Source organism: Euprymna scolopes, chromosome 46, assembly GCF_053919585.1.
Source record: "Euprymna scolopes isolate OS-2025 chromosome 46, ASM5391958v1, whole genome shotgun sequence".
In the NCBI taxonomy this organism is placed as follows: Eukaryota; Metazoa; Mollusca; class Cephalopoda; order Sepiida; family Sepiolidae; genus Euprymna; species Euprymna scolopes.
In genome coordinates this window covers 50057198-50129286 of record NC_136527.1, presented here as the reverse complement: position 1 = coordinate 50129286, position 72089 = coordinate 50057198, and the positions used below count along the sequence as shown (strand labels likewise).

General features: G+C 32.9%; 1 protein-coding gene across 1 annotated transcript; it reads left to right on the top strand.

The window, feature by feature from the left end:
- Positions 1 to 39939: 39939 nt before the first annotated feature.
- LOC145270500 (uncharacterized) lies at positions 39940 to 49183 on the top strand. Its single transcript, XM_080126160.1, has 2 exons — positions 39940 to 40041; positions 46116 to 49183. The coding sequence occupies exon 2, from the start codon at positions 46295 to 46297 to the stop codon at positions 47495 to 47497; it is 1203 nt and encodes a 400-aa protein (XP_079982286.1). The 5' UTR covers positions 39940 to 40041; positions 46116 to 46294; the 3' UTR covers positions 47498 to 49183.
- The last annotated feature ends 22906 nt before the right edge of the window (positions 49184 to 72089 follow it).

Genomic DNA, 72089 nt, shown 5'->3' with positions numbered 1-72089 from the left:
TTTATTTATTTTGTTTCAAAGAATAATTTGTTTTTTCTTTTGTCAAATGTCTTAATACGGAAACACCCAATGACTGGTCATTGACCCTTTTCACTTACCTATCTTAATGAATGGTGGAAACACGAATGAGTAGGATTACAAGTTGATTTTTCTTTTATACATAATTATTATTTTATCAACTTGTATGAAAAGAGATTTGTAAAAAATGCCTAAAACCGTTAGAATTATGCAAATACTATCAGTAGTTCAAAAGTTATGATAATTTTGAGTGAGAAAATTTATGCTTTTCCGTGGACATTTTTCTTTATTAAAAATGGACTAAATTATGGACGTAAACATTTCAAGAAATTCGATAATTTCGCCACCATTTATTTAGTTTTCAAGTTATTTGGTACTCTTATGTAAAATTGTGTGCTCTTTCTGTTTATGCAGTCACATTTGATGTATCTCTTTACCATAAGCCATGAATTATAGATTCAGATGTACAAATTTTAATTTTTTTAACTCACGCATGGTATCATACAGTTGTTCTATTCATAAAGAAAACTATTATAGTGGTATTTAAATATAGCGTTATTGAGAGCAGCCATTTTCCTGCCTCATCATCAAAGGAGAGCTTAATCTGGGTATAGCCATTGAAGAGCTTTCATGGCCGGTATTTACTAATCTCCTCAACGAAAAAAATGAGTAGATATGAATTAATGTCTGAAATAAATCGAAGAAAATTTTTCGTATAGATTTTGGATTTCTGTAAAAGATGGAAATTCCCATAGTCGACCAGAACTTATGGATTTTGGGACCAGTCCAATTTTCAATTTTGTAAATCCTCTCTATCTGGCCCAAAATATACCCCTATTTTCTGAGATGCAACCATGAATCGTACTTTACATGAATCCTCGATGTAGCTTTCACAGTAGCAGGATAGCAGGAATCCTGATAAGCAACAACTATATATTCACCAGTTGATAATTTTTGTCATTTTTATTCAGTTGTTTTGCTGAAAATTCAACTATGTAAACAAAGAAATAAAACGGTAATGTTTTACCTCGTTTCCACCTTAACATTTAAAACGGTTACTTTTATATGTTTTGGGGTATGCTGAAAACGAATATAGCATTTAAATTTTCTGCAAATAAGTAGTTTTCCGGATGTTAAGCAATGTCATTTCTTATGCTATTGCTGGTGGCCATCTTGGTACACGCAAATGCACAAACCTACCCCAGAGAAACTATGCACAAACGCATGTACCAAGATAGCCACCAGCAATAACATAAGAAATGGCATTGCTTAATATCCGGAAAGCTAATTATTTGCGGAAAATTCAAGTGCAATATTCGTTTTCTGCATACCCGAAAACCTGAAAAGATAGTCATTTTAAAGAAAAATGCCAAGTTGGAAACCAGGTAAAAATTTACAAAAAATTTATCACAACGAAATTCTTTATCGAACCGCCCGATTATTATTATTATTATTATTATTATTATTAATTATTATTATTATTATTATTATTATTATTATTTAGATATCTTCAGTTAAAAAAAACAGGTGTTTTTTACAGATTCGAAAAAATGTTCTTGGTGGTGAGTTAAAAATAAATTCAAGTTTCACAATATATTTAAGAATGTGTTTCTAAATAATAACATTATTATTTCAGCATGGTAGCACAAGTGCACAAGTACCTTTTTTGTTATATATTTATTTTTTGTTTTGCTTTTACCACAAAAAAACGCACATACTCAGTACTTATTGTTGTTTTTAACGCTTTTAGTACATGTGTACTAAAAGCGTTAAAAACAACAAAATAGTATTGTTTGGAAATCAAATTTGAAAAACCTGATAATCATTTTTTAAATTGATGAACACAGAATAAAAAATTGAAACCTTTTTTGATACGCAAATTGTCCACGAAAATACAGCATATGCTTGTAATGCCAAAATTATATTCATTTAATTTGAATGTCATTATTAAGAAATTTATATTTATAAAAATTAACATAACCAATACAATTTAACTAAATTAACTGTATTTTTTTAATTTTATATTTTCAGAATTTGCAACAATGAAAATAAAGAAGAAGAACCTTACGTCATTGGTGATTTAAATCAGTTTCTTCATATAAATTTAAAGTCGAAATTTATTAGTGTATCTTATCAGACTATCCATTGCATATATATTTTGTGGAATTAGATGCGAGCAAACATGGGCGACAAACCTCATTCTTGTGAAGTATGTGGTTATCCATTTGCATGGAGGTCAAATTTGTTAAGTCATATGAAAACACACACGGGAGAAAAACCACATATTTGTGAAGTATGTGGTTCTTCTTTTGCACGGAAGTCATATTTGGTGAGTCATATGAAAACACATACGGGAGAGAAACCATATTCTTGTGAAGTATGTGGTTCTTCTTTTGCGCAGAAATCAACTTTGTTGATTCATATGAAAACACATACGGGAGAGAAACCACATTCTTGTGATGTATGTGGTTCTTCTTTTGCATTGAAGTCAAATTTAATGACTCATATTAAAAGACATACGGAAGAGAAACCACATTCTTGTGAAGTATGTGGTTCTTCTTTTGCACAGAAGTCAACTTTGTTGCGTCATATGAAAACACATACGGGAGAAAAACCACATTCTTGTGACGCATGTGGTTCCTCTTTTGCACAGAAGTCTACTTTGTTAACTCATATGAGAACACATACGGGAGAGAAACCACATTCTTGTGTAATATGTGGTTCTTCTTTTGCAGGGAAGTCAAGTTTAATGACTCATATGAAAACACATACAGGAGAGAAACCACATTCTTGTGAAGTGTGTGGTTCTTCTTTTGCATTGAAGTCAACTCTGTTGACTCATATGAAAACACATACGGGAGAAAAACCTCATTCTTGTGATGTATGTGGTTCTTCTTTTGCACAGAAGTCATCTTTGTTAACTCATATGAGAACACATACGGGAGAGAAACCATATTCTTGCAAAGTATGTGGCTCCTCTTTTGCACAGAAACCACATTTGTTGTGTCATATGAAAACACATACGGGAGACAAGCCATATTCTTGTGAAATATGTGGTTCTTCCTTTGCACAGAAGTCAAATTTGTATAATCATATGAAAATACATACGGGAGAAAAACCACATTCTTGTAAAGTATGCGGTTCTTCTTTTTCATGGAAGTCAAATTTAATGAATCATATTAAAATACATACAGGAGACAAACCACATTCTTGTGAAGTTTGTGGTTCTTCTTTTGCACGCGAGTCAACTCTGTTGACTCATATGAAAACACATACAGGAGAAAAACCACATTCTTGTGAAGTATGTGGTTCCTCTTTTGCACACAAGTCAAATTTGTTTCATCATATGAAAACACACACAAGAGACAAGGCACATTCATGTGAAATATGTGTTTCTGCCTTTGCACAGAAGTCAAATTTGTTAAGTCATATGAAAATACATACGGAAACCACATAGTGTAATAGAGCCGAGAGGGATGAAATAACATAATACCAAGGACTTATGCACGAAATGAAAAGAAACTTGAATCTTTAGGCGGTATCAATTATACCAGTCATTATAGAAGCAAGCCGGCTAATGAAAAAGAATTTCAAAATCTATGTGGCAAGTATAACTGGTGAACGAGGTGCAGAAGTAATACAAACAATAGCACTTAAAGGGATGGTTAGAATCTTAAAAAGATCTCTCAGTTGGAGTAACTAAACTAATGGGAGAATGTTTGGCATCTGTTAGAATACTTCATCCCCAGGAAAAACAAAGTGATAAGAAAATCAAAACAAAAGAAACAAACAAAATTCTTGAGAAGTACGTGGTTTCTTTGGACAGAAGTCTTATTTATTGCATCATATTCTAACACATATGGGAAATAATATCTGATGATCTTCCAAAATCCATACCTCAAAATTGTATACCAGCATCATGAAGCAAGAGCCAGTAGGACACACTATTTTGCACAAGACCGTCTTACAAATATGACAGAATCAGAAAACAAGTCCGCTACAAAAATACTCGAGAACTTTTTATTACAGAAAATAGAACAAATAAGCCAGACAATAGCATGACAAATATTTTCTGGATTTCTTCACTCAGAACTTTATAAATAAGGAAGGTTTTATAGTCTGGGTTAAAAGAGAATATTATCAGGAAAGTTATTCTTGTTATATGTGTGTGTTGGTATTCTTGTTATATGATGTATGTGTTGGTATGGTGTTTTTACAGGTTTTTTAATTAAAAAAAATAATACACAATAAAACGTCTATTTTATATTGAGTATTTATGTCTAATTATCTATTAAAGGTTTTGCCTGTTGTTGTCATATATGTTTTTTGTGCATGATTTTTTCAATACAAGGAACGTTCAATAAGTAATGACCCTGACCACTCCGTTTGTTTGATCTAGTAGAAATGTTACATATGCAATGATTTATACCTCTATGGGTTATGTGGAAAATTGCAACTTTGAACTAATTGTTGTTCCTGACTTACATGTGTTTTAAATTAGTTAAGTGTTAAATGAAGCCTGTCAAGTATGATGCAGTGATGAGTTGTCTTATTTGAAATCATGCACACCACAGGAAACTTTTAATGAAATTAAAAGAAACAATGTCACGTCATATTATTCTTGTAAAATGTCATTGCGAATTCCAATATGTCATGAAATCTGTAGCAACAGCACCTAGACTTGTTTGCCCTCAATCTGTCCTTGATGAGGCAACTCTCAGCCATAGTGGGGCTACCTTTTGGAAGATCCACGCTTGACTATTCGTCAAATCACCTAAACCAGTATGATTAATGCCGGGTCTGTGGACATTATCTGATTGATTTCTGGGTTGCTCACAACTTTCCAGAAGCAAAAAACATCGATTACCACACTATACCGAAGCAATATTCACTCTAGGTGTGTTAAACCAGTATCCACATTTATAGGAGCTTATTATGCTTCAGTTTTCAGGAAATACATGTAAACGATAAAAATCAAGAGGTGGATTAGATCAGCAAATATCCCCCTGCAAAACAAAAATTGGTCGAGATCAGAAGCGCAAACGTCTATGATATCCTCTGCCATGCACTTTGCATCACCTTGCACCATCCGATGTTCACATTTTGAAGCGTGTTGCAGCATCAGGATATCGATAAACATTCAACAGTTATATACTGATTAGTCATATACAGCATCGACGTAGATAGTAAGTTGTGTAGCAGTTATATTTTGTTATAGTTTTTTGGGATTGTTTAATATTTCTGTAAGCGAATATTCCTACTTAGAATTATTGATCGATTATTATTGGATTAAAATACTTTGTATGTGGTGTACTTCTATTTAGTTACTTACAACTTTTCTCATGTCTAAATCATTTAAACGTTCCCACCCAAGTCAAACATTAATAAATATTACGGTCATCAGTTAACAAGTGTTAATTAAAAAATTAAGAGAATTAGATATGTGTAAATCAATGTGTTCATAGTGTGAATAATATGCACATGTAAGTAATATATGTATGTGAGTACATGTCACTGTGTATGTGTGTTGATTTACCTTGTTCTTTTTAGTTCGTGTATAGCTGTGTGTTGCAATTTGTTTCTGTTCCCCAGACTCGCTAATGTGTAAGAATATGTGCATGAGATGAAGGCATGTGAGTTATGTGAGTGCATGGCACTGTGCATGTGTGTTGATTTACCTTGTTCTTTTTGGTTCGTGTATAGCTTTGTGGTGCAATTATTTCTGTTCCTCAGACTCTCGTTAATGTGTAAGAATATATCCATGAGATGAAGGCATGTATGTGAGTTATTGAAGATTCATTTTCGCCTAATAAAAGTCGAGTAAAGAAAAAATAGAAAGGTCTTGTTTTAAAGTGAAGAAGATATGTTATTTACAAAATTATTCCCTTTGCAGGCATTAAATACAAAATAAAGAACGCCAAAGTAACAAAATATACAAAAAATGCTTGTTTTTATATCGAAAATGCCGTATCAATGAACGAATACAATATTAAAAATTCAAATAAGATTACTTCCTAATAATAATAATTCACATTAAATAATTTAAGGAACGTACTCACTAATTGATGGCAGACATCACATGTGCCTTTTTTGTCAATTTAAAGTCTTTGAAAATTACTCTCCTTCAAAACAAATACAGTTTTCAGAAGTTCGCCTCGTTGCGTCTGAGTTATATTTGTATTTGTATGTTATGCATCAGAGTGCACACCTTTATCTCTTTCTAGACATAACCCTTATGTAGTTGTATATTTGCTGATAGGAGTATGAATTGCATCCTTGTACTTGATTATATCGATGTTCGTCCATGCTTATGAGCACAGTTGTATACTGAGTACGTGTGAATTCATATTCGCCCGGCTGTATAAGTAGTTTCCTTCTCTAATATGCGTGTTTGCGTTATGATATATATATGTATGTAATTGAGTGCACATATGCATTACTATAGCGATGCGTATATATATATATATATATATAGGTATGTATTTATGTAAGCATGGTATGTATCAGTGTTTGTACGTAAGTGTATGCTATCTGTATGCATGTGTGTATGTCTGTATGTGTATATGTACGTATGTATGAATATCTGTTGGTATATATATATATGCTTATATTTACACTTATGTTCAGGTTTGATAGGTTGATACACAATCAATATACAAATAGTCAAAATTAACCATGCATGGGCGACCACATACCAAGCCCCACATTTAAATCAATTATCCCCTTTATAAAAAATATCTTATAAAAAATATATAATTAACCACAGTATATAAAGCACCCACTCAAACATCAATTCCAACTCAACGAACAACTAAACAAACTAAACCATAGATCGCCTCCAAACAGAAATAAATAAAATTTAAACTAGATCAAACTACGACAATAAACGTATTTAACTGACTTATTTTAACTTACCAAGTCACCTTTAAAATATACACTCAAAATTAAAATAAGCCAACCTTAAACTCACTTATTTAAGTAACCCTCCAAACATTCCATATTTTCACACCATGACACGTCTCTATCTCCACCTCATCAGCTCACCAATCCCCACAACCAAAAACAGCACACCCACCGCCTATCACGCACACCCCACATTGAAAATCACAAGAACATCCATTTCCCACTTGAACTTAAAATCCCCCTCTCTCTTTACCCTCTCTACTTCACTCCACTTCCTCTTTCCCTCATCTAAAAAGCTTCCTTCATTTTATAAACAAGATAACGAACTATCTTTTTAATACTCATACCTCAAGCAAGCCGTCCCAGCATACTCTTCCGAATATCATCACCAGGATTATTTTGCCATATTTGGTATTTTGATAACTACACTATTGATTCCGAGGTCTATTGCACACTTAATTCAATGCTCAAATTCTATTACTCATGGGGATAATTACAATGGAATGGTATATCCACCCAATTTCTAATATATTTTGTCAACACCAAGAAATCATTTTGACCACAGAAAATAACACACAATCAACGCAACAACGAATAAGGCTGCCTGGTATATTTTGCGAAATATCAAGAAGAAGCAGTATGCTTTCGCTATATGGGAATATCACTTTCTCCCATAGGCCTAATTTCTGCCCACCCGGATTTATAACCCCGAATGACATTGGACTCCTTCCAATAATGGACTACCCAGGTTGTATCAACTTCTCTTTTCCTATAATTTTCTCCATATAATTATCCACAACCACTCAAAAAACTATTTTCAATAATTGTGCTGAAAAGCAAAATAGTGTCCATTCGTAGCTGAACATTTTGCTAACTGCATTTCATTTCCTCTGATGATATGAGCCATTGTTGAAAATCCATGGATTAAGGAAATTAAAATAACTCCTTCTATATATTCCTTTGTCAAACAATAAATTCTTAAATCGAATATATGTCTCTTTATGTTGTTTTTTCAGAATTTAAAATTGAACCACGAAACTCATATATTGCTCTATTCTTAAATATTGAGCTTTTCCTTTTTGGCTAGGATCTCTTTGAAAGTATTACCTCAAGTAATATCTATCAGGATTTTTCATCTGAATTCTATCAGTGTCTTATATATATATATATATATATATATATATATATATATATATATATTTGCAAACGTTGTTATATCTGTGCAGATATACATATGCATATGCATGCTATGTATATATGTACGTATATATACATTTCTTGGTGTATTTTTATGTATGTGACTGTATACGTTTGTATTTGTATATATATATGTATATATGGGTATGTATATATGTGTTTATATTTTTCATATGTATGTATGTATGTATGTATATGTTGCCTAGTGATTGTGTGCCTATATTATAATATGTTAACTTTTAACCCAAGTAAATCTATATATCTGACCCTAAAATCGAATACTTCAACCTAAAATAGTAACTTAGGAATTTAACTCTCAATGCACTACCCTTATGTATTTTATTTCACGTCTCTCTCTCTCTCTCTCTTCTTCTGCTTCTCCCTTTTTTCTTCTCTACGTCTATCTATTTCCGTCTCTGAGACCGGAAATATATTTCCTATTTCATTTTTTTATTTTTATTATTTTTTTGATTTCTATATTTTCCACTCCATATCTTGATAAACGGCCCAATGACATCAAACTCTGCCCATCTATTTAACGATTGTCTCTTTCTTTCTTTTTTCTTTCTCCTTCAATCACTTACCACTCTCCTCTTTCTTTTTGTCCTCCTCTTTCACTCCCCCTCTTTCTCTTCTTCTGCCTCCGGATTTGTAATTTAACCTTATCCCTTTTCACCTTTGTTATCTGTTTTTTATGAATTTACAGTTGACCGCTTATGTTTTTTTTAATTGATATCTGTATTTTCTACTTTTTATCTCCGTTATAATAAATATTCAATCTTCCAAGTAAATTGATTAATTCGAGCCTGGTAGTGGAAACGTGTGTAATTAAGCAAACAAAAAAAACGGTAATAAAAACATATTTTGCTCTACATTAGTATTAAGCTCTTTTTCAGGTTTATTTACCATTTTCTCATTATATATATATATACATTCTTTCCTCTTTTTTCGTTTTTCCCTACCCTGATTTTTCCCTACCCGCATTTATATCATATTGTTTAGATGTACGACCGTCGAGGACAACCTGGATTTTTCTCTTATCTAAGAAGGATTTAATTATGTTAAGTATTCTACCAGTGATACCGTATGATCTTATTTTCCTGAGGAGACCCTCATGCCATACCCTGTCAAAAGCCTTAGATGTATCTAGAGCTACCGCTCTGCCCTACCCTGCTTTGCCCAGTGAATGGTATATACGTTCAGAGATTACAGTTAGGATGTCTGCTGTGGAACGGGCTTGTCTAAATTCATATTGTTTGTCAGTCAGAAGTTTAGCATCTGTAAGGTGATGGACTAGAGCATGGTTAATTAAGGTCACACATATTTTGGCAAAAAGTGGAAGGAGGCTAATGGGGCGATAATTTGATGGGTCCGTCCTTTCGCCAGAATTCTTGAATACTGGTACAACAGCCCGGAAAGCATTAAGGCATTTGTTGTAGAGTTTGGAGAGAACTGGCTGACCACTTTTTTAATAGCACAACTGGGATAAGATCGGGTCCACATGCTTTTGAAGTGTTTTGAGCAGGGGTGGTTTTCAGCTCGTCTAGCATGGCGTCTTTCCGCATAAGAAAGTCAGGTAGTGGTGGTTGGAAGGGTCCAGTGTTGAGTTTGAGGCAACCCGACTCGCAAGCATTTTAGCCTTGTCGGTTGCTGAGGAGACAACCTAAGTAGAATACACAAGTTAGAATTAATAAATTTACTAATTATTAGATAGAACTTTTCGGTAGAAGATTCATAAATTAATGTAGATTGTTAGTACGAATAGTTGAGTTTAATAACTTTGTTTGCTAAAATTTAAAATGGCGTAATGGAAAAATAAAAAAAGTATATACAGCTTCTCTTCCAATTTTCGGATTTTAATCATGTCAAATCACACTTCATTTCCTTTTGACGGATTGATTGTTGCTATTTCTTCTGATGAATTAAGGGCATAATAGATTCACTGATTGATATAATAATTAAGTGATTCATTTTGCACTACGAAACAAATACTGTGAAGAATTGTATAAGTCAACTGAATTAAAGGAATAAATTATAAGTTGGCCAACATCATGAATTTCGGAATATAATTTTTGGTTTTTATTCTCTATATTGCTCTATAATTACATTGAGCTTCTTAAATAAGGATTGGTATAGATTATAAGAAAATATATTTCTACAGAACTATATATATATTCTCTTCTTTCTTCTCCCTATTTTTCTATTTCTTTTTTCTTTTCCTATCTCTTTCTCACCCTTTCCGTCAACCTCCTCTCTCCTCTTTTCTTCCGCTCTTATTCACCATATTACTCCCCCACTCTCCCCTTCTTTCACTATTATACCTTCCACACCTCTATCAGGATTACATCATTGCATCATTCTCGCTTCCACATCACTCCCGCCCTCCCCTCACATCTATTCATTATCCTGCTCTATTCACCTCATTTCTTTTTGATTTAAACAAACTTTTGATTTTAAAAAAGGATTATTATTTATTAGAAACTTTTATTTTCCAAAGTGTTTTTTTATTTAAAATGGGCACATAAAAAACGTGCTTGTAAATAAAAATATTTTAATTACAAACAATATATATATATATATATATATATATATATATATATATATATATATGTTAGAACAAAAATGGGCCAAATAAATTTTATACATTTTATTGCACTAAAAGCTATAATGAACAAAGAACAATTGAACAAGGAAACTTAAACGAGACTAATAACACAGAACAAGACATTTACTTTAATAAATGCTTCAGATGGAACAGCATTCCCTTTTGAGTTCTTTAAAAGATCAATCCTTTTAGACATGCTCTCAACCAAAGTGGAACATTGTGAAAAGGAGACGCTATTCCATTCGCTTTGCACAGCTCCTCACAGTTTGTCATTGTTCGAGAAAGTTCTTGCGGCTAATGCACGAGATATTATGGACCAAATATTCTCGATTGGCTTTGACCTAGCCGAAACATCACATCAATTGAATTATCAGAAATATTTTTGTGACTTTAGCAGTGTGTTTATCATAATGGAAAATAATGTTCTGAGATATTCCCAGTTGTTGGATACTTGGTAACAGTCATGTTTCTAATATTTGAATATATTCCTTTGCATTGATTGACTTCTCACATCTAATAAAGCCCCCTAACTCCTACTGCAGTAAAAGTACCCCACACCATTATCCCTCCTTTCCCGTGTTTAACTGTCATTTTATGCCACTTGTCGAAAATGTTTCTCCAGTCCCTCGATTGCACCATTCGGGAGCATCAGGAGCATCACAAGACAAAATCTTGATTCATCTAACCAGATAACATTCCTGAACCAGTATGTATCTTTCTTGTCATATTACGAGAAAAATCTCTTTCTATCATTGACGCTCTTTTTAGATAAAAATGGCTTCTTTGCACACCTTAAATCCCATTTTTTTTCATTTGTCTAGATATTGTATATCTAGAAAGAGAATCTCCAGCCCCTGTTTTGAATTCTTTGCTATGGTCAGCATAAGTATTCTTTCGATCCTTCAAAACAGTTAATTTAAACATGTGGTCGTCCTTAAAAGTGGATGCTCTAGGGCGACCAGATCCAAATTTCCCTTTTAACAAGCATTCGACTTCGAACCTTTGACCAATCTGCTTCACTGCAGAAAGACATGTTTTCACATTTTCTTTTCTTAAAATATCAAAAATCTGCTTGTAAGTCATTTTGGACTGCCTTAATTCTGAAATTCGGATTTTTATATCTTCGCCAAGATGCGGTCTTACAATTTTTAGGATTAATTTTTCAACTTATTATTATATACTATAATAATAATGATCTGCAAAATAGAAATTTTCAGTTAAAATTAACAAAAATCCATGGGAAAATATTGAAAATCGATTTCTCCCTCCTTTCACTCTTAGCCCATTTTTTTGCTCATGAGTATATATATATATATATATATATATATATATATATATATATATATATATATATATTTAAATAAGGGAGTACTCACCAACAATGTGTATTTTTTAACATTATTTTATTATTCTGTGTCTTGGTTTTTCATTGAGAATTATGTTTGGATCATTGTAATAATGTTTTTAAGTCATTGAAATCGTTTACGCGCGTTTCAGACGGTCTGTGATGCGTCCTTGTCAGAAATTATTTTCAAATGTGTAAAAATGGCGATTTTCGTAGTTAGTTTGAAGTTTTCCAAAGGGTGGAGGCTTGTAAGTGTTTATTATACATTGGTATGCTGAATTTTGATTGCTTTTTTATTTGTTTTTTTCCAGGGAGATTTTGGCCTCGCTATAGTCAGTCGCTATCTCTTTCTGCTAATGTGTTTTTCTTTTCCTTTATGGTGGGGTAGGGTGTGTGTGTGTGTGTGTGTGTGCGTATGTGTGCGTGTGTGTGTTTGCTTTTATTGGTTTGGGAATGTGTATATTGTTTTATAGTATTTTGGGGTTATTTGCTTCCTTAGGAAGGCGGCTGTGGTCCGAGGTCATTACTAATGTGTATGTGTGGGGAGGGGGGACTGGCTCTGCTGAAGTAAGGGTAGGGGTGCTTTTATTCTATTTTGATATTTATTTTTGGATTCTTGGATTTTAGTATTGTGATTTTTCGTTTTAGTCTTATATTATATTTGTTTAGAAAGAGGGGTGTATTTAAAATAGGGGATTTTTTAAGGTTTCTATTTATTTGTCTCCCCATGTGGGTATGGCCAGACCCAGGATCGGTTCCTAGTGTGAGGAAGATTTTGTTCCCCAGAGAGGGGGGCATTTGAGGGAGTGTAGGTATGGGAGGGGGGGTGATAGAAGGGAAGATAGTCGTTTCAGTCATGAGGGAGTTCTCCTCCCCTGACTGAGGAAGGAGCGAGGTGTTGGAACAGATATTATACTATGGTTCTAGGTGTCTCCTAGTGTTGTTGGTTTCGAGGTTAAGTAGGGTTGGTATTGTTCAGTGTGTTGTATTAGAGATAGGGGTGTTATGTCTGTGTGTGGTTGTATGCGTGCACGTGTGTGTGTTTTAATGTGTCGATTCTGATTTATGTGTGGGTATATGTGTATGGGTGTGTATGCGAGTGTACCTTGCATTTCATGTTTTTGTGTGATGGTATTAGGTTCTGTTCAGTTCAGAAGTGAATTTGGTGATGAAGTTTTTTTCATGTGTAAGTAAATAAAAATAATTGTCTGTTTGGAAGATTGGCATTATTTTGAAGCTGTTTCCACTGCATGTGTGTACGTGTTTTGAAACATAGAGGTGTCTGTTATCTGCAATTTTGATGTTGCTCTTATGTAAGGCCACTCTATTGCTGAAATTTTTGGTGGCGCCGATGTAGGATTTGTTGCATGTTGTGCATCTTAGTGCATATACTACATTTCTGGAGGTGCAACTTAGATCCTTTTTTATTTTGAATGTTTGTGCTGGGTTTTTGAATGTGTATGTGTTACCTTCTATTATTATGTCACATACTCCACATCGCGGTTTGTTGCATTTTGTAACTCCTTTTGTAGTATGTGGGACGAGTTTTGAGAAAGTTAGGATGTGTTTTAAGTTTTTTGGTTGGCGTTTGCTTTTTATTATTTTTGTTGTTTTAAGTATGTTGTTTAGTTTGTCGTTCTGATTGAGGAGGATAACGTTTTTGTTATCTGTGTGAATAGTTCTGGGTTGTTTGTGTTGTGTGTAGAGACGTATGCTAGAATTTGTTCTTTGTTGTGTTCTTTTGGGGTTCTTAGTTGGTCTATTGGAATTTTTTCAGCCAGTTCAATACCTTTCTGTATTAGTGGTAGTGGGTATCCTCTTTTCCGCAGTGTTATTTGTAGTTCATTCAGTCTAGTTGAACGGAGCATACCAATGTATAATAAACACTTACAAGCCTCCACCTCTTGGAAAAACTTCAAACTAACTACGAAAATCGCCATTTTTACACATTTGAAAATAATTTCTGACGAGGACGCATCACAGACCGTCTGAAACGCGCGTAAACGATTTCAATGACTTAAAAACATTATTACAATGATCCAAGCATAATTCTCAATGAAAAACCAAGACACGGAATAATAAAATAATGTTAGAAATACACATTGTTGTTGACTACTCCCTTATTTAAATATACATCTTTCTTTCGTTGGAATTTATTAACCCATTTTATATATATATATATATATATATATATATATATATATATATATATATATATATATATATATATATATATATATATATATATATATATATATGTGTGTGTGTGTGTGTGTGTGTGTGTGTGTGTGTGTGTGTGTCGTTGCAATTGATAGTAGATAGACACAATATGTAAAAGTCGAAACATTTTCAAACAAAGATTAAGAAAGAAAAAAATCCTGTAAAATGAGATATTTTATACTCTTTAACACAAAACATGGCGTATTGCTAATTGGATGTAAGAGGCTACGAATCGGGATCATATGTAACATGGGATTGTAGAGAGCTTATCAGTGAGATGCGTGTTCACATTACATTTAAACTTCTGCATGTCGGTACACCCAGGCAATCAGGAAACATGGGAAGGGGGTTAAAAAGTCGAGGGAAAATCTATTCCAGTATAAGGATTATCAGCACGTAAAGGCTTTCAACATCATTCGGAAGTTTATGCGTCGAGAGTTCACAAGTGCTGTTTCATCAGAGCACAGTCAATTAAAGAATTTAGAAAACTGGCGAAGAGATGCAACATTCCAGCGATGTGACAGAGCTGGAGCATGGCCGATAGTGTGGAACCTATTAGATTTGAGACTTTTTTGATCATGTCTAATAGGTAAAGACTAGTGGTAGATTTATCAGCTTAGATGTGACAACAATACTCTGCATGGGCGAAGTGTGGCTTTGTAAAGGTATAGGATATGTGGGAATGTTAGGCCGAAAAGTTTGAAAAATGGGTTGTCAGGTAATATGTTTTTTGTTATGGCAATCGTTTGAAGAAGTTTTCTATAATTATTAAAGGAGAAAAACTTAGTCTTAGTAGCATCACATGGGTTTATCCATTTGCGGTCCCATTCCTCTACAAACTGAACGTAGTTTTCGAATGCCTCTGCTATTACTTTGAATATGTGTACATTCGTTTTTCCCTCATGTTTTTTATAGTGAAATTACAAAACTGATGAAAATATTCTTGAAATTTCATGACTAATTCAGATAAAAAGAATATTTTTCAACCTTCAAAATAATTTTAAAATTTCTAAGGAACTCAATGAGTTACTAAAGAAACTAGTATTACTTTCAATTGAAAAAATATTCTTCACTAATACACAAAAGGTCAAGTTAAAAATGATCTTTTCTTACAACTTAAAACAATAAGAATGAAGTAAAATAAAATATTTATTTCTATATAAGATTCTATTAAGTTTATATATTTTTGTATGTATACATATGTATATATTTTCGTGTTTGTTTTCATTTTACAAAATATCGAAACAATAGGCAAAAACTTTTTTCTGTAGCAGTGTAACAGAGTACGTGTGACAAAATCAGCAGCAGCTGTAAGATAACTAGCTGGTGAATATATATTGCCTTTAATTTTAATAGCTGCCGGTTTTGAAGATCTGCTAAGATTTCAGACCAGGTTATGTGCGTAATTGGAACAGATTATCTCTTTTCGATGAATCAGATTAGGAAACAACATTTTGTGAAGCTGGATTTTTTTTTATAAATTGAAGTTGTGTCTACTATTGCTGGTGTTTTAGACGTGTGTAACAAATCGGATCTTTGTTTTTTCGACAAAACTATTTTATTATTTTATATTGCAGCCGAATTATTACTTTATTTTACATAGGCATGCTTGTGTTTTGAACATATCATAACCTCGACGCCTTCACGTCAACTCTACTGAAACAGTAAAATTCAGTTACGCACGCGTGACTGTATAAAGATTACTTCAGCTGCGCGCACAGTTTTTCTACGCCCACGTAGATTTGTCTTTTCATGCGGACGTCTTAGGAAGCATATTACATTATAAAGATATTGTTTTTTCATCCAATCAGATAAGGAAGATAAAATTTTAAAAATGTTTTTTTTCTGACGGTCTCCGTGGAGTCGGTTGAAATGAATAAAACGTGCATTTTGCGCCAAACCAATGAGGCAACCCCATTTTACACTTTTTATTTTTTTTTATTATTTTGAGTTTGCGGGACTGACACCTATAGTTCCGCAATAAACGTGGAGGCGTTGTTAAGCGTTCAAACAATTATTGTGTCATTTGAAATTTTTTCTTTTTTATCTTTTATTGTTTTAACAAGTTTTTGAATAGAATTAATAAATTTGTTAAAATTTCCTTTTCTTTATCTTTCAATTGTTTTTACAAGTTTTTGAATATAATTAATAAATTTTGCAAAATGGTAGTTTTCCTGCTTTATTTAATGTCGTATGGTCTTTACTTCGGGGCATTGCGTCATGCTTTTTGGGAGTGGATGTCTTTGCGTCTTATCGTCTTAGTTGCTGTCAGTTTGAAGGGAGTGCCGAGAGTGCCACTCAGGCTATGACAACATAATTGTGTGAAATTCGTAAAACGAAATAAAAAAGAAAAGCAGGAAATTAGTCAAACAATGATTTCTTTTTACAAAGAAAAATCTTTACAAAGTTTTTCATTTATTTTTACAAAGAAAAATCTTTACAAAGTTTTTCATTTCTTTTTACAAAGAAAAATCTTTACAAAGTTTTTCATTTCTTTTTACAAAGAAAAATCTTTACAAAGTTTTTCATTTCTTTTTACAAAGAAAAATCTTTACAAAGTTTTTCATTTATTTTTACAAAGAAAAATCTTTACAAAGTTTTTCATTTCTTTTTACAAAGAAAAATCTTTACAAAGTTTTTCATTTATTTTTACAAAGAAAAATCTTTACAAAGTTTTTCATTTATTTTTACAAAGAAAAATCTTTACAAAGTTTTTCATGGATACACAAAATGTTGTCACTTCACTGCAACGTCTTAGCCTGGAAATCCAATAAAAGAACCAATCAAAAAATAGCAATCACGCATTTTATTCATGACCCAAGCTAACCTTCAAATTACCCGCTTTTCTAGCGACCAGCCTGTATAAATTGAATAGGATTATAAAAATAATAATTAGAAAATCGAAACAAGTAATTGTATTAAGAGAAAAACATTTCTAACTAAAAAATTAACAAGGATTAAAGTTATATTTTAATGGAATTTGTCTTTTCATTTCAATTAAATGTCTTTATTCTTTTATATCTCCATGGACACATGTTTTATCATCTCTAAGTCCTACGTGTGGCAAAGCGTACATAGATTAAATACAGATTTCAGTTATTGATACACAGTGCTCAAACAGTTGAGCCAATGACACTGCTTGTGACAGTGAGAGAAAATTAATTAAAGCCTCACCTTTTCCTTTTTCACATGACGGGTTTATGAGACACGTGAGTTGGAAATAGAGTATTAGTAATAATTATAATAAGCGATTAGTGAATGGATGAGCGTGCTATATTTGAGGATTGAGTGAATGTCAAAGTATTTATATGTTTCGTTTCATTAATCCATTATCCCAAGCATTATCTACTTATTTCGGGTCACAAATTTTATATTACTTTTTGCGTGAAGTCTCGCAATAGAACTAAAAAAGCTGTTTGCCGCTGGATTAATTTGACATTTTTGTGTACTTAATTTTTGAAAGCTTTATTATGAATATGAATTGACCTTGAGTTTAACGTATGCCGTAGAATGCATATAAACAAATCATACTTTTGTGGTAGTATTTCAGTGTAGTGTGTCTTCTGTTATTTTTGAAAGCTTAAATGTTTTAACTGTATATTAGTTCTAAACGATGGATCACATTCCAGCATAAAATTATTACCAATGAGTTTTTAGGGCGATTAAATTTATTTGGTGTATGGATGAGCGTGCTATATTTGAGGATTGAAGAAGAAACTTATACTACCTAGGTATACTTTGTAGTAATGATAAATTCCTATCGTCATTTCAAAAACAAGTTAGTTCTTGCAAGAACGTGTCAACTCAAATATTCTTAACCTTCAGCAATTGTTTTAAACTAGAAAAATTACACTAATTGTTATATATTGGGACCGTACCTCCATAAAACTTTTGTTAATTCGTATACATTTTAGCAAGGGTTAGAGTCGTAAATCTCAGGATAACTTGTCGACAAATGAAATAAGCTGTGCTGCAGGTGGCGTGATTTAAAATTTCGTTCCCTGGATAAACACATAAGAAATGCAATTGTCACATAATGTGGCAAAAAATATCTTACATGTTTCAGGATAGAAAAGTGTTTCCAGTCAGTCTGAATAAGGAAGCAAGACAGACAAGATAGCTGACCGTCTGTATCTCTCAGTTTCAATTTAAGAATAATTTGGAAAAACTGATCAAGAAGTAATTACTTAATTAGATATTGATCTTTCCTTCTGTGACGTAATTGCCCTTATTGGGGAGCTTTAGATTCCCCCAGGGGCCTGAGGGGCCGAATAGCTATGCTAGATAGCTTTTGACCGATCCCTGATAGCGGCAGGTGTCCCGGAGATTTAGGGTTGATAAATATAGATATATATTTTAATTCATTATCAAAATAGATATATTTGCATTTTGGTTGGAAAACCTGAGATATTTTGTTATTTGGAAAAACTCAACAGGAAATGTGAGGATGTTAGAAGAACATATTGTACTGCTGAGTGATGGGTGGTGACCTCAAGGTTATGGGATTTTGATATTGATTGCAGTTGAACCGCACACCCGCAGTTGGGGTTTAGCTTGATTTGATTGGCTGAGGAGACTTTTAACCCCAACCACATCGGGTCGATGTGCTCGAAAATTAGTCAGATTGCTTTTTGATTCTGAGGAGAACAGATCGTATAGAGACCGCCGTTCATTGGAGGCGTGACTCCTCTTTATCTTTATCCACGCGTCTGACGCTGTCTGTGAAGAGATTTCAGACTTTGAAAATACTTAATAAGAAATGAATGATATTTGTAAAAATATTTGTACATAAGTTTGTGAAATTTTCTGTAGAATAGAATTTCCCGTGTCTATTTTTCTTCCTGCATGCGGCTTCAATATTCGCTTTCAGCATACAGGATTCAATGTAACACCACTCAGAGAACAACCAAACGATACGAGCCGACAGTTTCAGATAAACAGGGGTCCTAGCCGGAGTCAACGAGGTGGGGTTACACTTCTATGAGCAATTTCTCTTTAAATAAAACCTTTTAAATCAGCATATCTTTATTGTGCTTTACTACACGTGTTGTTTTGTTTGTTAACTTAATCTAGTTACATGAGGGTCAGTCGTAAAAAATCACTGAATTATGACAGCAATTGAAGCACAAAAATCAAATCGACTATAAAACAAAATCTCGATCGCAAGTGAAAAAACATCCATTTATGAAAAACGATTTAGAAAATTTTGGTGAACATTAAAATGTTACATTCAGTTAAATTAACCAAGCCGATATGACTAGTACTTTGGGTAAAACAATCAGATTTCTGTAAATTTCTCAAGCCTGTTGAGCCGAAATACCCAAGATGTGTGCCAAACAACAACCCTCTCTCTGCACTTGGTGGGATGAGGCAAAAGGCGAAAAGGAATAACTCACATACATGCCTTCATCTCAGGCACATATTCTTACACATAAGCGAGAGTCTGGGGAACAGAAACAAATTGCAACACACAGCTATACACGAACTAAAAAGAACAAGGTAAATCAACACACATGCACAATGCCATGCACTAAGATACATGTATTTTTTACATATGCATATTATTCACACTATGAATATATTGACTCACACGTCTCTAAGTTTTGTGATTACTTTGCTTTCTGTATAAAACGTCTTTTAATAAAGAATGCTCACTGTTTGAAAATAACTATTATATTCTTATAAAATTGTGGATATAAGCATGTTATAAAATTTCGTTTTCCTCAAATTTTAATTTAAAACATTCTGTTTGTGTATAAATTAGCACTTGCTAACTGGTGACCGTAATATTTATTAATGTTTAATTTAGTTCCTTTATAATAAATATGTACGTCACAATGTATTCTTCCTCAACTAACTGTTCCAATATTTTGTTAATTTTATTTCACGTTTTCGCTCCTTTTACAAGAGAAAGAGCTTAAAAAATGATTTAACACCAAATTTTATATCGCTGGTGACTTGGCTGGACACGTTTAAATGGCTTAGACATGAGAAACTGAAACAACTGTAACACACAGCTATACATGAACTAAAAACAATATAAATAAACACACATACAGTGTCATGCACTCACATACATACATTACTTACATGTGAATATTATTCACACTATGAACATATGTACTCACACATATCTAAGCTTTGTGATTATTTTGCTTTCTGCATCAAACACGACTTTTAATAAGAAACCTCACTGTTTGAAAATAAATATTGTATCCTTATAAAATTGTAGATATGAACATGTTTTCCTCAAATTTTAAATAAAAAGTTTTGATTATGTTTTAATTTGCAGTTGCTAACTAGTGACCGTAATATTCATTAATTCTTAATTTATTTCCTTTATAATAAAAATGTACATCACAATTTATTTTTCGTTAACTAATCTAGCAATAGTCATTGAACAAACACAATTTTGTTAACTTTAGTTGAAATAACGAAAATCTCTATTTTAAAATTTTCTTAATTTTATTTCGTGCTTTCCCTCATTTAACAAGAGTTTAAAAATGATTTAACACCAAATGTTTTATCGCTGTTGACTTGGGTGGGCACGTTTAAATGATTTAGACATGAGAGAAGTTGTAAATAACTAAGTAGAAGTACTACCCATACAACGTATTTTAATCCAATAATAATAGATCAATAATTCTAAGTAGAAATATTAATTCATATAAATATAAAACAACTAAACATCAATTGAAATGGATGGCTCTCGTCTTCAGGAGGCCTCAAGTTTTGACAAGCTTCTGGGCTTGACCATTACTCCTGATCTTAAATGGAACACGTACATCATATCTGTTGCCAAGGCCACAAATTAATTTTACACAACTTATTATCTAGGTCGAGGCTGTATATGGCTAATCAGTTTATAATTGTTGACTTTTTATCGATATCCTGATGCTGCGACAGTAAATAATAATGCCGCAGTCTAATTTCTAATATAAGTAGAACAAAATAATTGCAACAGTTATTAGTTTGTTTTTCTAGATAAGAACATCACAGAGTTACACATTTCTTGCATCGTTTAATGCATCTCTGGAAATAGTTTTTGTAGAAGATGCAAAAATTTAGAAATCAAGCTGCATAATCTGGAAAACGCTTTCCTTTCAACAAACAATATCCTGGCTTCAAAATGTGAAAATCGGATGGTACAAGGTGATGCAGAGTAATTGCATGACAGATTTCATAGCTTTTGATTGCGAAAATTGTGTTGTGCATCGGTGTGATATTTTGCAGAGGGATATTTGCTGGTCTTGTCCAACCTATTGATTTTTATAGTTTACATATATTCTCTGAAAATTGAAGCATAATAATCTCCTATAAATGTGGATACCGGTTTAACACATCTAGAGTGAATATTGCTTCAATACAGTATGGTAATCGACGCGTTTTTGCTTCTGTAAAATTGTGAGCAACCTAGAAATTCATTAGATAATTTCCACAGACCCTGTACTAATAATGATCGATTTGGTGAATAATCACGCATTGATCTTCACAAAAGGTTGCCTCAACATGGCTGAGAGTTGTCTCATCAATGACAGATGGAGGGAAACCAAGTCCAGGTGCTGCTGCTACAGATTTCATGACATATTGGAATTCACAATAACAACGTGTTACAAGAATAATATTATATGGCATTGTTTCTTGTAATTTCATCAAAAGTTTCCTGTAGTGTGCATGATTTCAAATAAGACAACTGATCACTGCATGACATTTGACAGGCTCCATTTTACACTTAACTAATTTAAAACGCTTGTAAATAAGGAACAACAATTAGTTCAGAGTTGTAATTTACCACATGACAAATAGATATATATGCATATGCAAAATTTCTACTAGGTGTGACAGACGAAAGTGGGCCAAGGTCATTACTCACTGAACGTTCCTTGCATTTAAAAAATCATGCACAATAAACATTTCTAGGCAAAAGAAACAGATGAATTAAAAAAAATGACGAATGTACAGAATAGAGAACGAGTTAAAAAGAAAATGTGCTGCGTATGTAGGCACGTGCAAGTAAACTTGAAATGCGTTGAGTTCTTTCCTGATAATAGTGGCACTATACTCTTTTAAGCCAGTCTATAACACCTTCCTTATTCATAAAGTCCTGGATGAACAAATGATCGTGAGCAGTCATTATAATTCTTTCCTAATAATAGTGGCACTATCCTTTTTAAAGCCAGTCTATAAAAACCTTCCTTATTTATTTATAAAGTCCTGAGTGAATAAGTCCAGAAAATATTTGTCATGCTATTGTTTGGCTCATTTGTCCAATTTTCTGTAATGAAAGTTATGGAGTATTTTTAAAGAATCGTTTTGGTGATTTCTGTAGCAGATGTGTCATATTTGTAAAATGGTCTTGTGCAAAATAGTTGACTGACTATGTGATAGAGGTTGTACTACTGGGTCTTGCTTCATGATGCTGGTATACAATTTTGAGGTATGGAATTTGAAAGATCATCAGATATTGTTTCCCATATGTGTTAGCATATGATGCAATAAATCTGACTTCTGTCCAAAGGAACCAGGTACTTCACAAGAATGTGGTTTGTCTCTTTTGTTTTAAGTTTCTTAACACTTTGTTTTTCCTGGGGATGAGGCATTCTACCGGATGCCAAATATTATCCATTAGTTTAGTTACTCCAATCAAGAGATCTTTTAAAGATTCTAACCGTCCCTTGAAGTGCTATTATTTATATTTATTTTGCACTTGGTTCACCAGGTATACTCGCCAGATAGTTTTTGAAATTCCATCCCATTAGCCCGATTGCTCCTACAATGACTGGTATGATTGATATCTTCTTAAAATTCCATTTTCTTTTCATGTCGTACATAAGTCCTTGGTATTTTGTTATTTTCCCCTCTATGCTCTGTTATGGCGAACATAACTAGGGATGCTTACTTCCTCTAGGGTCGCCACTGTCTCCCTCTTGTCCAATATCACTGTCAGTCTTCCATATGTTTTTTCATATGACGTACCAAACTTGACTTGTGTGCAAAAGAGGAATCACATACGTCACAAGTATTTGGTTTCTCTCCCGTATGTGTTCTCATATGAGTCAATAAATTTGACTTACATGCAAAAGGAGAACCACATACTTCACAAATATATGGTTTCTCTCTTGTATGTGTTTTTCCGTGTCTCAACAAACCTGACTTCCGTGCAAAAGAAGAACCACATACTTCACAAGAATGTGGTTTGTCTCCCGTGTGTGTTTTCATATGATTCAACAAACTTGACTTCCATGCAAAAGAAAAACCGCATACTTCACAAAAATGTGGTTTTTCTCCCGTATGTGTTTTCATATGACTCAACAAACTTGACTTCCATGCAAAAGAAAAACCACATACTTCACAAGAGTGTGGTTTCTCTCCTGTATGTGTTTTCATATGACTCAACAAAGTTGACTTCCGTGCAAAAGAAGAACCACATACTTCACAAGAATGTGACTTGTCTTCCGTATGTCTTTTCATATGGCTCAACAAAGTTGACTTCTCTGCAAAAGAAGAACCACATACTTCACAAGAATGCGGTTTGTCTCCTGTATGTCTGTTAATATGAGTCATTAAATTTGACTTCCATGCAAAAGAAGAACCACATACTTCACAAGAATGTGGTTTTTCTCCCGTATGTATTTTCATATGACTAAATAAATGTGACTTACGGGCAAATGAATAATCACATCTTTCACAAGAATGAGGTTTGTCTCCCATGTTTGCTCGAACCAAATTCCAGAAAAATTATATGTAATGGAACGTATGATAAGATATGCGAATAAATTTCGACTTTTGAAAATTTATATGAAGAAATTGTATTGTTATAAACTTATTTAAGTCACCAATGATGTAAGAACCTTCTTCTTCAGTAATATATTTCTTTTCGGTGTTGAAAATTCTGAAAATAAATAATAAATTTGGAAGAAATACCGTTTAGTTAAATTGAATTTATTATGTTTATTTTTATAAATATAAATTTATTATTAATAAAATACAAAATAAAATAAGTATAGTTTTAATCAATACTGGTTTGTTAAGAAAATGGTTTCTTTTTTCAAATATTTAATTAAAAATTTTACATTCATTCATTGTAGAGATGAGGATTGATTATTCATATTATTTGAATTCTTCAGAATACTGTTCTCATCTTAGGTGTTAGTTTCACAACGTTTCTATGTAACCTCATATCTTATTCGGATGTATTTTCTCAAACTTGGGAATCTTTCTAACGAACAAATATATACAAAATTCTGATGTTTGTTTATTTAACTAGCATATCAACATTCTTTGCGTCTACTAATTATGTTTAAAATTTTTGATACTTCTGGAGTCGATTTTCGCTGGGTATATTCAGGTAATGTTTTGGAATACTTTGTTTTTTGATCGCATTTATATGTTATGGTAAAAGCTTGCACTTTTTAAGAAATTTAGAATGGTTTTAGGGTGTTCTTTGTCGAAGAGTTCTTTTAACTTTGGGGCATTGTAGTAGTGTTGACGGATTTGAGTGTTATTTCCACAACTTTTCTATGTTACCTGCGATCTTATTCAGGTGTATTTTGTCGGAATCTTTCTCTTCAACGCACTAATCTATACAAAATTCTGATGTTTATTTGTCTGTTTGACAAGCATATCGACTATCTTTAGGTAATTTAATGCTGTCTATAAGGTTTTAAATTTTTTTAGACTCTCAGAGTCGATTTTCGCTGGATATATTTTTTGGGGGTATATTCGGGTAATGTTTTGGAATAGTTTATTTGATGGTATTTACATTTTATGGTAAATGTTTGTTCTTTTTAAGACATTTAGAATGGTTTTAGGGTTTTCTTTTTCAAAGAGTTCTCATAAGTTTGTGGCCTTGTAGTAATGTTTTTTTTTAAATCATAGCTGTCAAGTAAAAGGTGTTTCACTGTATAAGGTTTGTGACATGGTATTATTTTCTGGGATTTAGTAGGTTTTAAGTATAGGTATAATTTGGAAGAGTTTGTTGTTTTGGCAATTGTTTCTTTCACCACTTAAAACACATGAGCATGATACAATCATGTACTAAACAAAGGTTCCATTTAAAAGTCCTACATAATTTGAAATTCGATTTTCAATCTCACAGAGAATTGAAACTTCATTCAGGATTAACTTACAACTGATTTTTACTAATATTTATCACTATTTATTACTACATATTACAGCTTTTCAATGTTTTTTTCTAATTTTACTGTTAGTGAACATTTGAATAATTTTCCACATTTACATGGAATCTCTTTGACATGATGTTTTTTCCATAAGCGGCTTTTTTTCTGACAAATCCTTCATGTACGGTGTACAAACTGTTATCCACATAACATGACAGCAGCATTCAGGAACGATTTTTGATATGTATTGTTATTAGTACATATTGCTTTTGCTCAGTGTTGTAGGAAACATATTGTAACTTTCTTTGCATAATATACATTGTGAGAATTGATGTTTTGATACTGGTTACATATTTAAAGATATTATATATTATTATTGTTGTGTTATGAGAGTCTTTTAATCCTATGTGGCATCACATGACTTGGAAAGCAAAAGCAGCAATAGTTTAATTCCTTTGTGTCATAGGTTGAAGGTGCACGACATGACAGCTGGTAGCAAATGCACGGAACGATGGGGTCGGGTTGTCAGAATTAGTATCGTCAGTGGTGAAAGGTTTTAACTTTTTTTTACATGCATAGCTGTCAAAGGTAAGCAAATCTGCAAAATCTGTCAATCAAAATATCACAAAATAATGCACACTCGTTATCTTTCATATGACACAATAAAGGATCAGAAAATAAAAGGTGTGATATTTTTATACAAAATGAAGTGTACAATAAAGAAACAGAAAATAAAAGGTGTGATATTTTTATACAAAATGAAGTGTACAATAAAGAAACAGAAAATAAAAGGTGTGACATTTTTATACAAAATGAAGTGTACAATTTTTGCTATGGCTGACGAAAAATCCACTGCACAACAGCTTCATTTCGTGCCGTCTCTTTTTGTTTGTTTTTTTGACTAGTTATCCTAACAAATAATAATGAACTGTGCACAAATGATAAAGAAAGGTCATGTTAAGTTGTTAGAAAACAATAAGGTAAGATTCGACTCTTTTTACGCTCGTGTTTCTGCTAAAAACACACACAGATGTGTGTGTGTGCGTGTGTGAAAATATTGAATGAACACCACTTATCGTAATATTCCTGAAATATTAAAAGTATTTTTAATTACTAACATCAACCATTCAAGCGTTATCTTTAATTTAAAAAAGACAATAATTTGCGATTTTAGTCATCATATCGGTGTCACTGGACACATGTATCCATAAAAATAAAACTGAGTTTTTCAAGAAAAGGAAATAATAAAATCCATTCAATAATTGATATTTTAAACTTTATTATCAATTTTCATATTAAGTTAAATGAAATGACAAAAAAAAAAAAAATAAATGAACCACGATAAAATATTAAGTTTAAAATACAAATAATAATTTATTAAACGACGTTTTATTTATTGGATATTTTTCCGGAAGTTAATGTATTCTCTTGTAAGTTCGATTTATTTATATTTTTAACGCTTTTAATTAACACACACATATTGAGATACGGTAAAAAAAAAAATGAAACAAAAAATACGATAAAAAACAAAACAAAAAAAACATTGTTGAGAACACAAAGAGAAAATAGGGAGTCGTATGTGTAAGGAAATGAACTACACAGATAGAAGTAAGGGGGTCGGACATGTGGGTAAAGAAAATAAACAAAGTTTGTAGTTAAGATGTAATAAAAAAAAATAACGTTAAAAGTATTAAAAAGTGTCTTTAAGAAGGAGATGCATAATGTTTCTTACCGGAGATGGATTAAAACGGCGAAGGAAACCAGAAGATAAAAGACAAAGACATGTGTGGATAAACAGGCTGCTGATTACAATTAGGAACAAAACACCGGTCAACTTGCCGGTGTCGAGTCAGAGGAAACTCTGCAAAAAAAACTGTCTGGCCAAGGGAAATAACTGTTAAAGGAATTAAAAATATTCGTGTATTATATATATATATATATATATATATATATATATATATATATATATATATATATATATATATATATATATATATATATATATACTAGCAAAAGTACCCGACGTTGACTGGGTTCAAAAACAGAGAATGGACTCTGATTATTTAAGTATGATAGGTTATGAAAAGAAAGGGTTGTAAAGAGATAACTTCGAATTTGGGGATATCCAAACAAAAGCAAAATATGATGAAAGTAAAAATAAAATAGATAAACCCCATAATTTATTATACCATACCTGTTCACGGTGAAACTGAAACACTTATCACAATATTCTGTGGATCTATATTAAAAAACCTTGTTAAACTTTGTGACATATTTCCATTCTATGGACGTCAGGCGGCCAGGCGCAAACGAACTCCCCATAATGTTATTATACCATATTTCTTCAAACTGAATTATAATTATCAAAGTATACTTACGCAGATATATATGAAAAGTCTTTATTAAAGTTTGTGCCTATTTCCATTCTATGGAGGCCAGGCGCGAAAGCAGACCCCATAATTTTATCATACTGTAGCACCCACCCCCCCAATGAACTATACTCTCTGGCGGATCAATGCTTCCCCGTAAGTTCTTCGGCCATAGACTGGCCAATCGACAGGCAGGGCACATTGATCCTACTGTCCCCAAAAAGAGCGCAGGCAGGGGACATCCAACAGTCAGCACAGAGCCGCGAGCGAAGACACACCTTCCTCTCCTCCTCACCCAGCACCGACAGTCCGACGTGGACCTGACTCAATAACTTCGAGCTCCACCACTATTATCCCGTGGAATAAAGACTTGCAAATGTTTAATGTTAAAAGGAGTTTTTCATTTTTATCGAGGGTTCTAAAAGATAAATAATTAGCTGGGGTACAACTACCCCACTAAAAATGGTGACCCGATGGAACGCTCCTCGTTAAAAAAACAAGCAAAAACTTCTTAAACAAAAAAGAATATTTTTTAAAGAGAACGTACAAACTTCCTTCCAAACATTTGCAAAAACAAAAAGAAATTACGGAGAGCACTCAAAACAAACAAAAACTACAGACTGAAAGAAGAAATAATGTTTCATTTATATATATATATATATATATATATATATATATATATATATATATATATATATATATATATATATATATATATATATATATATATATATATATATATATATAATTCTTCAAAGGGATTCGCACAAAAAGAAACAGAATATTTTTTTTTACCAACCAAAGAAAAAAACGGACAATTCTTTGCATGTTAAAAAAATCCCACGTGGCCCCTCCCACACCTCCGAAACGCACATACATGTCAAAAGTATCGGCGTCAAAGTGTCTGCGGCTTACAAAGGAGGAAAACTAAAAAAGCGGCCTGATATTCTCCATAGAGAATATTTTACAAAAAAAAAAAAAAAATGAATTTTGGTTAAAACAGTCATTTCCAGCTAACAAACTTTCTATTGCCCCGATAAAAAAAAGACATTTCAAAAAGAAAACACTTTAAGAACCGTTAATTAACGTTCCCGTAGGATATTCTTTCTTTTAGAATAACTCTATTTAACCTCATAATTTTCGCAAAGAAAAAAGCCTATTTAAAAAAAAAAAAACCCGAAATTATCTTCAAAAAATCAAGTATTTATCACCGAAAACCATTCAACAACACCGGACATTTTGTTCCCTCACGGAAAAATAAAAAAAAAACATCCCCGCTGGACACATTCATACAGTTCAAACACCACGTGTCATATATAGACTTAAAAACGTTTTAAACGGATATTCTTCCCCGGCCAGCAAAAGAAAAAACTAACGTGAGTACTTGCTTCATATAAAAAAACACACACACACATAGTTTTTCTCTTTTACCAGAAATATAAAAAAATAAAGAAAAAGCATAGTCTATCAATTTATTTTATTGTTTTAAAAAAAATATATTTTTCTCCTATTATGTACAGTTCGATACCTTTTCTAAATACCCCCCGCCACACGTACTTCGGCTTAAATGTTCCTTTTCCTATTAGAATAGATTTTTTTCGGTCCTCCCAGAAGGGACCCATAAAGTATATTTCTTCATTTTTTTTAATTTTTAATTTTTTATTTTTAGTACTTCCAATATTTCTCATGTTTCTTTGGCATTATCCTTCAAGTCGGATAACTGAATTTTTTTTGGTCTGTTCCTTTCTTTTGTTAGTTAAACATATAGACCGTAGAATGAGAGAACTGGGAGAAGACTTCCCAGCTGACAGTGCCCTTATAAAGCAGCTCTTCATTTCGAGGCTGCCGTCTCAAGTAAAGGCAATTTTGGCACCTATGGTTGAGAAGCAATCTGTAGATACCATAACAGCATCAGTGGATAGGGTGATGGAATTCTCTAAAGGACCTACCACCGCTGCGATCCCTCAGCCACAGGCTGAAGTTTTTACACACGCTGCTGTGACTGGGAATGCAAGCCGAGACGCCACATCTTTGGCTATACTTGACGCTATTGAGCGTCTCACCAAAGAGGTGAAAAAATTAAACGCAACTAGATCACCATCGTGTAGACGCCGTTACCGAGGTCGCTCGCCATCTCCCCATCGCCGCTGCCAGTCTAACATGCCATGGCTATGCTTTTACCATAGCCGTTTTGGAGCAGAGGCACAGAGGTGCACAATGCTCTGTTCGTTTTCGAACCAGGAAAACTAAGGTCTGGCGACTTGAGCACGGCAAGCTCTCCACCGGGTATGCACAAAAACCGTGCCTATTTTATTATAGACTCGCTATCCCAGGCACATTGCTTGGTTGATACGGGAGCCGCTTGCAGCATATGGCCGCTAAAACTCCTCGGTAAAAAACAACCAGTATCTCCAATCACACTGCAAGCGGTAAATCACTCGGCAATCCCCACATATGGTCAAATTTCTCATTCTCTAGACTTGGAATTACGGAGAGACTTTACGTGGGTCTTCACGGTGGCAGACTTACCGTACCTCATACTAGGCGCGGACTTTCTGCACCACTTTAACCTATTAGTGGACATGTGAAGACGCTGGCTGATAGACGCTAATACGGAACTTTCTGTCTCTGGGGTAAAAACAAACATCCCGCTATCAGCCCGGTATTCTTCATTGCTGCCTCTGATGACCCATACCAGACTTTACTGCAAGCGTACCCGGAATTGACCAATTTAAATTTTGTGGTCAGCAAACCCACTCACTCAACAAAGCACCGTATTGAGACCACAGGTGCACCTGTGTTCTCACGACCACGCCGCCTCCCTGCTGATAAACTTAAGGCAGCAAAGGCAGAATTTAGCCATATGCTGCAGCTGGGAATAATTCGCCCCTCGTCCAGTCCATGGGCTTCCCCTTTGCATATGGTCCCTAAGCGTGATGGGGATTGGCGTCCGACTTGGGACTACCGACAACTGAATGCCATGACAGTACCCGATCGTTACGCAATCCCACAAATTCAAGACTTTGCTTCCTCGCTGCATGGCTGCAAGACCTTCTCTAAGCTAGATCTGGTTAAGGCTTGCCATCAGATCCCGGTGAATCTGGCCGACATACCCAAGACTGTGGTTACAACCCCATTTGGAGCGTTTTAATTTTTAACTATGCCCTTCGGTTTGTGAAACACGGCTAGTACCTTTCAGCGCTTCATGGACGAAGTAGTGCGTGACTTAGACTTTGTCTATAATTATATAGATGACATTCTCGTGGCAAGCGCCTCACCTGAGGAACATGTCACCCACCTCCGCCTACTATTCGAATGGTTTCAGAAATACCAGGTGAGGAGTAACCCTGGTAAATGCGTTTTCGTTGCTAGTTTTCCTGGGCCACATTATCAGCCCAGACGGTATATCTCCGTTACTAGAAAAGGTGAAGGCTCTACAAGACCTTCAACCACCTACTTCACTTCGCCAACTAAGGCACTTTCTTGGTTGGTTGAACTATTACAGACGTATCATCTCATACTGTGCGGATCTTCTAGCTCCTCTTTTCGACCTGTTACGCAACAGAAAGAAGAAAAACGAGGAAATCTCACTTAATGAGATCCAACTAGAAGCGTTCAACGAAGTGAAAACAAAGCTAGCGATGACATCCTTACTTGCACACCCCGTACCTGATGCCCAGTATTCTCTGGTCGTTGATGCGTCAGGCACAGCTGTAGGTGCAACAGCAGCACCAACAACAATTACAACCTCTCGCATACTTTTTGAAACAGCTAAAACCGGCAGAACAACGTTACAGCACGTTTGACCGTGAACTCCTAGCAATGTACCTTGCAGTGAAACACTTCCAACATTCACTCGAGGGCCGTCAATTCGTGATCTACACCGATCACCGTCCGCTTACACATGCACTGCATGCTAAGCTGGACAAATATTCTCCCCGTGAAACTCGCCACTTGGATTTTGTTTCACAATTTACTAGCGATATCCGACATATTTCCGGTGAACAGAATGCTGCGGCAGATGCTTTGTCTCGCCTTCCCATTAATTCTCTGTCTTCACCATCGGATATCGACTTATAGCAAATGCCCCTAGACCAGCCAAGTCTGGACACTTTGGATCCGTCGTCACCTGAATTTGCAACTTGCGAATTCGCATACCTGCCTGTGCCCACTTCAGGCACACAGATCATTTGTGACACTGCAACGGATTCACCTCGACCACTAGTTCCAATGACTCATTGTAGAGTTATTTTTGACATCCTACACAATCTGACACACCCCGGATGCAAAGCCACAGTGAAGCTGATTACAGCTAGATTTTTCTGGCCAAATATGAGGCGTGATATCACTGCCTGGAGACGTTCCTGTATATCCTGCCAAAAGTCAAAGGTGCACAAGCATATCCGTGCACCCCTAGGAACATTCAACACCCCAGGCGCTCAGTTCAGCCATGTTCACAGAGATCTGGTTGGACCATGGCCGGTCAGTCAGGGATTTAATTATCTCCTGACCTGCATAGACTGTTTCACACGGTGGCCTGAGGCCATTCCCCTCACAGACATTTTGGCTGAGTCTGTAGCGCGAGCCCTTATATCAGGCTGGATATCGCGTCACGGAGTTCCCACCACTGTAACCCCAGATCGTGGTGCACAGTTTGAATCCCACATATTCCAGGAACTTTCCAGAATTTTAGGGATCTAACGTATTCGCACGACAAGCTATCACCCAGCTTCAAACGAGATGATAGAGCGCTTCCATCGCCAATTTAAAGCTGCACTACGTGCTTATCCTGACCAACAGAGATGGAACTAATAGTACCTGTTGTTCTCTTAGGCTGTCGTGCTGCCATTAAAGAGGACCTGGGATACTCTCCAGCCGAACTAGTTTATGGTGCACCTCTGTCGTTGCCAGGTCAAATGCTGAGCCCGATAGAGTCTGCACAAATGGATTCAGCTCTGTACGTTGACAGACTGCGAGCTTATTTCAATAAGCTCCCACCTATGCATACTAGGGAACAGACCATAAAATCTTTGGTCCTAAAGGACATTTCGTCTTGGACTCACGTTTTCCTTAGGAAGGACTCTGTGAAAGCCCCTCTTACTCCACCTTATACCGGTCCTTATCGCGTGCTTTCACGTACTAACAAACTTTTCACCATAGACATCAGTGGTAAAAGAGAAACTGTCTCTATTGACAGAATAAAAAAAGCCTTTCTGGACACGAAAACGCAAGAGCCACACATTCCCCCTACATACATGCATCATCAACATACACCTGAAGCAAGTACTCCCAATGCAGACAACTACGTTACTACCATGCGTAGTGGTCATAGAGTGCATTGGCCAAAGAAGTTGTGCAAGACTTTATATATATATATAAAAAAAAATTTTTTCCTCACACAAACTTTTTTTTGCACAAAGACATTTTCTTCTTTTATAAAAAAATAAAATAAAATCCTTTTTCTTCATCCTCAGCATGAAAACCCAGAACATTTTCTCATAAAAAACAACTTTTGTGAACATTTTTTTCTCTCTTAACAACTGCTACATTTCTTCTTTATCGGCTTTCCGCCTAAGCAGGGGTGATGTAGCAACCCCCTAATGAACTATACTCTCTGGCAGATCAATGCTTCCCCGTAAGTTCTTCGGCCATAGACTGGCCAATCGACAGGCAGGGCACATTGATCCTACTGTCCCCAAAAAGAGTGCAGGGGACATCCAACAGTCAGCACAGAGCCGCGAGCGAAGACACACCTTCCTCTCCTCCTCACCCAGCACCGACAGTCCGACTTGAACCTGACTCAATAACTTCGAGCTCCACCACTATTATCCCGTTGAATAAATACTTGCAAATGTTTAATGTTAAAAGGAGTTTGTCGTTTTTATCGAGGGTTCTAAAAGACAAATAATTAGCTGGGGTACAACTATCCCACTAAAATACCATCCCTATACTTATGTACATCTATATCAAAAACACTTGTAAACGTTTTTTTTTTTACATTTTTCAATTTTTTCAATTTTTTTTCCATACTTTGTGGACCAGGCGCGTACGAGGACCCCACAATTTTAATGAACCACCGTTCTGCCAGATAAAACATACCCATTCCTGTGTCTCGATACATCATCTATCATTATATGTAATCAGTTTTTGTTTTGAAATAGTCAACTATATAGGAGCCTATTCGTGATCACACACACACACACACACACACACTCACACAGGCATTCAGCTTTATATTATATAAATATATATAGCTTTATATTTATAGTAAGGCGATTAAGCTACACTGAATATTCCGCGTTTTATGAAATTGAAACGCGGAATATTCAGTGTAGCTTAATCGCCATATATATTTTATAACTTACTAAAAAGCTCTACCTACGTATTAAGGACTTTTGAAGTAAATACTTAAAGTTTACGCATAAATTTATACTTTCGTATATTAATTTATATATATATTTCAAAGTTAGGTAGAATATGAAAACATAGAAAAATTAATTTAATTTTTTTAAAACAACAGTAAACAAATAAAAATATCAAAAAATATTATGGGATGTATATTCTCTTTTAAAAACAATATCTCATTCAAGAATGGCCATAAAATTTGTTTTCAATCGATATTTATTCAATAAGGGACCTATTTTCCTATCTAGCAAAAGCGGGCGAGTTTTCCTAAATTCAATATATATATATATATATATATATATATATATATATATATTGAATTTAGGAAAACTCGCCCGCTTTTGCTAGATAGGAAAATAGGTCCCTTATTGAATAAATATCGATTGAAAACAAATTTTATGGCCATTCTTGAATGAGATATTGTTTTTAAAAGAGAATATACATCCCATAATATTTTTTGATATTTTTATTTGTTTACTGTTGTTTTAAAAAAATTAAATTAATTTTTCTATGTTTTCATATTCTACCTAACTTTGAAAGGTTTTGGTGTTTCAACTTATTTTAAAGAGTTTATTTAGTTAAAAAATGTGGAGTGTTACTTTTGAACAAAAAATGTCCGACATAAGAGGATCACGTCTTAGTGGTCTCGATAATTGCTCAAAAATGATGTGATACGTAGGGTGAACAACATAGGCGAAGATGGGTTAGGAGGGAACGGAACACGTGTGTTTTATTCAGTATAATTACATAGAGAGTAAAACTATGATTAGTTTCGTACTAAGTTTGTTTTGGATGTAGTTGGTGTTAGTTTCGGATCATAACATCCCCCCTGTTTTGTTATGTGTTTGTGTGTGCTTTTTTTTAGTCCTTGAACCTTGTTGGTGTTTTTATGACTCATCCAGATCGAGTATGGGTTGAACTTTCTTGGACTGGGTCTTCCTGTGTGTCTTTTGTATTGTTGCAGTGTTGTTTTTGTCCATTGTGTACATGGATTTGTCCCATGTTCTGCATTATTGTTGTGCTGGGTCGTCAAAGCGGAATCTCTTCATTGTCGTTCATATTGGTACAGCAGGAGGAAAGTGGGCTCTGTTACGGTGGAGTCTGGTCCCGTTTGGAATCTGTAAAATGTAGCTCTTTGGGTTGTCCTTATCCTTCCAAACAATTGTCCCGGGCTACACAAAGCTGGTCGTCTCGGTTTGCTATGGTCATATGTTGACCTGGGTATAGTGGTGGGAGGTCTCTGGTTTGCCTCTTACGGTCGTGGTTTCTCTTCATTTCGTCTGACTTTTCTTCTAGTTGCTGCCGGTGCTCTTCCTTTCTTGGCTCTGCTCAGCTGGGGAGTGTCCTGGGTATAGCTCTTCCGAATAGTAGTTCAGCGGGTGATGGTAGGTTGCTATCTATTGGGGTTGTTCTGATCTGCAGTAGTGCTAGTTGTATGTCACCCTTGCCTTTAAGGCATTTTTTCTTACTGATTTGACATGTCGCACATGTCTCTCAATAAATCCGTTGCTTCTAGCGAAGCGTGGTGAGCTGGTGATATGTTTAATACCCCACGATGTAATGAAGTTCTGGAAGGCTTGCCCGGTGAATTGTGGGCCATTGTCCGTCATGATTTGGTCAGGTCGCCCGAATAGGGATGCGTAGCTCTTGATTCTGTCAGCTACTGCTTTGCTGATAATGGGTGTGGGCATTTCGTCAACCACTGGGTATTTTGAGTACCTGTCGACGGTGAGGAGATATTGCCGTCCATTTATTTCGAACAGGTCCGATGTAATGTATTGCCACGGTTGTGATGGAATATTGTGTGGCTTGATTAGTTCCCGTCTGTTGGCATCCTGGTGTTTCTGGCAGAGTGAGCACGACTGGCACATTTTTTCGACGTCCTTGTTGATGTTAGGCCAGTATATGCTCTCTCTCTCTCTTGTCTGGCGACGGTTTTTTTCTATGCCTTGATGGCCTCGTGGAGTTGGCGCAGGATGTCACTCCTCGTAGATCAGAACCTGCCTTCCTTTGAAGAGTATTCCACCCTCAAGGGATAGTTCTTCACGGAATGACCAGTATATTCTGATGTCAGTTGGGACATGCCGGATAGTTTCTGGCCTTCCCTGGAATACGATCTCTTTCAGGGGGTTTAGAGTTATGTCCCTTGTCTCGCTACTGAAATTGTAGTCTTGTATCTTTAAAAGCATGCGTTATAGACACGGTGGTGCTGAGTATAGCGGCTTTGAACATATAGTGACTAATGGTTTGCATTTTTCGCTCGATGTTGCTGTATCTGGATTGGTATTCGGTCACTACGGTGAACATACTTGCATAAAGGTACATATGATAACGCTGGATACCGTGCACAATTGCGAACATTTTGCGCTCGATGTTGCTGTATCTGGATTGGTATTCAGTCAGCGTTTTAGAACCGAATGTGATTGGCTTGTCGTCCTGTGTCAGTGCTTCCCCCAGACCCTTCTGCGATGCATCCACTTTCAGTGTTACTGGTTTTGTTTGGTCGTAGTAGGATATAATTTGTTTTAGGTCACTATAGCATTTTTGGTGGTCTGGATCCCATATTCAGGATGCTTATGATCTCATGAGACTGCACAGATAGTGTGCTTTCTCAGCGAAGTTATGAAAAGATAGTTCAACATTCCTAAGAAGCGCTGTAATTCGTCCTTGCTTTGCAGCTGTGGCATCTGTTGGATGTCATGTATTTGGTAGGGTTTGGCTTGATGCCGGTGGGTGTGTATATGTTTCCGAAAAATGTGATGCTGCTTTGTCTGATGGCACATTTCTTACTGTTAAACACAAGCCAAGTTTTAGCTGCTCTTTCCATTAGGTTTTGCAGATTTCTGTCATGTTCGTCGTCATCCTCTCCATATACTGCCACATCGTTAGCTGTGCTAGCTACACCTTCCAAACCTTCAAGGATCTGGTCCATCTTTGTTTGGAATATGTCTTGCGAGACACTTGGGCCAAGTAGTAATCGTTTCCAACAGACCCTTCTAAATGGTGTTCTACAGGTTGTCAGTAGCTGGGATTGTTCATCCAGGTGAATCGACCAATATCCTGCTTTGACATCTAGCTTACTGAATACTTTTGCTTTTGCAAATTTCGAGTTTAGTTCTTCAACCATGGGTATTTTGTACGGGCCCCTTTTCAAACTGGAGTTAAGTTTCTGACGGTCGATGCATATCCCGAGAGATCCATCCTTTTTTGTGCTAAAAGCCAGGCTGGAGCATCAGTCTGTGTGCTCCTCTACTTTTCATAGCACATCCTCTTCTATCAACCTCTCAATTTCTTGTTTGATTTGTCTTTGAGATGGATGCTGCATTTACGCGGAGGGTCAATGAATGGATCTGCATCATTTTTTTAACAGGAGTTTAGCCATTCTGCTGAAGTTTCCGATTCTGCCAAACTGTTCTGGATACGCTTCCTTTAGTTGCACAACATCGCGGATAGGTGTATGCAGAAGTTCTGGCGATGCATTTTGTACAGGGTCAACATTTATCGTGATCTGTTCGCTTGTAGGCAGGCCTACAATGGCTGGTCCTGGAACATCTACTACATAGAATACAGCCTTTATTCATTTGAAGTTCTTGTATCAGCATGGAATGTTGACGGTTCCTGCGCAGGTGATTGTGTCACCGCTATAAGATGTGAGTCTTATGTGTGATGATGGTCGTAGTATGTTTAGGGCGGCTTTGTGTGTTCCATACATTTGTCAGAACGTTCTCATTGGGAGTGTGTTCCTTAATGCCTCAGAGTCAATCTTCAACCAGAGTGTATGTGGTCAGTTGGGTATGTGAGGAGGCTTGACGGTTAGGGTTGTGTATGCCTCATTCGTTGGTTCCTTGTCGATGCCTTCCATACATTTGTCACTGATTGTGATCGCATAAAAGTGTTTGTGATAGTTGTCACTATCACTATCAATGTCTATGTTGTCCACATTTTGGTTTCTTCTTCCACGTTCCGGTCTTCTTTTCTGATTATAATGCCGGTGGTGGTGGGGTTGCCTTTTGTGACCTCTACTAGGAGGTTTACCCTCTCCGTGCTGTTTCGTGGACATACAGCATTTGGCCCAGTGACCCTTGTACCCACATGAGGAGCATTCATCGTGATATGCAGGGCACTATCGTGGTTTGTGGCATGTGTCACAGTTCTTGCATTTCCTGCCCCTGTGTATGCTATGGATATTCTTTTTTTCCGACTCGTGGATTTGTTGAAGTTGGTCGTTTCTGGCTGTGAAGGCTTCGAATTTTCTGCCTTCGGTGAGGACATCGGCGATCCTGTGTCCTTTGGGTTTGCTGTATAGTTCATTCCCGAAGGCTTCATTATTAATTAATTATTAGCTCGATGATTCTCTCATGCAGATCTTCTTCGACAGAAAACTATCCAGTAGATATTTGAAATATTGTTGATATCAATAGTATAAATTTTTGTACTCACAAAAGAAAAGCGTTTGGTTGCAAGGGACAGTTATGGCTCACTGACATTCGTTGTCGAAGTTTTTTTTTTTTTTTTTTTTTCGTGTTGGTTTAATTTTGTTTTCTTTTCCGTACGGAGTTTTGTCCAGGCTTTTTTACTGTGTATGGGGTCTATCTTTGTTTATGGTTGTTTTACCGTCTGCCACCATGATGTGATCGGTAGGGTTAAGAACATAGACGAAGACGGGTTAGGAGGGAACGGAACAAATATGTTTTATTCAGGATAAGTACATAGAGAGTAAAGCTATTATTAGTTTCGTACTAAGTCTGTTTGCATGTAGTTGGTGTTAGTTTCGTATCATAACTAAATTAATTATTAAGAATAATTTGAATATTTCAGAAACATTACAATAAGCAGTATTCATTCAATATTTTCACAAAAAATAATATAATTGTAAAAATATTTAATGTCGTTTTAATGATAAAAATCATCACAAAAATTTCAAATATAATATTATAATATTTTTCTTGTATAAATGATGGTGTAATCCTCAAAACAAAAACAAACAACTACAAAAAAGAAGAATTTAAATCCAGGACCATTAAGAAAAATAATTGAAAAATGGTATTATTTTTAATAAGACGTAATTTATTATTTTTTTAAATTATTAATTTAGAGAAATACGGATGCGTTGATTGATTGTACTGACAGGGGGTTGTTTAATTAATTTTTTCGCTTGGTGTATTTTTTAATGAATATTTTAAGACTTTACTTTACTAATTATCTCTGAAATAGTCCCAAAAAACTAATATTAATCTTTCAAGTTAAGTATAAGTTTCTTACGACGCCGTAAAAGCATTTCACGTGGACCCCCCCCCCCCGTATAGATATTAAATATGATTCTTTTTCAATATCTTTTCTTTTTTTCCCCCCGTATAGATATTAAGTACGGTTTTTTCCCCAATATCCTCATTTTTAATGTGTTTAGTAAACTGCACAAGCATCAAATTAAATTAAGGCTTAAATGCTTCAAACACAGTAATAAAAAAAAAACAGGACTCTAAAAAATAATAAAAATTACTAAATACAAATACGAAAAGGCGGCTTTAAAAACTATCAGTTTCCGCCATTAAATTGCACGTGCAACGAATTAGAGAATTAATAAAGATGAAACTTGTAATCTGTTCTCTCTCATGTAAATATTAAAATATTAAATAAAATAATACTAATTTTATCCGTGATATTCACCAAACAGATCGGTTCTATTTCGAAATGATTTCTTTTTTTATTTTTCCTCTTCAATTTTGTTTTCTGCGAACTTGCTCTTCCGTTCGTCATCTTGAATATTAACTCGAGCTTGTAAAGTCAATCACATTTGAAAAATCGTTTCCCTTATAAAACCAGATAAAGTTAATCGAAAGCAGATTATAAAACAAAAACGTAAGTATTACTACATGAATTTAGTATCGATTTTTGCGCATTCGCAGAATACGATAAAAATGTAAGGGAGATAACTACATTTACTAAATGAATAATCCTAATGAAAATGTAGATTTATTGTTGAAAATTTTTCGCTGTCGAATGTTTTTTGTTTTCAATATTGACTTAAATAACTTCTTTATCGTTTACTAAAGTAAAAAAATAATTTTATAAATATTAAATGTTTTTTGTTTACTAAAAAAACAATCTTAAATGTTTTTCATTGTTTAATGGTTTTTTGTTTTGTCACTTTTTTCTACTTTCTCAGTGGATTATTATTATTATTATTATTATTATTATTATTATTATTAATAATTTATTATTATATTTTCATTACTTAAACATAAAAAAACAACGATAAAAAAAAAAATCCAAAAATATTTACAATGAAAATTTTTATAGTTTTTCGGATGTGCTGCAAAATGAATGTATCCTTCAAACGTGACGCAGCGAATTAGATCACCTTTTTATATAAATTTAATGTGAAATGAGCGGTACCAGTGCGCGCTTATTGATCCATGCTGAAATAATGTTATTTTTAGAAAGCCATTCTTAACGTTGGGAGAGGAGGGTGTTTTGTAACTATTCTGTACTTTACCCTTATAGTTTAATAAAAACAGATATCAAAAAACTTTAATTAAACTTGAAAATGCTATTGAAAAAATAGCGCAGATCAATAACTTTGACACAAACAAGTCCTTTTCCGAATATTATACAATGTAAAGAATTAGCTCCACTGATGACACGTATCTGTATACAGATTTTTCTCTTTTTTCTGTTCTTTAATGTCCTCCGGGCTTTATTGAAAGATAAAATTAGAAACAAATAAGTTTTATCTCCACTCACTAAGTTGCCATAAATTTAGCATAATTTTATGTTAAATTTATTATGAAAAGTGATACCCCACTTTTTAAGAGAGTTCATTTTTAATATCATGAAAACTATTTCTCTACACCACTGTTAAAGCATATATTCGTTTTCTGCATCCTCAAAAACTTATAAAAGTTTTTTTTTGGTGGGAGGATGTGTAAAATTCTAGACATTGACAAAATAACTTCTTTATAGTTAACAATGAAAAAAAAGTATGAATTTTAAATGATTTTCACTAAAGTAAAAAACAAAATGCTCGACACATGCATGGAAATTGTATGCTTCTGTGTACTTGTCACTAATCTACTAGATTATCAAAAAAAATCAAAATATTAACAATGTTTAAGTTGTGCTCTGTTTCTAATACAAAAATTCTAGTAAATCGATCCCCCATTTTGGAAATATCAGCTTTTCAGTAAATTTTGCGAATTTGGCCATTTTTTAAAAGCCTTTTTGATATTTAGTTGTTGTTTTCTCATTTCTTTAATTAAATGTTTGTATTCTCATCTAGTGGTTTCAATATGGGGGATCGATGTATTAGAAACAGTGTACAAAGATAAGTATACCAAAGAGTTTTCCTGTTAATTTATTTGGAATTGCAGTTATCAATTTTTCTGTTCGTTTGTTTAAAGAATGCTGATAATTAAAGAAACGTATGTTGTATTTTTAAGTTTTCTAAAAAAGTACATTCAACAAATCTTACAAATAACTTTGACTAAATTAAAAAATAATCATGATTTTTAAACAAATTACAATATTATAGTTCTGAATTTCTTTAGATGAGGAATGATTTTTTTTGTATTATTTAGATTATTAAGACTACTGTTCTCATCTTGAGTGTTATTTATTGTGCAAACATTGTAAAAATAACACTTAAGATGAGAACAATAGTCCAAATGATCAAAATGATATGAGCAAATCACAATATGTTTTTCTTTACGTATATTTTTTACATGACAAAAACTTTTTAGTTTTTCTTGCAATAATGAGGATTCCATAATTACTTAGTTGATTGTGATATGACCCTTTAGCTTTAATTCTGTTTTGAAAAGTGAAGATGACATAAAATTAAATTATTTTGTATTTTGGGGACATTAACTGTGATAGATGAAAAGGAAGTTATAAATGGGGCTTTCATAAATAGATGCTCTGAATTTGTATATGGAAAATCGTAACTTACTTGGTTAGCATGTGTGTGTGTGCTTCAAAGGATTGGTCATGTAACAAAAAAAAAGAAAGGAAAGAAAGAAAACCTAAAATGGTTCACGGTCACTTGTGCAATGCAGACTGTTTCTATTTTTGAAAAAAAAAACGTACTAAAAAGCATCATTTCTCAGAGTTGCATGAGAAGATGTGCACAATTATGACTAAGCAAGGTGCTAGGGGGAACAGTAAAACCTTAATTGTCATTTTCATACATTGCTACCAAGTGAAACATATGTTGCGCAGTACATTTTTCATCAGCCAGAAAAACACTTGTACACTTTGTTTTTGTATGAAAATAAAAAAAAACTTATTTTCTGTTTCTTTACTGCCTGGATTAAACCATGCATGTGACGGCAATTGACAGCACTTTAAGCTTCTGTTTTTTTTCTTTTTCCTCTGGGCTATATATGAAACCTGCTTTTAGCAGGTCGCTCAACTTTGAAAGTTGTGTATGGCAAATAATTGAAAATATCAATTCTGACGACCTGACCCCATTGATCATAAATAATGTTTTTTTTTATTTTGTTAAATCTCTTAACAGTGGGAACACCTGATTCATGTTAGAAACCATGTGACAATTAAAAATTAACATCGGTAGATGACACTCAATAACTACTATGCGTGCATACTGCTCAAGCTAATAATAAAATTTATAAGTTTTTTTTACTCATTCTTAACGCTTTCATACTCTGTCCAAATGGTTAGCCGCAATCATGTTCCAAAGTATCTTGCATGTAACGAACTATGAAAAGGAATATTCTTTTAAAAACAAAATATAGACCTTACCCAAACTAAACTATTCCCTCACTTGTTCCTCTTCCCCACTTACAAACTCAAAACCTACGTTAGAACTTTCTGAACAAATCCTAATTTTGGTTTTGAATCTGACAGCCGCCATTTGTTTTATGTATATATACCAGGACTGTTCATTGTTTCCAAATTTTCATTAAAACGTTCTACTTTGGCATTAGTTTGGGGGTGATAAAATGATGTGCTCACATGATGTATGTTGAGGTCCTACAATGCCTTCTTCGTCAATTTGTTAACATTTTTGGACCAATTGTCTGTTAAGAACTGGGGTGGTGCCCCGAATCTGGGGAAAATTTCATCCAACAACAGATGAACCACTGTTTTAGCCTTCTTGTAAGTGACCACAAAATGCTCCGACCAACCACCATACATGGTTACGTAAAACTGTAATGTAGGGACCGGAAATATCTAATAGCAGTTTTGTAAAAGGAAAAAAGCAGATCATACTCCTGAATTCAAGGTTGTTGCTTGCTTATATTTCTAGTTTGGCATGGAATAAATTTGCCTACATATACGTAAATAATCATGGGCAGAAATATTTTTTGCTTATATAATGTAAATTATGTATATATATATATATATATATATATATATATATATATAATCGAAATAAGACATTGTTCAGAAATCAGATGAAAGATCTCTGATAGATATTACTTGAAGTAATACTTTCAGGGAGATCCTAGCCAAAAAGGAGAAGCTCAATATTTAAGCATAGAGCAATAGGCTCATATGAGCCTTTATTGAAAATCCATGGATTAAGGAAATCAACATACCCCCTTCTATATATTCCTTTTGTCAAACAATAAATTCTTAATTCGAATATATGTGTCTATATGTTGTTTTTTCAGAATTGAAATATAACCACTAAAGTTATATATATATATATATATATATATATATATATATATATATATATATATATATATATTGTAACCATATGCTGTAGGGGGCTGTGATCGGTATAGATAATGAATTTTGCACAATGCAAATGTTGATTAAACTTATTAAGGGCATAGTGTATTGCATATGTTTCTTTTTCTATAGTCGAACTTGTCTGCGTATCATTGTTTACAGGATAGGAAGTAAATTGTTTTTTCAACCTGTTTAGCCTTCTTCTGAGCATGGACCATTTGTGTAATACATGCCCTAATCACATGATCAGAGACATTCGTGTACAGTCAGTAGTACTTTTCAGGATCGGGATATGACATTATAACCTGCAAACTTGTTTTTTAGGCAAACATCAAAGGCAGACTTTCATGTGTTGACTCATTGGAACCTCACCATATTTCCTTGTCAGGCGAACTAACAGCTTGGCAATCTCAGAAGATTTTTTATAAATCACAGATTATATGACGTCATATTGATGAGAGCTCTCACTTGTCTCACACTAGTTGGAGAAGAAATTAATTTTATCGATTTGACTTGTCCAGGTCTAGTTGGATATCCCGTTCTCTTACTTTAAACCCCTGATACTGTACTTCTATAAAACTCACATTTTATAGTTTTCAACCTGAGGTTGTGCTTCTCTAAACTGGCTAGTACCTTATCTATGTGATCTAAGTGACTTTCAAATGCATAATCTTCCGGTCCTATAAAACTATGGACATTAATACCTGAAAGTCCCTGGACTTCATGAGTCCAAATGGCATCAGGTTAAAGTGAAATATAACCCGGTGGCAACTAACACTATCAGAAAACTCCGTGGTCTATTCCATCTCTCAATTATACCTGCGCACATCATTGCCCAGTCTACCAACTTTCTTTGCTTTAGCAGTGTTCGATACAGGTATCTCCATACATCAACAAATGAGATTAAAATCAGCTTAAAATGTCTATCTTTTAGGTTACAAAGCATCTCTAATCGTAATTGTACTTGTTCCAGATTATACAACGTAACATTTAGTCCATATGCCTCGACTTTCTCTTAGTGATTATCGGGAGCTCATTAATCTCCACCTTTCTGGTTTAGCCAATCAGGAAATCAGCCGCAGGTTCAAATATGATGAGAAAATGGTACAAGTGCTGTGCAAAAACACCAAAACACTGACAATAGTCGTGATTCCCCTGAATCTGGTCATCCTAGAGTTACTTTTTACAGGGATAACAATGTTATGACGATCCGCAGCCTGAGAAACAGACTTGAAACTGCTCCCCAAATCCAAAAACAGTGTAATCTTGTTTGAAATGCTCTCTTTCTAAAGTTAAGAGAAGAGTGAAGGAATATAAATTGTATGACTGTTGTAAGGCTCAAGCCAATGATTACTGTAAGGAAAGCGCCGCCTGAACTTTATTAAATGCAATGAAGATCATGATTCTTAATATTCGTCGACAGTGATTTTTAACAACAAAAGCTCAATAGGCTAGGCAGTGCTTGGACGTAATACGTCTGTCAAAGAAAGAATGAAAAATCTAATCCATTATATATAAATGTATATATATATATATATATATATATATATATATATATATATATATATATATATATATAGGAAATTTAGTTAGTCCGGTTTTTTCACCACTGGTAAATATATATATATATATATATATATATATATATATATATATATATATATAATGTATTAATAATGCAATTATAAATAGCGATAACATCTAGAATAAATATTTCCTAAAATTCGTATTAGGATTGTTAGCTAGGGCCTGTCATGCGCTGGTAAGAGTACTTGGTAAAATTCAGTTGAACGTTTAAGTTTCAATCCTCAGTTAGATTAGAAATAGAATAGTCTAATGTAAAAGGTTCCATACAGAATTCTGTAAAGATGTCTGAGTTTAACAGAAAGGTTCCCAAGTTCTACAAAATACACCTGAACAGAATGGAAGTAACATATAAACGTTGTGAAAATAACACCCAAGATGGGAACAGTATTCTGAAAAAATCTGAATAATATGAATAAACAATCCTCATCTCTAAAATGAAAACCGTGATTATTTTAGTTAAATATTGGAAAATAGAAAAAGATTAATTTTGTTAACCATTATTGCATTACTAATATTGTTTACTCATTTTATTTTGAATTTCATCCATAATCATTTTTTGTATGTTTTTAATAAAAATCAAGTAAAATAAATTAAATTTTACCACACAAAATGTATTATTTAAAATTCATTTCATATTTTATTTCCAGAATTTCCAACAATGAAAAGAAATCCATTAATGGATGAATAGAACCTTTCTTTATGAATTAAATGAATTAAATAATTAGAAATTTTTTCATATAAACTTTCCAAAGCTGATATTAATTGACTTGCCTGTCATTATACACTCCATTGAATATAATTTTTGTGGAATCAGTGGAAAGAAACGATGTCAGACAAACCACATTTTTGTGAAATATGTGGTTCTTCTTTCGAATATAAGTCAAATTTGTTGAGTCATATGACAACACATACAGGAGACAAACCACATTCTTGTGAAGTGTGTGGTTCTCCTTTTGCACAGAAGTCATACTTGTGGAGTCATATGAAAACACATACAGGAGACAAACCATATTCTTGTGAAGTATGTGGTTTTTCTTTTGCTCAAAAGTCAACTTTGTTGAGTCATATAAGAACACATACGGGAGAGAAACCATATTCATGCAAAGTATGTGGTTCTGCTTTTTCACAGAAGTCAGCTTTGTTGCGTCATTTACAAACACATACAGGAGAAAAACCACATATTTGTGAACTGTGTGGTTCTTCTTTTGCCAGGAAGTCAGATTTGTTGCGTCATATGAAAAAACATACAGGAGACAAACCACATTCTTGTGAAGTGTGTGGTTCTTCTTTTGCAGAGAAGTCAACTTTGCTGAATCATATGAAAACACATACGGGAGAAAAACCATATTCTTGTGAAGTATGTGGTTCTTCATTTGCTTGGAAGTCACATTTGTTGAGTCATATGAAAAAACATACAGGAGACAAACCACATTCTTGTGAAGTGTGTGGTTCTTCTTTTGCAGAGAAGTCAACTTTGCTGAATCATATAAAAACACATACGGGAGAAAAACCACATTCTTGTGAAGTATGCGGTTCTTCTTTTGCACGGAAGTCACATTTGTTGAGTCATATGAAAACACATACAGGAGAAAAAGAACATTCTTGTGAAGTATGTGATTCGTCTTTTGCAGAGAAGTCAACCTTGTTGAATCATATGAAAACACATACGGGGGAAAAACCACATTCTTGTGAAGTATGTGGTGCTTCTTTTGCATGGAAGTCGAATTTGTTGAGTCATATGAATACCCATACGGGAGACAAACCACATTTTTGTAAAGTATGTTGCTCTTCTTTTGCACAAAAGTCAAGTTTGTGGAGTCATATTAAAACACATACGGGTGACAAACCATATTCTTGTGAAATGTGTGATTCTTCTTTTGCACAGAAATCAACTTTGTTGAGTCATATCAAAACACATACAGGAGAAAAACCATATTCTTGTGAAGTATGTCGTTCTTCTTTTACACAAAAGTCAACTTTGTATCGTCATATGAAAACACATACGAGAGATAAACCACATTCTAGTTAAGTATGTGGTTCTTTTGCATTGTTGTGAACTTTGTTGAGTCATATGAAAATATGTACCTGAGACAAACCAAATTCTTGTGAAGTATGTTTTTCTTTTGCATGGAAGCCAAATTTATTGTGTCATATGAAAACACATTCAAGAGACAAACCTCATTTGTATTCAGTGTATGTTGTTCATGTTTTCGACATCATATGCAAACACTTAAGCAAATAATAATCTGAAGATTATCGAAAATCTATACCTAAAAATTGTATACCAGCATCTCAAAACGAGCACACAGAACAACTAATATCGTGAAAGCAATCATTTTGCACAAGACTGTCTTACACACGTGACAGAATCAGAAGGTAAGACTTCTAGAGAAATGACCCAAAAGAGTAATACAGGCCACATAATACAAGATCGTGTCAGAAAATAATTCGAAATTTAACATATTTTTAATCATTATTTTCAGATTGTATTGTCCATTCTTTTAACTGACATAATGCATATATCCAGTTATTTCTAAGATCAATGAATACTCGGTTGCATTTCTAGAATTGTAATCTGTAATCGCTTTTAACGTTTGAATGCTGAGTTCAAATCTTACCTTTTCCTTTCAATCAAATATTATTTTCAACTTTGTTGAGTCATATGAAAATACGTACAGGAGACAAACCAAATTCTTGTGAAGTATGTTTTTCTTTTGCATGGAAGCCAAATTTATTGCGTCATATGAAATATTAATTTGTATTCAGTGTATGTTGTTTATGTTTTCGACATCATATGTAAACACTTAGAGGAATAATAATCTGAAGATTATCGAAAATCTATACCTAAAAATTGTATACCAGCATCTCAAAACAGGAGCTAGCAGAACAACCATTATCATGAAACCAACCAATCATTTTGCACAAGACTGTCTTACACACGTGACAGAATCAGAAAGCAACTCTGTTACAGAAATAACCATATTGATAATAATAATAATGATAATAATAATGATAATAATAAATAACCAAAAATTAGGAAAATAATAAATAAAATATTGATTTTTTTGTATGAGCAAGTGCACATATTTTTGCTGCATTTAGTTTATTTATTTTCGTAAAAAACATCATCATCGTCGTTGTCGTCGTCATCATCATCATCATCATCATCATCATCATTCTAACTGTTCTTATTACTATGATTTTTGTTTCACTACAATAAAAAGAAAAGTAAGATAGTCAACCTGACGGATAGTATCGTCGGATCCTGCGCAAAGCAACTTAAAGATAGAATGCAGTTAACTCCCCATGAGTTTGATCTTTTAAATGATTTATTTACAGTGTAAAAATATCACAAATTGAAGATAAAAGATCAATAAATAAAATAAGCTAATTTAAATAAATAAAAAATACATTTATTTGAAAATTTACCTGTAAAGTCCAAAGTTTAAAAAATTTTTTTAAAAAACCACGTTGGTTTTTTTTAAGTGAAACCTTATAATCTTCTTATACTGCACAGAAACTTCCGTCTAATTACGACAATTATTTCTATTATGACCCCCTTTTGCTCAGTCTCATAACAAATTGTTTTTTCGCCATAAAAATTGATCAAATTAAGTGACATTTTTTGGAGAACTTTATTTCATAACGGATATGTACAATATAACCTTTCTTTGATATTTTCATTTTTTTAATGTATTGATTAAGCTGCACAAATACCGATATTATTCTGTAAAAATATTTGTTCAAATAAAATCATATATAGTTTTTTCCCCAACATCTTCGTTTTTTGTTGTCTTTGGTAAACTGCACAAGCATCTCCATTAAATTTAGGCTTTAATCTTTCAAACACAAAAAAAAATTATCAGAAATCTATATAAAATACGATAGGCCAGCTTTCAAAACCTCCGCAATTAAATTGCACGTGCAACGAATTAGAAAATTAATAAAGATAAAGCGTGTACAATATACTACCTCCGGTCAGAAATAGTTGGTGCACAAAAATGTTTAGTTTGGTCGGAAATATTTGGGGCATACAAGTTTCAAGTTTTATAAGGCAGTACTTTTGAAACGAAATACAGGTTAACCAAATAATTATGCTTAATTAAATTGATAATTGATTTTACGTACATTCTTACAATGTATGATTAAATAAATATACAAAAAAATAATGCAAAAAGCTAAAACACCTATTTATTCAATTGTGTTAATTTACTTTTCAATTCTTCTGTTATCAAAATGGAAGTGGAAACTTTTCCTTTTCCTTCTAGCTGTGCTTTTGACATATGCTGACGCCTGTAATTGTTGCCACCATCAGCCAAAATTATTTGTTCCATTGTCTCCTGCAATGTCAGAAAAATGTTGTTCAACTTTGATTTTTCTAATTCTTGAAGGCTGGTCTCAACTGCTTCAATTAATTCACTAATATTCTTTGGAGCTTTTTGGTGTTAAATGGATTGGATAGTATTGAAGTAACCTAGGTCAAGCACATTCAGATCCGGACTGTTTGCAGGCTGGTTAACCAGTTCAATGTTCAGCCCTAATCTCTCTGATTCTTGTTTGAACACCATGTCAGTTGGATGTACGTGTGGCTTAGCATTGTCTTGTTGAATTATGATTTGTTGTGCAATGGATCCACTTGGCCATTTGTTCCGTGTGGAAACAAGGACCTTTTCAACAAGGAATTCATGAATCTGAATTTTCGTGATTGTATCCATGACTTTAGTAACCATTGTTTCAGCAGGCCTGTTTCTGCTGTTACATTTAGCCGCCTCTTGTTTGACAAATGGCCAAATTCCAATCTTCTCGTCAAAGTAACATTTGCGATGTGGCTCCCAACGGAGTCGGACCATGGCAGCAAGAAACATTACCTTTGGATGAAACGCTTGCTTTTAGTGGTTTTTAAAGGGTCATGTTCGTCTTTGCCTAAATAAAATGTCCTTGCATTTTGCGTCATGTAAAACAATTTCTCATCAATATGTATGACATCAAACATTTCTCCAAAAGTTCCTCGATTTAAATCCAACTGCGAATGGCAAAAATCAATGCGACATTTCATGTTTTCTATCGTGAGAAGCGATTTTACAGCATTTGAATGTGCCCGAATTTTGCCATCTTTCATCCTTGCAATCAACATTGTCTTAGGTATTCCACATGCTTGAGCAGTAGACCTCAAAGTGGTTCTTTTTCTCAAGGGAATGGTATTTATTTTTGCCAACTGTGAACTATAGTCCTTTTTTCCAGCCACAGAGAAAATTACGGCTCAAAAAAATCCATTGGCACCGATATATCGGACAAACTTTCTAGTGTTCATGACCAAATTCTGCTTACAGTATTTCTTCCTATACCGAATTTTGTGGCAACATCTTTGATTGCACCTCGTTCTAGGCTGCGCCCTTAGACCTTTGTAGCAACGCTTGCAGAACTGCTGTTCCTCTTGAATTTGTCAATTCTCTCGTATCACGTCTTTTTTTACCTTCCACATTGGCATCAACTACATTTTCCATATTTATATAGCCACTGCGGGTATTTTTAAAAATAGATTATACAACAATCAACAAAGTAATGTGCATAAATTAAACTCTATGTCTTACCGTGGGTGCTCAGCGAGTGAGTTCAGGCGAAGAAAGGGAAGAACAAACATGGCGGTCAGCATTTTGATTTCGTACCGTTCTCGCATAATCTCGTGTGTGTGTGTGAAGATGGAAACGATTTTCATTTTTCAGTGCTGGGAGATTACTCCTGATCAGACAGGAGAGAAGGCAACGAGAGTAGAGACAGAGGACTGTAGCGATAATCTTACTTGAACATTCCGTTTGTGTATTTGAGGTGACCCCCCCCATTATACTTCAAGCTATTTCGGCGATGGCCAACACAGGCTTAAGCAACATGATTAAGCCTTTTAATGGCGACGGTGATGTGGTGGCGTGGCTTAAAAAGTGGACCTTGTAGCAAGGATTCAGAGGCTGGATGATGTGGCCGCAGTAATTCTGTTTCTAGAGGGGACGCACTGGCCCTCTATTTGGAGCTCAGCAAGCGGTAACAGGGTGATGCAGACGCCATCAAGGGTCGACTGATCGAAGCTTTTGCAGAGGGGCCTTTCGAGGCCTCTAATAAGTTGAAAGAGAAGAGATGGACTGGTGAATCTGTTGAAGGAGATTGGATGAGTTGTTGGGCATCAGGGGACACGCCACGAGTCACGTAGTCAAGATGACTTCCGTTACCGGGTTCCCGGAAGAGACATCGAAAAGGTTGCAGCAGGTCCCGGGAGTGGAGACGCTGGATGTGAGTGAGATGCTTAAAACTGCAAAAATCTTGGTGAGCATCCAGCCCATGGAGCCTGGAGGAACAACAGCAATGGTACAGCAGGATGTGGGCAGGAACCCGGGGATGGTATGCTTCGAATGTGGGGGACCACACATGAGAAGAGACTGCAGGAAGTTCTTGCAACAGACAGTGTGTTACAAATAAATCGGAGAGGCCATTTAGCGGTAAAATGCACAAGTTCGGGAAACTGGCGAAGGGATGGCCAAAGACGGGACGGGAAGTTATGTCCCTGATTGACACTGGCTGCACCACTACCATGGTGCACACTACCCTGGTCGGAAGATGGAAAGGGAAGGTGAAGTAGTGGCATTCGATGGGTCACGAGTGAAGTGTCGAGGGAGGAAGACCGTCACTATTGATATTGCTGAACGTCGGATGAGGGTCCATGCAATTGTCACTGATCGCCTGGTGCCTGGTGTCCAAGCCATCATTGGAATGGATGTTATATGCCGTCTTGGAGGTGCTAGCATCACATGTAACAGCGTGAGGTTTGGACTAGCTGAGTGCACGGTGACGGAGCAAGCCCCCAGGGGGATCAACAAGATAGGAGAGGAAAGAAAATTGTCGATCAAAGATCAGGACTTCCGAGCCGAATTCGACGGAGAGCGGTGGACGGTGGAAATCGACCGATGGATTGAGGAGGGGATACTGATGCCTTGGATGGATGACGTGGAGTCGGGCATTTTGCCGTTAATGGCCGTTCTGCAAACAACTAAAGGGAAAGTAAGACCGATCCTGGATTTCCGAGAGCTGAACGGCCATGTTAAGTGCCATACGGGAGGCGACACCGTAGATGTGTGCAGTGAGACCATTAGGGAATGGAGGCAGATGAATGGCGCATCTACGTTGGTCAATCTAAAATCTGCCTATTTGCAACTCCATGTTGCCAAGAAGCTCTGGAAATATCAGTTAGTCAAGTACAAAGGCAAAACCTACTGCCTTACGCGAGTGGGTTCGGGTTAAATTCGGCACCCAAGATTATGTCAACTATCCTCAGGAAGATTCTGGAAAGGGAGATGGGGTAGTGAGCTCATACATAGACGACATTCTGGTGAATGAGAGTGTGGCAACTGCCAAGGAGGTGGTGGCTCATTTGAAGAGGTTCGGGTTGATCGCCAAAGATCCGTAAAAATTAGACGGAGGGGCTGCTTTGGGCCTAAGACTGAAACGAGGTGTGTCAGGCGGCCTAGAGTTTCGCAGGGGAAACGAGATCCCACAACTGAAGCAGGAGCTCAACAGACGTGAACTTTTTTCCATATGCGGAAAGTTGATCGGACATTACCCTGTTGCTAGCTGGCTTAGACCAGCATGCAGCTACATAAAGAGACACGCCGAAGGACGAGGATGGAATGATAAGGTGGGAGAAAGAACGGTCGCCATGATGGAAGAGCTCCTGAAAGAAGCTGAATGGTAAGACCCAGTCCGGGGAACCTGGAACATACCGCGAACATTGGATGGAGTTGTGTTGTGCGATGCGAGCAGCATTGCAACAGGGGTCGTTTTGGAAATTGGAGGAGTAGTTGCAGAAGATGCAGCCTGGTTGAGGAAAAAGAATGACGTCAGCCATATCAATGTGGCGGAATTAGACGCGACAGTAAAAGGAGTCAATCTGGCCTTGAAATGGGGGCTACGTGACATCTGCATCAAAACAGACTCTTCCACGGTGTTTGCTTGGCTAAAGTCTCTCATTTCAAGCCAAAAAAGGATAAAAACGAAAGGGGCTGCGGAGATGTTAGTGAAGCACAGGCTTCGGATGCTGGCTGAGCTGATGCAAGAGTTTTGTTTGAATCTTTGCGTAGACATGGTGGCTTCTGAAAAGAATCGAGCAGATGCTCTCACGAAAGTGTAGAAGAGTTGGCTGTTGCCAAAGAAAGATGTTGTTGCTGCATCGGATGTAGATGATGTTGACGTGCGAGAGCTGCACAATTTGCACCATATGGGGGTAGAGAGGACTTGGTACTTAGTGAAAAAAGTCGACCCGAGGATCACCAAGGAGCAAGTGAGGCAAGTGGTCAGGACATGTGACAGATATCAGTCGATTGATCCTGCTCAAAGCACGCATGAAGCTGGTCAATTGGAGGTGAGTGGAACCTGGGAGAGACTGGCATGCGATGTCACCCATTACAGGGATGGACTACCTGACCATGATTGACTGTGGGCCCGGGCGACTTGCCCTATGGAAGAAACTACGTGGAGGAACAGGCAATGAAATAGCGGCAATTCTTGATGAGGTGTTTTTAGAGCGAGGCCCCGTGGAAGAGTTGTTAACTGACAACGGGACTACATTCAAGTCAGTAGCAGTGACAGAAGTACTGAAGAAATGGAAGATCCAACAATTTTTCAGAGCTGCCTACAGACCCAGTGGCAACGGGATAGTAGAGAGAAACCACCGCACCATAAATGTTACAGAGAGAGAGAGAGAGAGAGAGAGAGAGAGAGAGAGAGGTGAGTAAACGTGGAGGTAGACACGTTTACCAGAACCGAAGGTCAGCTGACCAGATTACGTATGAATGACGTGATAAGCAGATCGGGGAGATTTGATTTGGGCTTTGAAGAAGACGGACGTTTTTCCGTGGTCTCCCCCTCTTAACTGGGGAGGGGGGAGACGAACGCTGACATGTGTGAAGAAGAACCCACACAAGCAGATTTCACTTCCACCTTCTGCAGGACCTCTGGGGAAAGTGAAATAAAAACTATAAAACCCATTCATCGTCTTGGAGTGATAAATCTTCGTCAAACAGGTATCAAGTCTCCCTCCAGGATGAGAAATTCCCAGATGGTCTAACATCGAAGAAGCAGAGGTAGGTTCAGAAATTACATGTCACACACACGATTCCCTTTATGATAATCAAACACACAACCATTTATATTAGAGACAATCATACGCACACGGAATCCTTTTTGATGTTATAAACGTAAAAAGTAAATGGTGCCCCTAAATGAAGAACACTATGTAATAAACGTTCAATTTGGTGCCCCTCAATGATAACCCTAGTGAGACCTCGATGATAACCAATATATAACATAAAGGCAGTTGTGGAAAGAGGAGGCACTTCACCTGAGCAAGCCGTCTTCTGGTATAACATGTCGCCTAAACTGGGACAAGTACCAGAGACAGTCCCGCAACTGCCAACGTTTGCATATTCCTGGCGACATCCCAGGGTGGAGCTGGCAAGTCGAGAAGTAGAGGCCATAGGGACAATTAAACTCGGGGATGAGGTATTTGTGAAGCCACCGGGGGCGCACTGCACCACACAATGGAGTAGAGGTCGCATGACTGGGAGGAACACTAGTAACAACATTGTGGTGGAAGGAGTCCCGAGGCACATTTTCGACGTCAGACCAGTGGAGGGCGAAGCAGTGGAGGGGAGTGTGCAGCCACAGGAGGAGGATGAGACGCCTCAGAGGCCAAGTAGCGAGAGGCGACCGCCACAGTGGATGAGAGACTACAAAATGTGATCTTGAGATCAGGGAGGCATGTGGTTAGAAGCAAGAAAGCCAAGTTTTACCGTGGGTGCTCAGCGAGTGAGTTCAGGCGAAGAAAAAGAAGAACAAACATGGCGGCCAGCATTTTTATTTCGTCTGTTTTCGCGTAATCTCGTGTGTGTGTGTGTGAAGATGGAAACTATAAAACGATGTTCATTTCTCAGTGCTGGGAGATTACTCCCGATCAGGCAGGAGAGAAGGCAACGAGAGTAGAGACAGAGGACTGTAGCGATAATCTTACTTGAACATTGTGTTTGTGTATTTGAGGTGACCCCCCCCTAATTATACTTCACTCTAAATGACTTTTAGAACGAAAACTGTTCTTTTTCAATTAAGCACGCTCTAAAGTACTACCAGTTACCGCCTAAAACGTTGAAATGGTGCGTGACAATTTTTGTTCTGCATGCACCAACTATTTCCGACCGGAGGTAGTTCTTTTTCAATATCTTCATTTTTAATGTGTTTGTTAAACTGCACAAGCATCAGATTAACTTTAGGCTTAAATGTTTCAAACACAATAAAAAATAATCAGGAATCTAAAATAAATAATCAATAAATAAAAAATAAATAAAAATACGAAAAGTCGGCTTTAAAAACTATCATTTTCCGCCATTAAATTGTACGTACAACGAATTAGAGAATTAATAAAGATGAAACTTGTAATCTGTTCTCTCTCATGTAAATATTAAAATGTTAAATAAAATAATACTAATTTTATCCGTGATATTCACCAAATAGATCGGCTCTATTTCGAAATTATTTTTTTTTATTTTTCCTCTTCAATTTTATTTTCTGCGAACTTGCTCTTCCGTTCGTCATCTTGAATGTTAACTTGAGCTTGTAAAGTCAATCACATTTGAAAAATCGTTTCCTTTATAAAAGCAGGTAAAGTTAATCGAAAGCAGATTATAAAACAAAAACGTAAGTATTACTACACGAATTTATTATCGATTTTTGTGCATTTGCAGAATACGTTAAAAATGTAAGGGAGATAACTATATTTACTAAGCGAATAATCCTAATGAAAATGTTGATTTATTGTTGAAAAAATTCCGCTGGTGATTGTTTTTTTTGTTTTCAATATTGACTTAAACATTAAAAAAACTTCTTTATCATTTAGCAAAGAAAAATAATAATCTTATAAATTTTCATTATTTCAGAAGTTTAAAGTGGTTTGTATTACTGTACACATAGATTCGAAAAAGTTGTCAAAAAAACATATATATAACAAATAACTGTTATCAAAGGCAAGGATAAGTTACTTCTCTATCTAACTGGATAAATTTTTAGTGTTTTTATTTAATGTAACGTGTTTATTCGGCTCGAAAAATATGCAGTGTTTACCGACGTATTTAAAAAATGCGAATGGCGGCCTGCTCGCTGTTGAACACTGTAAGTTTGGGAAAACGAGTTTAAACAAAAAAATTATACAAAATACTATTAGAAACTCACTCAATATAGGTTAGCGTGACATAGGCGGACATATATTAGTTGAGTTTCTAACAGTATTTTGTATAATTTGTTTGTTTGAACTCATTTTCCCAAACTTACCGTGTTCAACAGCGAGCGTGCCGGCATTTTTCTTTCTAAAATATATCCATAAACATTGTATGATTTTCGAACCGATTATACGTTTTCCGTAAAAACACTAAAAAATTTTCCGGACAGGTAGAAGAGTAATTTATCTTGCCTTTGATAACATTTATTTGTTGTATATATATATATATATATATATATATATATATATATATATATATATATATATATATATATATATATATATATATATACATTTTTTTTACATCATTTTTTTTTTCGAATCAATGCACATAGTAACACAAACCTTTGATAACAATCAAGGCGCATAGTAACACAAACCCGTTTAAAGTTTTAAAAAATGCTCGGTGCACGTATCCTTTGTGTATTTCTTTAATTTTTGTCTTTTTTTCATCGGATTATTATCGAATGGTCACTAATCTATCAGATTTTGTTTTCAATACTGACTTTAACATAAAAAAACAACTTCCAACTCCAAAAATCCCTTTATAATGATGACGAGGGTGCTGAAAACGAATATATACTTCAAAGTGGCGCAGAGAATAAGTTTTCATTATATGAGAAAACTACTTTTTCAAAAAATGGGGATCATTTTTCTGTATAAATGTAATGTAAACTGAGCACCCACTTTCTGGCCACATGTCGATAATTTGTATGGGGGGTGTCTGAAAGCCGTTTGATAAATTGTTACTTACTTCCCACCTTAACAATCACCTTAAACATGCCAACTTCTACCGGTTTAAAGGTATGCTGAAAACAAATATCGCATTTTAATTTGCCGCAAAAAAAAGTAATTTTCCAGATATTAAGCAATGTAATTCTTTGCTATCAGTAGGGCTTAAATGAGCACCCACTTTCTGACCACATAGTGATTTTTTTTGGGGGGAGGGGGCTTTCCACCATAATATTCACCTTTAACATGACGACTTTTATAGGTTTCCGCATATGCTGAAAATGAATATCACATTTAGATAAAAAATAACACTTAAGATGAGAACAATAGTCCAAATAATCCAAATGATATGAACAAATAACAATATGTTTTTCTTTACATGTATTTTTTAATGCTGTCGGTTGCATACAGTGAATTATTTATATAATACTGTCGGTTACATACAGTGAACTATTTATTTAATGCTGTCGGTTACATACAGTGAACTATTTATATAATACTGTCGGTTGCATACAGTGAACTATTTATATATTACTGTCGGTTGCATACAGTGAACTATTTATATAATACTATCGGTTACCTACAGTGAACTATTTATATTATACTGTCGGTTGCATACAGTGAACTATTTATATAATACTATCGGTTACATACAGTGAACTATTTCTTTAATGCTGTTGGTTACATACAGTGAACTATTTATTTAATGTTGTCGGTTACATACAGTGAACTATTATTTAATGCTGTCAGTCCAATATTTGCCCTTTGTGTGTCATCACCTCAATTCCTACGCAACATTGTTTACTCAAGTCATCTTATAATCTGACGGCGAGTGTTTTCCATGTGGATTACTATTGTCATTCGGCTTCCTCTCTAAAAAGCACTTTATCAACACACTCAATGGTGCCATTTGGCAAACATTCAGATGAATTCAGCCTTCGGCGTTTATAAGTTCTGCAAACGGTAACAAGCATGCTCAATGACTGGGGATCCGTGAGAGTTCTCCTGATCAAGTTCATAGTATGAGGATTACAAGTCATGCAAAATTACAAGTTGTAAAGTGGAACGTGTACCTTGAAAGAATTACAACAAATACTACATTGCTGCTTTTTCAAATGAGAAAATAATGTGGAGAGTTAAAAAAATTAAACCCAATTATATCCACACACACACACTATATTTACCATTAGACTTAATTCACATAAGTGACAGAGTAGAAGTTAAAATAATTATAATTAATCAACAAATAAAAAACCACGTTTCGTTTATTTTCACTCTTTGCCCCCACGCTGCCAGTAAAAAAAAATTGTATGATTACACATCAACACTTAGAACGCATTGAAATATTTGAGAATCAAGGATGATCAATGACATTTTCTAGTCAGGAAGTGGGTGATCATTTTACCTTTTATTCATTTTGTTTTAATAAAAGTATTATTCATCACATTTGTTTTTCATGTATACATAACTTTCATAAATACCCAGGTGACAAATACACATCGTATTATTTGAAACACAACTATTATTTAAAAAAATAATTTTCCTCCAAAAAAGTCCATTATTATTAACTACCAACTGATGGTATATTGTTTTTAATAGCAAAATAAAATAAATCTATTTAGAAGCCCTAGAAAGCAAACATTTAGGCATGTGCACATGCGTTGAAATGTGATTTGTTTAAGTTAAATATTTGAAAATAATATTATTATTAAAAGAATTGCGGAAAAAGACAAACCTGTTGTCATACAGCTTTTATTTACTTAAATGTAAAGAGTATTTTAATTGTAACGATAAAAAACTATATATTTAATTCAAAGAAAGCTATTTAACCAAACATTTTATTTTATAAGTTTTTTCCTCCAAAATAAATAACTTATTTAACAAACATTTTATTCTACAAGTTTTTTCCTCCAAAATAAATAACTTATTTAACCAAACATTTTATTCTACAAGTTTTTTCCTCCAAAATGAATAACTTATTTAACCAAACATTTTATTCTACAAGTTTTTTCCTCCAAAATGAATAACTTATTTAACAAACATTTTATTCTACAAGTTTTTTCCTCCAAAATAAATAACTTATTTAACAAACATTTTATTCTACAAGTTTTTTCCTCCAAAATAAATAACTTATTTAACCAAACATTTTATTCTACAAGTTTTTTCCTCCAAAATAAATAACTTATTTAACCAAAATTTTATTCTACAAGTTTTTTCCTCCAAAATAAATAACTTATTTAACCAAACATTTTATTCTACAAGTTTTTTCCTCCAAAATAAATAACTTATTTAACCAAACATTTTATTCTACAAGTTTTTTCCTCCAAAATAAAGAACTTATTTAACCAAACATTTTATTATACAAGTTTCTTCAGTCAAAATAAATAATTTATTTAACCAAACATTTTATTCTACAAGTTTTTTCCTCCAAAATAAATAACTTTTCTTCCTTTAGTACTAAACAGATAATCCTCACCAAAGAAGAATAAGTACAAACGAGAAAATAATGTGGAAAGTTAAAAACATTATGCCCACACACACGCTATATTTACCATTAGATTTAATCCACATAAGTACTAAACAGAGAATCCTCACCAAAGAAGAATCGAGAATTTCCCTTGAAGCGTGTTGCGAACAATTAACTTATCATATCTCAAATGAAGATAAATTTGAATGTTATTTGAAGGACCTCAACAGCTGGAGCAGTGTAGCAAGTGGCACCCCTCATAGAGGCTGATGAAAAAATTCTATGCAAAGAAAAAGGCCATTAACCTAAACGTGCTACTTGGCTTTATAAACGTTCACACCCCAGTTATTAGTAGTGCCTTCATTAAAAAAGAGGCACATAGTATTGCAAGTCTAGAACGAACATCATGACGTTCAATTTCAAATGTGATGCCACTGAAACAAGGGAAACTTGAGAAAGGTGCTACTCATTTATGGAGGATAATCTGATTACAAAAGCTTCAGCAATCAAACATCACGGAGTAAAACTAGAAAACGCCTCACTCCTACTTTACAGAATATCACGTGATGATTTGGCTTGATGCAATCCAACGAGACATATCCTCCGTTTTTAAGCAAAGATTTGCATCACCTTAAGGGATTCTACAGTGTATTCTATTAGGATGAAGATCAGTGATGCAATACCATCCCTGTTACAAGAAATAGGTGATAAAGAGGGCAACATATCATACTCTAGTTCCAGCTATAGAAGGAAAAGATCAGTGAAACCAGGAAATCAATAGAACAGGAGCAGAAACTTATTATTTCCAAAGCTGCCCGTTCATGCCAGCCTCAGAAAGAAAATTCATTTAGTCCAAAATTGGAGATATCAAAATCATATCAGAAAGTGAGGAAGATGACGAAGAGTTGGAGTGTTGTAGATCCGATAGTAGGAGAGTTCAAATCAAAAGTCCCCAACTCAACAGAGTAGACATCATATCGTCACCATGTATGGAGGTAGAAGTAGACAAAGAAGATGCGGACGTTACACTAGACACAGAAAGAGTGAAACAAGAAATCTCTTACCTACAATCCACATGACAGATGGTGCCTATCCAATGGAAATGGCAGGTGAGGTTCACTTTAATGTTTCAAGAAAATGTCCTATCACAAAACAAACACACTCCTTTCGTTTTGATGGGCTTGTGGTAAAGGATTTAAATTATGTAATTTTGGGCAGAAATGATATTTAATTTTGTGGCATTAAATATGTAGGTGTTTGTACACCCTTTCATGGAGTATATGGCTGTACCAGAGCAGTGATGGGTTTCCCAGACTCTGAATCCACTTTAGAACAATTAATGTCCAGAGTCTTAGGTGATTTGATGATTAAAGGATCCGTGGTAAAATTGGCCGATGACCTATGTGTCGCCGCCAACACACCTATGCAGCTTAACAGTGTATGGGAAGCAGTAATTACGTGAGAATAATTTAAGATTATCCCCATCCAAAACAATTTGCTGTCCGAAATCGACAGACGTGGAGGAGGCATTCTTAAAAGCAAAAGAACACCTTAAGCAAGCTAAAATCGTAGAAGACCTACAAATAATCACGGATGCAGCTATGACTTCTGCCGGCTTAGCAGCATCTCTTTTCATCTTGAGAGGAGACAAGCCCACTTTGCAAATTTATTCAGTGCTCGTAAAACATCTAACCAAGCAGGTTGGCTAGCCTATGAGTTGGAGGCTCTGGGGACTGATTATATAATTCAATCAGAACATTTTACTGAAGTGTTTACAGATAGCCGCCTCTGCATACAAGTGTATGAGAAACTCCAATGTGGTGCATTTTCCGTGAGCTCTAGAGTCACGACACTCGTAATGTTGTCTCTTCATATTCTGTTAAAGTATGCCATATACCAGGGAAAAATAATATATCAGATTACGCTAGCCAAAATCCTATCCATTGTGGAGAGAAATGTCAAATTTGTAAATTCATCAGCGCCCTAGAGGCATCAGTAGTTCGAGAACTCACTGTAAAAGACATATATATACCGAAGAAGAAGAAAGGTTCAACGATTGTTAAGAAGAATTTACATATTTACATATTAATCATAATAATATATATTAATCATAATAAAATTAATGATAATAATACACATTAATCATAATAATACATATTAATCATAATAATACATATTAATCATAATAATAATATTAATGATAATAATACAAATTAATCATAATAATACATATTAATCATAATAATACACATTAATCATAATAATACATATTAATCATAATAATACACATTAATCATAATAATACAAATTAATCATAATAATATATATTAATGATAATAATACACATTAATGATAATAATACATATTAATCATAATAATATATATTAATCATAATAATACATATTAATCATAATAATACACATTAATAATAATAATAATACACATTAATCATAATAATACATATTAATAATAATAATATATATTAATCATAATAATACACTTTAATCATAATAATACACTTTAATCATAATAATACACATTAATAATAATAATACACATTAATTCTAATAATACATATTAATGATAATAATACACATTAATCATAATAATACATATTAATCATAATAATATATATTAATCATAATAGTACACATTAATCATAATAATACACATTAATAATAATAATACACATTAATCATAATAATACATATAAATCATAATAATATATAAAAATCATAATAATACACATTAATCATAATAAGAGACATTTATCATAATAAGAGACACTAATCATAATAATATATATTAATCATAATATATATTAATCATAATATATATTAATCATAATAATATATATTAAACATAATAATACACATTAATCATAATACACGTTAATCATAATAATACATATTAATCATAATAATACACATTAATCATAATAATATATATTAATCATAATAATACATATTAATCATAATAATACACATTAATCATAATAATACACATTAATCATAATAATACATATTAATCATAATAATACACATTAATCATAATAATACATATTAATCATAATAATATATATTAATCATAATAATACACATTAATCATAATAATATATATTAATCATAATAATACATATTTATCATAATAATATATATAAATCATAATAATACATATTAATCATAATAATACACATTAATCATAATAATACACATTAATCATAATAATACATATTAATCATAATAATACACATTAATCATAATAATACACATTAATCATAATAATACATATTAATCATAATAATACACATTAATCATAATAATACATATTAATCATAATAATACACATTAATCATAATAATACATATTAATCATAATAATATATATTAATCATAATAATACACATTAATCATAATAATACACATTAATCATAATAATCACCGTTAATCATAATAATACACATTAATCATAATAATCCACGTTAATCATAATAATACACATTAATCATAATAATACACATTAATCATAATAATAAACATTAATCATAATAATACATATTAATCATAATAATACATATTAATCATAATAATACATATTAATCATAATAATACATATTAATCATAATATATATTAATCATAATAATACACATTAATCATAATAATCCACGTTAATCATAATAATCCACGTTAATCATAATAATACACATTAATCATAATAATACATATTAATCATAATAATACACATTAATCATAATAATACATATTAATCATAATAATACATATTAATCATAATAATACATATTAATCATAATAATACACATTAATAATAATAATACATATTAATCATAATAATACATATTAATCATTATAATACACATTAATCATAGTAATACATATTAATCATAATAATACACATTAATCATAATAATACATATTAATCATAATACACATTAATCATAATAAGAGACACTAATCATAATAATATATATTAATCATAATATATATTAATCATAATATATATTAATCATAATATATATTAATCATAATAATATATATTAATCATAATAATACACCACATTAATCATACTACACGTTAATCATAATAATCCACGTTAATCATAATAATCGACGTTAATCATAATAATACACATTAATCATAATAATACACATTAATCATAATAATACATATTAATCATAATAATACACATTAATCATAATAATACATATTAATCATAATAATACACATTAATCATAATAATACATATTAATCATAATAATATATATTAATCATAATAATACATATTAATCATAATAATACACATTAATCATAATAATACACATTAACCATAATAATACACATAATCATAATAATACATATTAATCATAATAATACATATTAATCATAATAATACACATTAATCATAATAATACACATTAATCATAATAATACACATTAATCATAATAATACATATTAATCATAATAATACATATTAATCATAATAATAAACATTAATCATAATAATACACAATTATCATAATAATACATATTAATCATAATAATACACATTAATCATAATAATACATATTAATCATAATAATACACATTAATCATAATAATACACATTAATCATAATAATACATATTAATCATAATAATACACATTAATCATAATAATACATATTAATCATAATACACATTAATCATAATAATACACATTTATCATAATAATACATATTAATCATAATAATACACATTAATCATAATAATACATATTAATCATAATACACATTAATCATAATAATACACATTAATCATAATAATACATATTAATCATAATAATACACATTAATCATAATAATACATATTAATCATAATAATACACATTAATCATAATAATAATATTAATCATAATACACATTCATCATAATAATACATATTAATCATAATAATACACATTAATCATAATAATACATATTAATCATAATAATACACATTAATCATAATAATACACATTAATCATAATAATACATATTAATCATAATAATACATATTAATCATAATAATACACATTAATCATAATAATACAAATTAATCATAATAATACATATTAATCATAATAATACATATTAATCATAATAATACACATTAATCATAATAATACACATTAATCATAATAATACACATTAATCATAATAATACACATTAATCATAATAATACATATTAATCATAATAATACATATTAATCATAATAATACACATTAATCATAATAATACATATAAATCATAATAATATATATTAATCATAATAATACACATTAATCATAATAATACACATTAATCATAATAATCACCGTTAATCATAATAATACACATTAATCATAATAATCCACGTTAATCATAATAATACACATTAATCATAATAATACATATTAATCATAATAATACATATTAATCATAATATATATTAATCATAATAATACACATTAATCATAATAATCCACGTTAATCATAATAATACATATTAATCATAATAATACACATTAATCATAATAATACACATTAATCATAATAATACATATTAATCATAATAATACACATTAATCATAATAATACATATTAATCATAATAATACACATTAATCATAATAATAATATTAATCATAATACACATTCATCATAATAATACATATTAATCATAATAATACACATTAATCATAATAATAAACATTAATCATAATAATACATATTAATCATAATAATACATATTAATCATAATAATACATATTAATCATAATAATACATATTAATCATAATATATATTAATCATAATAATACACATTAATCATAATAATCCACGTTAATCATAATAATCCACGTTAATCATAATAATACACATTAATCATAATAATACATATTAATCATAATAATACACATTAATCATAATAATACATATTAATCATAATAATACATATTAATCATAATAATACATATTAATCATAATAATACACATTAATAATAATAATACATATTAATCATAATAATACGTATTAATCATTATAATACACATTAATCATAGTAATACATATTAATCATAATAATACACATTAATCATAATAATACATATTAATCATAATACACATTAATCATAATAAGAGACACTAATCATAATAATATATATTAATCATAATATATATTAATCATAATATATATTAATCATAATATATATTAATCATAATAATATATATTAATCATAATAATACACCACATTAATCATACTACACGTTAATCATAATAATCCACGTTAATCATAATAATCGACGTTAATCATAATAATACACATTAATCATAATAATACACATTAATCATAATAATACATATTAATCATAATAATACACATTAATCATAATAATACATATTAATCATAATAATACACATTAATCATAATAATACATATTAATCATAATAATATATATTAATCATAATAATACATATTAATCATAATAATACACATTAATCATAATAATACACATTAACCATAATAATACACATAATCATAATAATACATATTAATCATAATAATACATATTAATCATAATAATACACATTAATCATAATAATACACATTAATCATAATAATACACATTAATCATAATAATACATATTAATCATAATAATACATATTAATCATAATAATAAACATTAATCATAATAATACACAATTATCATAATAATACATATTAATCATAATAATACACATTAATGATAATAATACATATTAATCATAATAATACACATTAATCATAATAATACACATTAATCATAATAATACATATTAATCATAATAATACACATTAATCATAATAATACATATTAATCAGATTACACATTAATCATAATAATACACATTTATCATAATAATACATATTAATCATAATAATACACATTAATCATAATAATACATATTAATCATAATACACATTAATCATAATAATACACATTAATCATAATAATACATATTAATCATAATAATACACATTAATCATAATAATACATATTAATCATAATAATACACATTAATCATAATAATAATATTAATCATAATACACATTCATCATAATAATACATATTAATAATAATACACATTAATCATAATAATACATATTAATCATAATAATACACATTAATCATAATAATACACATTAATCATAATAATACATATTAATCATAATAATACACATTAATCATAATAATACATATTAATCATAATACACATTAATCATAATAATACACATTAATCATAATAATACATATTAATCATAATAATACACATTAATCATAATAATACACATTAATCATAATAATACATATTAATCATCATAATACATATTAATCATAATAATACATATTAATCATAATAATACACATTAATCATAATAATACACATTAATCATAATAATACATATTAATCATAATAATACATATTAATCATAATAATACACATTAATCATAATAATACAAATTAATCATAATAATACACATTAATCATAATAATACATATTAATCATAATAATACATATTAATCATAATAATACACATTAATCATAATAATACAAATTAATCATAATAATACATATTAATCATAATAATACATATTAATCATAATAATACACATTAATCATAATAATACACATTAATCATAATAATACACATTAATCATAATAATACATATTAATCATAATAATACATATTAATCATAATAATACACATTAATCATAATAATACATATTAATCATAATAATACACATTAATCATAATAATACACATTAATCATAATAATACACATTAATCATAATAATACATATTAATCATAATAATACATATTAATCATAATAATATACATTAATCAAAATAATACACATTTTTTTTTATTTTTATTTTTTTTTTATTACATTTTCACCCCAAACAAGGCAAATTGCCACTTTGGTGTAGGGGGCTACTATCAGGGGCAACAACTACTGGGGTACTATGTAGGGATTTGGGCAGCAAGGTGTCGATTCACGTTACACTTGAACTTCTGCACGTCAGTACTGTTGGGGAAGCAGGGACCTGGAATGGAATTCCAGAGTCTTGCGGTTCTGGGGAAGAAACTATTGGAGTAAAAAGATCTTTTACATCTAGGGATCTCTACAGTGTGGGGGTGGGATCTAGTAGCCTGTCGGGTTTGTCGAGGGTGCTCGCGTCGTGGGGGCACAAGTGATTGCAGTTCGTCAGAGCATTCACCACTAAAATACTTGTAGAAAAGGCAGAGGGGTGCAACATTTCGTCGATGGGACAGAGGCTGAAGCTTAGATGCCAGTTCAGGGCCTATCAGGTTTGCGACTCTCTTTTGAACCTTGTCAAGGAGCAAGAGACTAGTAGCAGATGCACCAGCCCAGATGTGGCAGCAATACTCCATACATGGGCGAGTGGTGGCCTTATAGAGGTACAGGATACTTTCGGGTGTTAGTAGTTTTCTAGCACGGTAGAGAGAGCCTACCTTTCTTGCAGCGGCCCTGGCAATGCCTTCAATGTAATTGTTCCAACTCATGTTTCCTGTGAACGTTAGGCCAAGGAGTTTTAAAGATGGACTCTCAGATAAAGAGTCGTTGGCCATTGCTATGGGTGGTAGAGAGGGTTTCTTGTAATTATTGAATGAAACTAGTTTAGTCTTGGCAGCATTGAACGCGACCAACCACTTTTGTCCCCATTCCACTACAGATTGGAGGTCTTCCTCTAGTGTTTCTGCCATTTCTTTAGAAATGTGTTCATTCGTCTTCCTGTCGTGTCTGCCATAGAGTGTAGTGTCATCAGCATATATACCCATCTCAGAGGTAATTTTGTCGGGGAGGTCATTTATGAATATCAGGAACAATAGAGGTCCAAGGATAGAACCCTGGGGCACTCCCGCATTTATATCATATTGTTTAGATGTGCGACCGTCGAGGACTACCTGGATTTTTCTCTTATCTAAGAAGGATTTAATTATGTTAAGTATTCTACCAGTGATACCGTATGATCTGATTTTACTGAGGAGACCCTCATGCCATACCCTGTCAAAAGCCTTAGATATATCTAGAGCTACCGCTCTGCCTTCCCCCGCTTTGTCCAGTGAGTGGTATATACGTTCAGAGATCACAGTGAGGATGTCTGCTGTGGAACGGGCTTGTCTAAATCCATATTGTTTGTCAGTCAGTAGTTTAGCATCTGTAAGATGATGGACTAGAGCATGGTTAATTATGGTCTCAAATATTTTGGCAACAAGTGTGAGGAGGCTAATGGGGCGATAATTTGATGGGTCTGTCCTTTCGCCAGAATTCTTGAATACTGGTACAACAGAAGCAGTTTTCCAACAGCCCGGAAAGCAAGCTTCATTAAGACATTTGTTGTAGAGTTTGGAGAGAACTGGAGCTACTTCGGCTGAGCACTTTTTTAATAGCACAGCTGGGATAAGATCGGGTCCACATGCTTTTGAGGTGTCAAGGTTTTTTATGATAGCATGCACCTGAGCAGGGGTGGTTAATCATAATAATACACATTAATCATAATAATACATATTAATCATAATAATACACATTAATCATAATAATACAAATTAATCATAATAATACATATTAATCATAATAATACATATTAATCATAATAATACACATTAATCATAATAATACACATTAATCATAATAATACACATTAATCATAATAATACACATTAATCATAATAATACATATTAATCATAATAATACATATTAATCATAATAATACACAGTAATCATAATAATACATATTAATCATAATAATATATATTAATCATAATAATATACATTAATCATAATAATACACATTAATCATAATAATCACCGTTAATCATAATAATACACATTAATCATAATAATCCACGTTAATCATAATAATACACATTAATCATAATAATACACATTAATCATAATAATAAACATTAATCATAATAATACATATTAATCATAATAATACATATTAATCATAATAATACATATTAATCATAATAATACATATTAATCATAATATATATTAATCATAATAATACACATTAATCATAATAATCCACGTTAATCATAATAATCCACGTTAATCATAATAATACACATTAATCATAATAATACATATTAATCATAATAATACACATTAATCATAATAATACATATTAATCATAATAATACATATTAATCATAATAATACATATTAATCATAATAATACACATTAATAATAATAATACATATTAATCATAATAATACATATTAATCATTATAATACACATTAATCATAGTAATACATATTAATCATAATAATACACATTAATCATAATAATACATATTAATCATAATACACATTAATCATAATAAGAGACACTAATCATAATAATATATATTAATCATAATATATATTAATCATAATATATATTAATCATAATATATATTAATCATAATAATATATATTAATCATAATAATACACCACATTAATCATACTACACGTTAATCATAATAATCCACGTTAATCATAATAATCGACGTTAATCATAATAATACACATTAATCATAATAATACACATTAATCATAATAATACATATTAATCATAATAATACATATTAATCATAATAATACATATTAATCATAATAATACACATTAATCATAATAATACACATTAACCATAATAATACACATAATCATAATAATACATATTAATCATAATAATACATATTAATCATAATAATACACATTAATCATAATAATACACATTAATCATAATAATACACATTAATCATAATAATACATATTAATCATAATAATACATATTAATCATAATAATAAACATTAATCATAATAATACACAATTATCATAATAATACATATTAATCATAATAATACACATTAATCATAATAATACATATTAATCATAATAATACACATTAATCATAATAATACACATTAATCATAATAATACATATTAATCATAATAATACACATTAATCATAATAATACATATTAATCATAATACACATTAATCATAATAATACACATTTATCATAATAATACATATTAATCATAATAATACACATTAATCATAATAATACATATTAATCATAATACACATTAATCATAATAATACACATTTATCATAATAATACACATTAATCATAATAATACACATTAATCATAATAATACATATTAATCATAATAATACATATTAATCATAATAATACACATTAATCATAATAATACATATTAATCATAATAATACACATTAATCATAATAATACACATTAATCATAATAATACACATTAATCATAATAATACATATTAATCATAATAATACATATTAATCATAATAATATACATTAATCAAAATAATACACATTTTTTTTTATTTTTATTTTTTTTTTATTACATTTTCACCCCAAACAAGGCAAATTGCCACTTTGGTGTAGGGGGCTACTATCAGGGGCAACAACTACTGGGGTACTATGTAGGGATTTGGGCAGCAAGGTGTCGATTCACGTTACACTTGAACTTCTGCACGTCAGTACTGTTGGGGAAGCAGGGACCTGGAATGGAATTCCAGAGTCTTGCGGTTCTGGGGAAGAAACTATTGGAGTAAAAAGATCTTTTACATCTAGGGATCTCTACAGTGTGGGGGTGGGATCTAGTAGCCTGTCGGGTTTGTCGAGGGTGCTCGCGTCGTGGGGGCACAAGTGATTGCAGTTCGTCAGAGCATTCACCACTAAAATACTTGTAGAAAAGGCAGAGGGGTGCAACATTTCGTCGATGGGACAGAGGCTGAAGCTTAGATGCCAGTTCAGGGCCTATCAGGTTTGCGACTCTCTTTTGAACCTTGTCAAGGAGCAAGAGACTAGTAGCAGATGCACCAGCCCAGATGTGGCAGCAATACTCCATACATGGGCGAGTGGTGGCCTTATAGAGGTACAGGATACTTTCGGGTGTTAGTAGTTTTCTAGCACGGTAGAGAGAGCCTACCTTTCTTGCAGCGGCCCTGGCAATGCCTTCAATGTAATTGTTCCAACTCATGTTTCCTGTGAA

Excerpts from the sequence above, each read along its gene's own strand:
- LOC145270500 (XM_080126160.1), top strand. The coding sequence starts at position 46,295 with ATGTCAGACAAACCACATTTTTGTGAAATATGTGGTTCTTCTTTCGAA.